Source organism: Capsicum annuum, chromosome 1 (genome assembly GCF_002878395.1).
Source record: "Capsicum annuum cultivar UCD-10X-F1 chromosome 1, UCD10Xv1.1, whole genome shotgun sequence".
NCBI classification, from domain to species: domain Eukaryota; kingdom Viridiplantae; phylum Streptophyta; class Magnoliopsida; order Solanales; family Solanaceae; genus Capsicum; species Capsicum annuum.
This window is the reverse complement of record NC_061111.1, coordinates 159,092,642-159,164,730: the sequence shown is the minus strand read 5'-3', so window position 1 is coordinate 159,164,730 and position 72,089 is coordinate 159,092,642. Positions and strand designations below refer to the sequence as shown.

At 35.2% G+C, this 72,089-nt stretch overlaps 3 protein-coding genes across 4 annotated transcripts; 2 read left to right on the top strand and 1 right to left on the bottom strand.

Moving 5' to 3' along the window:
* Positions 1-29,209: 29,209 nt before the first annotated feature.
* Positions 29,210-36,506, top strand: LOC107840642 (protein transport protein SEC23). 2 transcript variants are annotated; one of them, XM_016684561.2, is made up of 6 exons: positions 29,210-29,385; positions 29,812-30,411; positions 30,767-32,587; positions 33,557-33,673; positions 33,752-33,823; positions 35,921-36,506. In XM_016684561.2, the coding sequence occupies exons 2-6, from the start codon at positions 29,932-29,934 to the stop codon at positions 36,056-36,058; spliced, it is 2,628 nt and encodes an 875-aa protein (XP_016540047.1). In that variant the 5' UTR covers positions 29,210-29,385; positions 29,812-29,931; the 3' UTR covers positions 36,059-36,506. The 2 variants fall into 2 exon arrangements, with proteins under 2 accessions (XP_016540047.1, XP_047254489.1); XM_047398533.1 differs by having other exon boundaries at positions 29,216-29,385; positions 29,769-30,411.
* Positions 36,507-43,908: 7,402 nt separating this feature from the next.
* LOC107840647 (protein translocase subunit SecA, chloroplastic) lies at positions 43,909-58,391 on the top strand. The gene is made up of 20 exons (XM_016684574.2): positions 43,909-44,490; positions 45,265-45,337; positions 45,879-46,085; positions 48,293-48,396; positions 48,517-48,696; positions 48,913-49,131; positions 49,869-49,982; positions 50,101-50,214; positions 52,775-52,942; positions 53,108-53,283; positions 53,601-53,667; positions 53,757-53,903; positions 54,345-54,440; positions 55,012-55,080; positions 55,198-55,299; positions 55,565-55,816; positions 55,911-55,978; positions 56,208-56,325; positions 57,476-57,715; positions 57,846-58,391. The coding sequence occupies exons 1-20, from the start codon at positions 44,065-44,067 to the stop codon at positions 57,978-57,980; spliced, it is 3,075 nt and encodes a 1,024-aa protein (XP_016540060.2). The 5' UTR covers positions 43,909-44,064; the 3' UTR covers positions 57,981-58,391.
* LOC107840655 lies at positions 58,121-59,897 on the bottom strand. Its single transcript, XM_016684586.2, has 6 exons — positions 59,697-59,897; positions 59,517-59,564; positions 59,381-59,438; positions 58,842-58,955; positions 58,524-58,691; positions 58,121-58,431 (listed from the first exon to the last, which is right to left on the bottom strand). The coding sequence occupies exons 1-6, from the start codon at positions 59,777-59,779 to the stop codon at positions 58,372-58,374; spliced, it is 531 nt and encodes a 176-aa protein (XP_016540072.1). The 5' UTR covers positions 59,780-59,897; the 3' UTR covers positions 58,121-58,371.
* Between the last annotated feature and the right edge of the window lie 12,192 nt (positions 59,898-72,089).

The following is a 72,089-nucleotide window of genomic DNA, read 5'->3' as shown; positions in this document are numbered from 1 at the left end:
GAACTCCCAAGCGGGTTCATGCAAAGGAAAGGGTGAAGGAAGAATTAACATCGACTCTAAATTCATAACCAACACACAGAGTGTAAAATAATTCACCAATTCGAAGAGTAACATATATCAATCGAAGAATCTTAAATTAATTAAAAATGACTTAATCTCAAAACTGGTAATCCTAACTCACTGTTAAACACTTGAATAATTAGCGGAAACATGCATGATCCAAAATTTGCTCAAATTTAAGCCATCTTTTTCGCAATAAGCAAACCAAAAATCAATAACTACACTAAGGTTCAAATCATTTTTCTAGTATAGGACATCACTTCAACTTTAATTCCGACGCAAACAAATTAGCACAAAACTTCAAAAGAAATAAATAGATTACTTCAAATAATATTCAAGCAACACCTTTCACTTTTACTTTATGCAGATTCATCAATTCTTTATTTTCCACAATAACGAAGAAAACTAAAGATAGAAAATAATATGATAAACTCTGAAATAGTCTATCGAACAATATCAACTATAAGTCAAAGTACAACGTAGCAACTACAAGAAAAAAACATTGCAAGCAGAAACTAAGACTTAGCACTGTGACATCATATTCTCATTCTCAATCTAGAGATTAAACTACGGTTATTTCGAAAGAAAAATGAAAACTTATTTTCGCACCAAATCAAAATCACAACAATACCATATTAAATCAACAGGGTTCACTACAGACAATAATTTGGTAGAAATTCAAATACAACAATTGAGTTATAGATACTTCCTAACCTCTCAAATGGGTCGGATCATGGATAAGTGGGTTGAGGCAACGATAGGCTTGAGGGATTGGTGTTGTTTGTTATGTGTAAGGAAAAATGGCCTGCTGAAATTGTTATTATTTTTGGGTTGATTTGGTTATTTAATGGATTTGGCCAATTTTGTTTACGTTTTGGTTAACTTTAAAATTAATTGGCCAAATGCATCGCAATTGTGGCCAATTCGATTTCAAATATGACCAAATCTAATCAATTGGCTAAATTGAATTAAAATTTGAAATGAATTAATACCTCGTTTAATCTTGAGTTTCACGATTTAACAAAATAAAAAAAAAATATATATATATCCAAGTAAATTATTTTGATAATAAATTATATTAAAACTAAAATTTTAATCATTTGAATTTATTTTTTATATAAGCCTTGATTAAAATATGATATTTTGTAAAATAAACATTTAAGTAATAAAATTATAAAATTTCATATAATTGAATACGATAATATATAATCACTACTTAGAATGACAAATTTACCCAAATAAATACTTTGAAAATCTTTTTGTTCAGATAAACAAATGTTGTAATTTTATTTAAAAATATAAGAAACTCAAAAATAAACTTAATCCTGGAGGGCAAAAATTGAGTGTCAATAAACATGCAATTCAATATTTATTGAACATTTAAAATAACATTATGATCGAAAAATTTGTTCTTTAATTAAAATAAAAGGATATTGGGCTCCATGGGTGAAAGAGGACCCATGGATGAACTCCCACATATCTTAAAGTTTTAATCTTGAAGGAGAAACACAATCTTGAAATCTTTCTTGAATTGAGAAATTTGAGTTCTTGCTTTTCTTGAAGAAAATTTGATGAAGTTCTTGGTGTTCTTGAGGGGGCTAGGGTTTTCTTGGAGAGAAAAGGATGAAAATAATGTATCTAATGCTTTTGGGGGCTGAAATTAAGTGTTATGGATAGATTTGGTGAGGGAAAGTGACCAAAGTGTCCCTAGACCCCATAAAAACTGAAATAGCATTTGAAACAGTTCAGTGACGCAGTTGCCATCACGTCAAAGACCGACGTGTCGTGTCCCAATTGCGCCGGCTTACTGCCTCTCACGAAAAATGCCATAACTTTTTGCTCGGGTATCGGATTAAGGCAATATTAGTATCATTGGAAAGATAATTCAATTACTAAAATTTGGTGGACATTAAGCTACAACATTCCACGTATATAAAAAGTTATACACATTCAATGTAGACCCTTGTAGAATCTAAAACCAAACTTTGGACGAATCAAATGCTCTTAGCTTAACTTGGCTCTAAGTGATTCTTATGAATATTTTTCACCTCGAAAGCACATCAAGCACTAGGATAAAGATCATAAAACTTATATTCACATGGGAATCACTTGGATTATAACTTATATACGTAGGAATGATGGTTCAAAAACTAGCCCAAAAATATTGGGTGTTATAGAGTCGTAGGGTATGACTCATAGGGTTTACAAAAAGGAAGCCCATGTCTCTGACCAGACTATGAATTGTGGAGACGACTCGTAACCAGACGTCATGAGTCGTGACATGACTCGTAGTCACTACGATAGTTCTTTCTATGTTTTAATTGGGGCACTTTGATTATTTTCCTTTTTCCCCAATTGTGACCCATGACATAAAAATACTTTAGGATCTTATTATCACTCCAAAAGAAATCAAAATACAATTCTCTTCTCTCAAACTCCTCAAAGCAGGAACAAGACTAGGGTTTCTTAAGATTGATCATCTAGGGCGCATAGGTTGATTTTTTCTCTATAATTCCAAATACTTTCAAGCATTACCACTTCCCTTAAACTTGTTTTACTTAAATAATGTGTTTAAATGATTATTCATATGGATTTTGATTTGGGTTGAGGGTTTTGGAAGGATTGTTCCTTGATTTGCATTTCTATGATTTTAATGCAAGTGTTCATATTTTATTTATATATTTTGAAAGCCGTTGGGGTGCATGGGTAAGGCAAATGGGATGGGGGTCGAGGAATTTACCTTAATTTGATGATTTTGGTTTGGAATTTGGTTTTGGAAATTATTTTCCCTCAACCCACTGGCACAATTGGATTTGAAATATGGTTAATCACATGAGTTGGCTTACTTTCCTAAACATTGTATTTCGTAAATGGTTAAATGAATAAAAAGGGTTTTGAAGGCCTTGTTGGCCATGTTTTTCATTCTAAGCTTGATATCACAAACAAAGAGGGTCGTCGCATTTCCTAAAGTTGATGGAATTGATGTAGTATAATTATAAGCTTGCAAGCGTAATGGTATGACGATACTTGTGGTTGATTCCTTAACGAATAATTTATTGGTTAAATGGATGGGTTATGTAAAACATGTTTTAATTAGGCTTAAAGAGGGTTGTGTAGCTCTCCTTGGAAGGTGGAGGTCCCGGGGGGACTAGAACTACAGACCATATTTGCCGGCAAGGGGTCTTTATGACCGTGTGCATAGTCTACACTTGTATATATATTGAATTGGCTAGGGTTGGGGCATTCCCTTGATCATACTTAAATTTTCTTAGTTCGTGCATCCAACACGCATTGGGACCCTTTCAGCAGAAGGAGTTTAACCCATATAGCCCGTGTATATCCATAGGATGGGTAGAGCCAAACAATCCAGGTTAATGGCTTTTAATCTCATGCTAAACCTTGTTTCTTATCCCAGCATCTTATATATATGTATGTATTCATGTATGTGAACATGTATATTGAGTTTGGACTAGATTTTGAATTGACATTATTTTATCCTTATCCTAAGTTATATGCTAGCCTTACCCGCTAACCATCTTTGGATGTTGTATCCCCATGCTATGTAAGAAACAGAGACACTTCTACTTTATTTGTGTAGTGATATGTGATTCCTGTATAGACTATGAGTCAACTTTGAAGTGGTGATCTTTCATTCTTCGAAAGACCCTTATTTCATGGTCTTATTTTATTTATGTTTTGGACTATTCCTTTTGGACTCATTTTGGCTATGTCGGAGGCATGTCTCAAATTAAGTTGTTCTTGGTTATTAGAGGATTTATGGATTGGGATGGATGTTAAAGTTCTTAGATTTCTTTCTTAGCTAGTTGCTTAACTATCTTGTTATATGCTCGAAATTCATCCGATGCTAGATGTATTGTGTTCTTGTTGAGTAACATAAAGGGGGTGATCTTCGGTCTTCGGCAGACTGGAGATACCCAATATGGCAAGTCCCTGGTTCAGGTTGTGACGAGCTTTGTACTGGAGCATAGGTTCATGGTTATTAGGTGTCCACAAGGCTATGTCAAGTAGAGTCTTTTTTATGGGTGTGTAGCGCGCCACACTTATAAAAGAGTGGATACGGGGAATTTAGTAATGTTTTTCTTTCTTGTGATCTCCTTTAATTCGGTTTGTTCGTATTTCAGATCATGCCTCTCCAAAAATTTGATGCTCGTGAAAACTTTTCTATCCCACCCGAGGATAATGTTAATGGAACTCATCCTATTTATGGAGTATAGACCCAGTCTAGGGCCACTACTCCTGACTACCTAGGTCTTCACTGGTCCCTACCAGTCCTCCTTGAGCTTCTCAAGCTATTGCTGTACATGCCCCACCACCCTAAAAAGATATTTGTAATATTGAATTCGATTTATCTATTCATCTGATGACGCAGTTGGTGACTTTTCAGTCTCTTTAGCCTGAACGTGTATTTTGTTTCCCTATATTTTAAGGTTACTAGAGTTATCTTATTTATAAGGCTGAATTCTCCAACCTTTACAAGCTCTAAGGTTGAGGAGGATCTTCAAGTTGATGAAATAAAGAAGATATTCAGGTGATGCATGTTACTGATATAAAGGGTGTAGAGTTTGTTGCATATCAGCAGTATGAAGAGTAGGAGTAGTCGAGAGGTGATGATATTGAGTAGGCTCTGTGGGAGGAGTTTTTTGGTTTTTTCCTTGATCGTTTCTTTCCTCATGAGTTGAGGGAGGCTAAGGTTAAAAAGTTTGTGGACTTGAAGCAAGGTAGGATGAGTGTGAAAGAATATGTCTTGAAGTTTTACCAACTGTCTTGTTATGCCCTGTAGATTAAGTCTAGAATGAGGGCAAGAATGAGGAAGTTTGCTTCGGGTTTATCTTAGGACCTGGCACTAGAGTGTAAGGCGGGGATGTTGAATAATGACTTAGATATCTCTAGGATGGTGGTGTATATGCAGCAGGTTAAAGATGAAAAAAGGACACAAATAGAAATAGGAAGAAAGGTAGAGTAAGAAATTCAAATATCCAAAGCAGGGTGGAGGCTAGCAGAGCAGTGATAGAGATGGTAGGTAGTGTGGCAATGAGAATTAAGAAGGCTTGGGGAAACTATGGTTCTTATTATACAACTAGTGCTCCTTATCCTAAGCTATCTGGCGACAGTGGGTTTAAGACCCAGGGTGTGATACCAATCAACCCCCAAAAGACACAAAACAATCGAGAACACAACAATAACTAGATGAACACAAACCAAACATAAGAAGCTACGAACAACACTAAAGATTTGCAATAAAATAAAAGGGATAGATAGTTTGACAAAGGAGAGCATAATTCCTAAGAACCCTAGAATATGTCAAATTCAAGGACCCCTAACACCCACTCAATCACCAAACTCCTACGGATACACAGGAGGGACGTTACCTCCTAAAGCACCAATGTCTCAATCCAAAGTTCCAACATAAGTGATATCCACACTTGGATGCCCTAGTTACTGTTGGATACTACTCTCACGCTAGAGAGGATTTGGTATTTCAATGTTTTAATACTTACAACAATAATCAACTCTGAAGCAAATGAGCTAATACTAATCTATTTATAGTCTATTACACATAAAAGATGAAATACCCAAAAGACCCTTAATGAAAAGGGGGTGCCCTTCAAGTGTAGGATAGGGGCGAATTTAGTATGGTTTAGGTCCTTCTTCCACTTCAACAATGCACTTCATTGGATGGAATCTTGTCATACTTGCACATACATCAATCTTCATGGTCATGCCTGTATCATCCTCTCCATCTTGAAAGGAATTTGGCATCAAATTCATGGCTTTATCACCCTCAAGGCTTCTTCTTTGAATCATTTCTTCATTCCCTGTCCCAAAGTTGGATGCTTACACAAGGGCTCTGTGAGATCATCAAGCATATGTTGGAACAGAATCTTCCTTGTATAGCACATGATCTTGAACCTGCACATAAGAAAAGTTGATACTAGGCAAAATTCTAGTATCTATGTTAGTGAGAAATAAAATGTCTTTGCGGGTAAGTCCGACAAGTAACGACTTATTTTCTTTTTATAGCATTACTTTCTCTCTTCCTTCGCTACTTCTACTCTCAGTTTTCCCTCTTTTTCCCTTCTTCCTTATATCCTCCAATTCCCTCATTCATTGATAAACTTTATTCACTTATAATAGTGAGAGAGGATGGAGCATAAACTTTCATCCATGGAGTTCAAGAGTGTACCTATTGTTTCTTCCATTATGTGTGGTAGCCCTATCATATTGCCATGGTCTCCCTGACAATAAGTGACAAGCTTGAGTAGGGATCATATCACAAAATACCTCATCTTGGTAGTTTCCTACCTTGAACTGAATCATCACTTGTCAGGTTACCTTCAACTCCCCACACTCATTCAACCATTTAAGCTTGTAAGGACTTGCATGAGGGTTAGTGAGAAGTTTTTAGATATCAACCATGGTAACACTAACAATATTGACACAACTATCTTCATCAATAATCATTGAGCACACAACTCTCTTAATAAGACATTTGGTGTTAAAAAGGTTCTCCTTTTGACTCGAATCAACCAAAGTCTTACTAATCATGGACATTTGCACCACAAAACTAGGCACTTAAAGTTCATCATCACACAGCCAAACATCTTTCTCACCTCCTTTATTTTGCATCTCGATTTTTTTTTGCTCTCCATCTTGAGATTTGTCATCAATCTTATTCGATTCAAGTCCCACCTCCTCTCTAAGAAAGTACAATTTTCCCTCCCTAAGGATCACATTCCTCCTATTTGTACATTCACTAGCCTTGTGTGCCTACCCTTGACATTTGAAGCATTGAAAGTCTTTAGAATGAGAGGAGGAATTCAGTTTACCTTCATTATTTGGAGGGTACCTTTGGCCATCCTTGGTCTCAGTTTTGATAGCCTTGGCATCGGGTTACTCGACATTGAATGATTGTTCCTTGTCCTTTTGCCAACCCGAGGGAGATTGTCCCTTGTATTTGTAACCCGATCTCTCCTTGAGCTCCCTTTCAAACTCTAATGCCGCTTAGAAGATGCCATCTATAGTGTCGAACTTGTGAAGTATCATGCGTGAAAAAATGTCTCTTTTCAACTCAACCTTGAAAAGTATGATGTCATAGCTCACTTGATCTCCTTGATGATCAAGCTTCAACATCAATTATTGAAACTCATCATAGTATGCCATGCTACTTTTGTTTCCTTGCCTCAAATTGTACAACTTGGCAAGAAGTTCATACTTATAATAATCGGGAAAGTACCTTTGCCTTCTAAGGTGCCACAATCTAAACCATGGAGGGGGATTCCCCTCAATCAACACATTTCCAAACCTCTTCACATACTCCCACCAAGTATTTGCATACCCCTGAAAGTGAGTTATCACATAACAACTCTTCTTTTCTTTGGTTAGATTATTAACTTGGAATATCTTGTCACAAGAGGACTCCCAAGCAATATAAGCCTCGGTATCACTCTCATACTTAAATATTGCAAGGCTAACTTTGATGGGGTTTATGCCCACCTCACGATTTTGGTTCCCATAATGGTTCTATTGACCAACTTTCCCCTCTCGGCCTTGAACTTCTCTTTAATCACCATGCCTACCTATTATCTCTTCTCCCCTCAAGTAAGCATCATCATAAGCCCCATATACCTCATGTTATTTCTTTCTACCATATCCCTCAATATGGATGCGTTTATTTGGGTTAAGTGGAGCTTGTGGTGGTGGGATTGGGTTTGGTAGAAAGTGAGGCCTTTGGTTAAGTGGATCTTGGATTGGAGGGCTCGGGTTTGGCGGTGTTAATTGGCTTCCAAGTCCTTCTTATGGTACTTGATGGGGTTGTGAATGAAATACCCTATTGGGGTCTCAGTTTTGGGGATGGAACATTTGATGTAAGGTTTAGAGGGAGATGGTGGCGGAAGTGTTTTGATCATGCCCACTTGAAGAGACATGATAGTGTTGAGGTGTAGAGGATTAACTTCTTTGGTTTTTCACTCGTTCCAACCTTCCACTAGTAGTAGATACACCCCCCTTCAATAAAGACAAATCTATTTGCATCTTATCCATGCTACGGGTAAGGGTCTAAAGGTGAGCCAAAATGGTATTAGTAGTATTGTTGTCCATGGTTTGGGAGGTAATTCCTTCCATTGAAATAGACCTACAAAACAACAAACAATTAGCTCAACAATATCCTCACCACACTCTCACACCTTGATTATCTTACACTTGGCTTCAAAAGTGTTGCAAGTTAGCTTATAGTTCGTGAGGAGTTGAGAGGTGAGTCTACTCTTGTTCGGAATAAATTTTGGTTTGAAACTTAAACAAATCTTGTCGGACTTGAGCTAAGAACTAACAACGATTTCAAAAGACAAAAGCACAAAAATAACGCTAATAGGAAGAAACATATTCTAAAACTAATTTACAACCTAGTAGGTATTTACTAGTTTACCAATTAGTATTAGAATCAACAATATTGAAACCAATGGAAACAAGGAAGAGAAACTAGGAATTCCAATATTCTTTAGCCTATGATGACGTGGCAATCAACTATTGGTCGTTGAAGTGTTGTTGAAGTTGGAAATTTTTTCTTGTTCCTAAATTTAGTTGTTCAATTTTTCAAATAGAAGAAGAAGTTTTGGCTATAGGGTAGGCAAATGAGATTTTAGGCTTTCTTTTTAAGATTAGAAAAGCTTTGACCTACTTGCACTCTTTTGGCAAGACAACCTTTTTGGGAGTCTTGTCTCCTTTTATTTTTTTTAGTCAATCTTGAAAAGTACCCTAACTCCTTTTTGGTAATAAAGATTTTGGAGAGCCTTTTGTTCTTTTACCCTTTCGGTGATGTCTTAGAAGTGTTTCCAAGACAAACAAGGAGTCACACTCTCTTTCCTTTGATTTTAGATCAAACAACTCTCTTTGAAGCTTCTTCTTCACCACAACATAAGAACATTAAGAACAACAACAACACAAGCCGTCCACAATATCCAACAACAACTTGAAAAATAGCTCAAAAATTCAGATTGAGACACTAAATATGTTTGTGAGAAAAGAGCTAACACTAGAAATAAACAAGACAAGTAAAAGACTCCTAGATTTAGATCTCTAAGTTTCAGCCAGAATGCAAATTAGAAAACCACTTTTTATTTTTATTTTTCAAGCGAGCTAGACCAAGATTCATTCCGTAAGAACGAAATCAACCACAAGCTCAACCCACAAAAGACATAAAATAGTCCACAACACAACAATAACTAGATGAACACAAACCGAACACAAGCAGCTAGGAATAACACTAAAGATTTGCAATAAAATAAAAGGGATAGATAGTTTGACAAAGGAAAGAATAAGTCCTAAGAACCCTAGAATATGTCAAATTATAGGACCCCTAACACCCACACAAACAATTACCAAACTCCTACGGAGACACAAGAGGGACGTCACCTCTTCAAGAAATAACATCTCAAGTCAAAGTTGCAACACAAAGGATATCCATACTTGGATGCCCTAGTTACGATTGGATACTACTCTCACACCAGAGAGGATTTGGTGTTTCAATGTTTTAAGACTCACAATAATAATCAACTCCAAAGTAAATGACCTAATACTAATCTATTTATAGTCTATTATACATAAGAGATGAAATGCCCCAAAGACCCATAGTGAAAAGGAGGCGCCCTTTAAGTGTAGGATAGGGGTGGCTTTAGTGTGTTTTAGGTCCTTCTCCTACTTCAACAATGCACTTTCTTGGATGGTCTCTTGTCATACTTGCACATACATCGATCTTCATGGTCATGCCTATATCAGGGTGCCCAAACCCAAGCTAGTGGAGCTCAGTTAGCTCCATCATATCCTCTTTATAGATTCTGTGGATAGATGCATAGTGGTTATTATTACGAGAGAAGAAATCTGTGTTTCAAATATGAAAAACCTGGTATTTTTAAGAGAAACTGCCCATTAGAAAATATTGCTACTGGAGCTAATAAGGTTTCGGTTTTTATTTCTTCAGGTCCTACACTAATAGGTGCTACTTCTAGTATCGGCACTGGTCTAAATCATCTTTAGAATCTTGCCACTCATCAGGAATCTAAGGTGTCTCTTGATGTTGTTATTGGTACATTACAACTTTTCTCTCATGATATTTACTGTTTACTTGATTTGGGGTCTTTCCTTTCTTAGGTGACCTGGTATGTGGCTGTTTATTTTGGTTTCAATCCTAAGAGTATTTCCAATCCCTTCTTTGTGTCTACCCAAGTGGGTGATTCTGTTGCGGCTAGAAGGTTATATGGGGTTGTGTGGTATCTATTGGTGATAGGGAGACATTGATAGATCTGACTAAATTGGATATGGTAGATTTTGATATGATCTTGGGGATAGCTTGGCCCTATTTGTACTATGTTTCTCAAGATTGTTGGACCCGTAAGGTCAGTTTCCAATTTCTAAATGAACCAGTAATAGAATGGAAGGGAAGTTATTTAGTTTCTTTCATATCTTAAAGCTTGAAAATTAAATTCTAAGGGGTTTTTATACCATCTAGATAGGGATAAAGATTCTATTTCTGAGGTTCCTTCTCTATAATCTGTCCATGTTGTTAACAAACTTCCTGAAGTATTTCTCGATAATCTTCCTGGTATTCCTTCTGGTGGGGATATAGACTTTGGGATTAATATTCTATTGTATACCCGTCCTATCTCTATTCTTCCTAATAGAATAACTCCGGCCAAATTAAAAGAACTTAATGAGAAATTAAAGGATCTTCTTAATAAGGGTTTCATTCATCCTAGTGTGTCCTCATGGGGTGCTCTCATGCTTTTCATGTGTAAAAAAGATGGTTCCCTTCCGATGTATAAGATTATCGACAACTGAATAAGGTGATAGTGAATAATAAGTATTATTTTCCTAGGATAAATGATCTTTTTGGCCAGGTTCAGGGTGCTAGATATTTTTTGTAAGATTGATCTTCGGTTGGGTTATCGTCAGTTTAAGATTAGGGAGACAGATATCCCTAAGACTACCTTTCGAAACCTAATATGGTCATTATGAGTTTGTGGTGATGTCATTCGGGTTAACTAATGCTCTGGTTGTATTTATGGACTTGATCAATCGAGTATTCAGAGAGTTGTTGGATTTGTTCGTGATCATGGTTATTGAGGATATCTTGGTATTTTCTAAGAGTAGGGAAGATCATGCCAATTACCTCAGAGTAGTCTTGTAGACTCTTAAGGATCAATAATTGTATGTCAAGTTTTTGAAGTGTGAGTTTTGGTTGAATATTTTGACCTTTCTAGGTCATGTTGTGTCCAGTGAGGGGGTCATGGTAGATCCATAAAAAGTTAAGGTGGTTAAAAAGTGGCCTAGACCCACGACTCCAATCGACATTCAGAGCTTCTTGGGTTTAACGAGTATTATAGGAGATTTATGGAAAGTTTTTCATCTATTGCTGCTCCGTTGACTAAAAAAAGGTGAAGTTCCTGTGGTTCAATGCTTGCAAGGGTAGTTTTGAGAAGCTAAGCAATAAGTTGACTTTGTTCTGGTTTTGACCCTGCCTGAGGGTATTGATGGGTTTGTTGTTCACTGTGATGTATCCCGTATGGGACTAGGTTGTGTCTTAATGCAGCATGGTAAGGTTGTGGCCTATGCTTTTAGGCAGTTAAAAATTCATGAAAGGATTTATTTGACTCAGGATTTGGAGTTGGCAGCTGTTGTGTTTGCTTTGAAGATTTAACGTCATTACTTGTATGGGGTTCACGTTGATATCTATTCAGATCATAAAAGTTTAAAGTATGTGCTCACCCTGAAAGACTTGAATCTCAGGCAAAGTAGATGGCTTGAGTAACTCAAGGACTATGATATGAGTCTTCATTACCATCCAGGTAAGGCTAATGTAGTTGCTAATGCTCTAGGCAGGTTGTCCATGGGTAGTTTATCTCATGTGTATGGGGAGAAGCGAGGATTAGTGAAGGACATTCACCGGTTGGATAATATTGGAGTTATTTTTTGGATTATGAGGATGAAGGTGTGATTATATAAGAGGTGGTAAAGTCATCTTTTGGTGCAGAGGTGAAGCAGAAGCAAGTTTTGGACCCCATCTTGATATAGATTAAGGATGATATGGGTTAGCATAAGGTCATGGCATTTGAGATTGGTGGAGAATGTATCTTGAGGTACCAAGGTAGATTGTGTGTTCCTAATGTTGATGGGCTCTAAGAAAAAGCTTTGACTGAGGCTCATGAGTCGAAGTATATAGTTCATCCGGGCTTGACGAATATGTATCACGACCTAAAGGAGATTTATAGGTAGAACATCATGAAGAGAGATGTGGCTAACTTCATGGCTGAGTGTATGAAGTGTCAGTAAGTAAATGTTGGGCTCTTGAGGCCTAATAACATATCTCAAGAGGTTGAGTTGCCTATGTGGAAGCGGGAGGTGATCAACATGAATTTTATTACTGGTCTTCTGCCATCTCGAAATCAATATGATTTGATTTGGGTCATCGTGGATAGGATGATTAAGTCTGACACTTCTTTCTTATGAGGACTACTTACACTGGAGAGAAATATGCGAAGTTGTTTATTCTAGAGATCATAAAATTGCATGGTGCTCCAGTTTCTATCATTTTGGATTGAGGTGCGTAGTTTTCTTCTCACTTTTGGCGTTTGTTTCAGTAAGGCTTGGGCACATGGGTGAAGCTTAGCATCGCAGTCCACCCTCAGACAAATGGACAAGCTAGAGGACTATTTAGATTTTGGAAGATATGTTAAGGGCCTTTGTGATCGATTTTGGAGGTAGTTGGGTGGCTTATTTGCCTCTCATTGAGTTTGCATATAATAATAGTTATACTCTAGTATTGGGATGACTTCTTTTGAGGATCTTTATGGTAGGACGTGTAGATTTCCTATCGGATGATTTGAGGTTGACGAGACCAAATTATTTGGTCCGAACTTCGTTCACCATGTCATATAGAAGGTGAAGGTGATTCAGGATAGATTTAAGACTACTCTGAGTCGCCAAATGTCCTACACGGATGTGAGGCGTAGAGAGTTAGAGTTTGAGGTTAGAGGTTGGTTGTCCTTGATGGTATCTCCTATGAATGGAGTGATGAGGTTTGGGAAAAAGAAGAAGCTCAACCCCCATTATATTAGTTCATACTTGATTTTGAGGAGAGTCGGAAAGGTTGCTTATGAGTTAGTTTTGCTTTTGAGTTTGGGTTCCGTTCACCTATTTTTCTATGTTTCGATGTTGAAGAAGTGTGTGTGTGATGCTTCTTTAGTAGTGCCTATTGAGGATGTTAGTATTTCAAATTCCTTGTCCTATGAGGAAGTACTAGTAAAGATTTTGGATAGACAAGTTCGTCATTTGAGGATTGAGGATGTGGATTTGGTAAAGATTCTATGAAGGAACCATAAGGTAGAAGAAGCTACTTGGGAAGCTGAAGAGGACATGAAGTTCAAGTATCTGTTCTTCTTCCCCGAGTTGGATATTCGTGCTTAAGGTTTGGATTTTCCTACTCTCTTTGTTTTCTAACTTTGTTAAAGGAATAGTGGTTGAGTATCATTTTTATAATCATGCTAATAGATGACTTGAATCCTCATTTGGGGATGAATGATCATGGGGGGAGGGGGTAATGTAACACCCCTGATTTTTGCCTCTGAAAATTTCTTGAGTTTTGAGCTTACTTCTCAGACTACGCTCTCTTGACGAGTCGTAAGGTCTTCTTACGGGTCGCAGGCCTCGAGTCATAGGATGACCAGCCCTCTATTGTGACTACGACTGGAATATCAAGAGTTGTAATGACTCTTTACGAGTCGTAGGGTGCTTTCCGTAGCCAAGCCAGAGTAGATGCCCAATGTGAATTCAATGATTCCCAACTCTTTTTAATATAAATCTTTCAGAAGTGATTTATTTTGGTTTTAAGTAATCTATAATTCCAACATCACTTTTTATCATTTTGGTTCCCTCAAATATTATTTAAGATATTACAAATCTGTAGTATAAATCTTTTTATTTTTGTGGAGCGATACATAAACTGTACTAGAATTCGACAGAGTACAAGCAAGAAGATCCTATACATATTGGCCTCATCACAAGAACAATATACTCTAACAGATTCTGAAATATATTTAATTTCATTAAGTTATATAGCACTGTTGGGAAAGAGGTCTGCATTGTGAGAAGCTGATTTAGTTTGGAATAAGATCATACTGCCTAAGCAAAAAATTCTTCTTTGGTCAGTAGTGAAAAAGCTTGTTATGTGGTTGGATATTGACAACATACTCATATGGGTGCCTCAACATATTCACGTACTAAAATTGAAGCATTAGGGGAAATTTAAACGTGAAACTATTGCTATATGTTACAAATCTATGTTATATTTTGTTTGGCAGGCTAGGAATGCAAAGATGTATAAAAGGCAGATTATGAATGTTAATTTTATGGTGCTGCAAATTCAGATAATTATTAGAGAAAGGACAGGCTTGTATATAGAGTCTATGGAGGCTAGAAAATGCTCTTGATTTATTGACTGCAGTTGTAATTAGATGGCTTAAGGCTTAGGGTGGTTATTTTCTTGTTGAGACTTAACTAAGTGTTCTTTAGGTGTATTGAAATTTTGTTAGTGTGGTACAGTTTATTGTCAAAAAAAATATTGTATTATTTTTTTAGAATAGCTTTGTGATAGTGTATTATACTTTTGTTATGAGCTTTTGCTTATTTTGGTAAGATTGTATAAAGAATAGGGGCAATTTTGACAGCTTTCATAATTTATTTTTAGAATAGCTTTGTGATAGTGTATTATACTTTTGTTATGAGTTTTTGCTTATTTTGGTAAGATTGTATAAAGAATAGGGGCAATTTTGACTGCTTTCATAATTTATGAGAAAACAAACAACTTAAAAAATTCAAATTGCATTTTCAAACAAAGTTTTAATTTCAACTCAAATTATTTCATATCATGATTTCAAATCACGATTTTATTTTACATGTCCAAACAGGTCATAAAACCAGTAAATAATAGAAGTAATTTTACTATAGCGCTCTTTGAATATAATAAATTCAATGCTTTAGAAAATGCACTGAGTAATGAATGATATTTAATATCAAGGTAAAATGACTGCAAATAGGTATATTTATTCATTGATTTTCAAAACTGAACAAGTATTGTTGGACTTCTATTTTTGATAATATGGATAAGTAAAGAAGGAAGGAGGGGTAGGAAAATATTTTTGGTTCATCCCAAACATATCTTTAGTAGGCGTTTGGACATGCGATTTCATGTCTGTGATATGAAATCAGTGTTTGGTCATGCGATTTCATCTCATGATTTCATACATTACATGAGATCTCAAATTCTCCAAAAAGCATGATTTGAAAATTTCAAATCATAATTTATTTATTTTTTCAATACAAAAGTTAACCCACAAGTTTATATTTATAAAAAAAAACCCGCCATTTATAGCTAACAACCATTTATTTCATACGTATATAAATTTTATAGTTCATGTTATTACTTTTAAAATCATTTATATCGCATATAACTAATACTCTCACCAGCATAAAATTTATTATTACTCCAAATCAACTTTCACTTATCATTTATTATTCATCAAATTCATTATCTTCTACCAAATTTATTATTACTCAATTCAAATCAATAATAATGAATTAAAGGGACAAGACTTTGATAAAATAATTTAAAAAATAATACTTTTTTCATTATTATCGGATGCAATAACTACTTTATCCAAATCCATTCATTAAAAAATATTATTGCTCATAGTGAATTAAAGGGACAAAACTCTTACCAACTATTTCTATGGCATTAAATTGAAAAGTCAATGTTGTTGACAATAATAATATATAGTTACTGTTTTACCATTACTCACACCAACTGATTTTTGAGTAATTAATTTATTTGCATCAATTCTTAATTCACTATTTCTACTCTCTATTTATGACACGCCCTTATCATTCAAATGACCAATATGAGCTGGACAAAATTATAATCCTTTGAAGTGACCAATTTATTCGTAGCAAAATTCCATTTGTAGATATGTGTTAGCTAAATCACATCTTGCAGTTATATAAGTGAACTCAAAGTGCCACCAATAAAACTCATACTTCGGCTTATTTAAACAACAAATGAAGCTCAAAGATTAACCAAGTATTCTGTCATTTTTAAGGTGAACTAAATATTCTTTTCAGTCATTTTTAAGGTGAACTAAATATTCTTTACTTTTTTCAAAATTTTACTTCTACGCAAATGCTTTATGGATGATTTGATTGACTAGCTTTAGTAATAAGTTGTATAGATGAATATTTTATGTTCGCATTTATCACTCGTTTCTTTGTTATATTTTTTCAAAATTAGGGTACATGCACATAACATGTCAAGATGATTTTGAAATTGTAGATGAAAATTTAGTGATTGCGTCTTCACTAATTAACAGGATAAATATAAACTAAATCTTAATCAACTTTTTTATGTTCACGTGAATTTCAGATATTATGTAATCGAAGTGAACGTAGAGAATACAACTTATTATCATATTGTTGTTATATTGTAAAAACTTAAAAGTACGAGTAAATCATGTGGTTTAAATGGTAAAAACTAAACAAATGAGAACATATCAGTCCTTATTGTGGTCTTACATGATGATGCAAGAAAATATGCATTTAATGATTTTATAATCAGCAGTCCACTCTGAAGGATAATCATCGACGAACAAATTGATAAGCAAGACAGCTTCGATGAAAATCGCATTAAGACGAAATGTAAAGGATTAAGAAAATATCTTAAAAATTTCAAGGGCTTATTTCAGTCTTGCTCCAGATATGATTAGAATTCCGAAAATAACATTGTTACTTCTTCTTCTGATATTTAGGCGCACTATGTTGCGGTAGGCTTGTATGATTAGTATTGAGTATTTTTCTTTTGTTTATGTAAACTTTCATAAAACGTAATATATTATTTTATATATTTTCAGCAAAAAACAAGACGAAGGTGTTGGTCTTTTCAATTTCAAATGTAAAGAACTTAATTACTATAAATTATTGATAAAATTTTTGAAAAATAATTGTCACAAGTAATCATATTGTATATATTACAACACCCGTTTTGTAACAAAAAATAAGTAAACCTACTAAAATGAAGAATGATGCATTTACTTTTGATGACAACTCCACCAATACTGAATAGTATATCAGTCTATGAACATGGACACGAGCAATAATAATAGCAGTGAAAAGCGAATTATGTGTGATGCATCTCTTTTCAACTAATGGTATTGCATCACGTCACAAAAAAATCAATCTATAACAATCAAAAACATATTTAATGATTTGAAGAAACACTTGAAATGAAAGAGAGAAAGAAAGGATGCTAAAGAAAAAGAGAAGCAAGAATGGAACAAGCAAAATCATAAGCACATAATGAGATTGATATCTAGTCTGAGTAAGTTGTGATTATTCAACTGCAAAATCTCACGAATAAGCATGACATTGATAAAAAATAATTTTTACTACGGGTGCCGCACTTGCTTAACCTTATGTTCGTAGGATGTTTATTCACATGACTGAAGAATATCAAGTTCAATGGATTGAGGACTTGAGAAAAATTTGATCAATTAATTATAAATATTAATCAAGCGCACTAAATTGTATTTTTATTGATTATATGTAAATGTCACCAGAAGTCTCTTCATTCAAACTTATAGTAGTTAGAGATTTGATTTAGCTAGTTAGAAAAATTGACTTGCATCTTTGTGATAATAGTTAAAATCTACTTGCTTTTAAAGTATCTTTATGATATTATAAATATGTGATAGCTTTTGTTTTGCACCTATCTGTGCATTTACAAGTTTTAGTAAATATATTACTAGCATATATTAGAGTAAATTATTATGTATGTTACACTAAAGTTATTCGCTTACTTATATTTTTTTTCTACTTTATAGATTATTCGTAAGAATCTAGGAAGATATGAGCATCTTAAGCAGTGCCACTTAGTTCGATAACGACGTTAAGAATGTTACCTTATGCGTTGTAGGATATGAACATATCAAGTAGTCCAGTGCATTTGATAGCGATGTTAAGAATGTTATCTTAAGCATTGTAGTAGTTGAATATATCGAACAAGTCACATGAGAACATAGGGCGTTGTGCCAAACACACCACCATATATCCAGGTCTAGTATTGCATGTATCAATGAACTTTTCTGTGGACATCATATGTGTATATCTTAAAATATTTTACGAACTTGTTAGTTTAATAAAACAAAAGAACATGTTGTCAGTTGAGCATCTAACCACAAAGGTTTAAATTGAAGAGGTCGTGGGTATTTTTCTAATCATTATTACATGAAATGATAGTTAACATTTGGCAAGTGAAACTTTTCGACATTCACTTGAAACAATCAACCGACATGTTAAAATAGTTGTCAAGGAAATTGGCAAGATAGCACCAATATTTGTACAACCAAAAATATGAATATCGTACATTCAAAACTTCGACACAATATCAAATTTTGATCTTGGTTTAAGGTGAAACTTTAAATACACTAATAAATTTATTTTATGAACTTGATAAATGTTCAATTATTTTATGTGTGTAATTATTAATATTTAGATAAATGCTTACAAATATTATTGTATTCTCTATTTGGTAGGATTTATGCATATAGAAGGGGGTTTCAAAAGCGATGCAACAAGCATATTGCAGTTACAGAGGAAGAACGTCACAAAATGTCTGATACGCTTGTGATTTTGACATGTAATTTACCTTCGTTGTTGCTGAATTGGAAGGTACCACATATGGCAGTAAAGTTTCTGAGAACGTACTTATTGAGTCAATGATATAATTTTTATTTTCATTTTCATCATATGATAACTTCAAATTACATCGTCACTAACTTCAATCATTTAGAAAAAGTCATGACCTAGAACAAATATTATGTGTTTACACGAAGTTATCTCATTTATGTCACATGCCTTTTTAGAATTCTATAAAAAAATATTATTTCTGTTGAAAGATAAATATTATGTTGTTGATTCTGATTTTCAAAATATGAAAGAATTTTTAGCTCCATATAGAAGATTACACTATATTTGTAAGATTACAGAGGAAGAGAAAGAAAGTTTCAGAACGTTAAACAGTTATTTAACTTTAGATATTATCTTTGTGCAATATGATTGAACGATTTTTGGAAAATTGAGAAAATAGATTTTGAATATTAAAACAAGGCACGAACCATTATGATAATAACACACAAGTGAAAATTGTCATAACTTGTACAGTGTAACATAATTTTTTTGCTAGAATACCAAAAATGTGCGTGAAATATTTATGGTACAGAAACATAAATATATAATTACTAATGATATTGACCAACAAATGACTCAAAACAACAATGTTGATTAGTTTTCTCTATTATCTGATTGAAAAATGCAAGCTCAACGTGAGGAGGTTGTTTATCTATGTAGGAGGATTATATTAAAGAGTAGTACAGTTTAATCAGTAAATATTGTATGTTTTTATAATAGTTTCATGATAGTGCATTATACTTGGTTATAAACATTTGCTTATTTGGTGATTGTATAAAGAATTAGGGCAATTTTAAGACTTTTTATGGGATTTTTATGTTCACAAAAAGCATACAACATAAAAAGTCTAAATTGCATGTTCAAATAAAACTTTAATTTCAAATCATGATTTCATATCATGATTTTGAATGGGATAGTTACATAAATAATATAATATAAAGGTATTATCATCCCAAATGATCTTGATTTTATTTTATTATAGGTTAGAACCTACTTTTGTCCGTAATAAGTTTTCTCCTCTTTCTCTTCCGCATCTCAATCCTACTACAATTACCCAAATTCTGGCCATATCTCGCTGGCTCCGATCTCAAATCCCACCCAACCTCAGCACATTCATCCCCCCAAATCTTTCTATCACTACTTTGCTTATTAGTTGTTGCATATTTGGTGAATACTCACAATTCTTCTTCATTAAGTTAATTTTTTAAATTTTCAATATTTTTTTGGTACTCAATCACATATACCCATCAAGTGTTGTTTAACTGTTCAAGAGAGAATAGTTTTTTGTTCGGATTGTAAAAAACAAAATTAAAAGTAATATGACGTGGAAGAAGATCAAATGATTTCAAAAGGCATCTCAAAGAGCAGTTGAAATGCCTTGTTGGAATTGATCTTTAAATTTACTTTGCTCAAGCACTTTCCTTTTTTTTTAACCATTCCTACATAATTTTCTTATTGATCTGTTACTGTTCCACGTGGAGGGTTGGTGGACGAAGGAGAGGTTGTCACAAATAAAAAACTAAAGGTCATGATGGCACTTGTCGCGGCAAGCCTTGACAAGAAAGCCTATCACACAAACTGGTACAAAAGAGAAAATAATAGCAATAACCCAAAGTAAGGCTTCTAAAATGAAGTCAAATCACATAATATAACAAAAGCAGAAAAGCATAAAAAAATGATATCATACCATAATCCCAAAATCTGGGGTCACAATGTAAGAAATTCAATAGTATAATTCAAGATCAAATACATAAGATATTCAAAAAAGGAACAACTCTGTCTATGAATGTGAAATAAAGACATAGTCTAAATAAAGAAAGGTAATAATAGACTCCGCAAAAAAGAATCCAACCGCTACCTCAAATAGCTCCAAAGTATCACCCAAATTCGACCACCGTGAGGCGCACTCGAATCTGGATCTTCACTGAAAGGGCGTATTAAAGGTGAGTACGATTCATTTATAATCAGTAGTTATCATAGGCCAACTGATCAAAGTAGAAAATAAAGCATAGAAAATACACACTAAAAGCATGTCATCTGCAATCAGAAATGTCCCACACGAAAATCCATACCATCTCCACTAATAGTTCTACAATATTCACATACACCACAGTAGATACAACGAAAGCATACAGATAGACAGGTATAACACATAATAGTAGCGAAGGAAGAATGTATATAGACAGATATCATATCAAAAGGAAATAATGCTTCACCGAAAAGTACAAGATAAAGATAAATGCAATGTAGATGATGACGACGATAATGATAATGATGTCCGAGGTTATCGCACAACCTCCGTATATACCTACGGAGCTAAAACTTCTCGATGTAGGACCTATGAGGGGCTCGTCAACCCGTATACAATCAATATCTAATGTCAATATTCATAACTCTTATCCAACACATCCATCGATAGAGGGTTTTAAAGATGTCACATTTTTGTCAGAAAAAGTCAGTGTTTCCAATACTTTCAGTATTTCCACGGTGGTACCTATGCTTCATGAATGTATATGATATGAGAATGTAATGCTTTCAACCAACCAGAATGAGTATTTCTATATCCAACCAATTTAACAATCAAGTAAGCCAATAATCCACTCAATATTTCCAACCATACATGAAATCCAACTTGAACCATATGCCAGAAGAGTAAAATACATCAAAATATACCATTGATACCACATTAGGCTTTTTCATTAGACAAGATACAACTAATTTCACATACACAAGGCCAATAATATCATATAAGACACTACACGATCACACATAGCAATTAATATTTTAGAATTGTCAAATAACATCAATATATAGGCCTCCACATGGGCAACACAATAATATATTCGTTTTCTTGATTAGTTCCTACACCCTTAATATGATTTTATATCAATATTAACTACCCAGTCAATTTGAAGAAAGTTAAGTCATAACCTATCTTGAATGTCGAAAATCGATCTAGAAGCCTTCAATCCAAAGCTTTACTCCTTACGAATGGATTCAAAATCAACTAAAATATAGAAATATAGAGTTTATGCGTCAAAAGGAAACCAAAACTGACCCCCAAAATAGATTCTCAAAAAAGAAGGGTAAAATCCTAATTTTATTTTTGAAATATGTTTCACATATTTTTAGAAGTCTACAGCTGAAAACCCAAGCGAAAATGAGGTCAAATTGAAGAAAAATTATGTTCAAGCTTTACCGACAAAATTCTCCGAAATTCATTTTAAAATTCGAGAATTGATGTTGTTTCGGAGATGAAATCTAAAGAAAAGTGATAATTATGAGATTAGAAACTTAACCAAATGAAAATGAGTTGAAAACAAGATTTGAATCGAAGAATTACAAGTTCTAGGCTTTACAAGCCAAAATCTCCAATTTATACCTTTTATTCCATGTTTAAACAAGAATTACATGATAAAATTTAGGAAAAATAGTTGAAATAGGTGTTATGGAACTTATCCAAGCTTAAAAGTAAAAGAAATGACTAAAAATCATGAAATCCTAATCCCCGAGTCTCAAAAATGATAAAAAAAAAATAGTGAAACAAGGTGTTTATAGGAATCCAGGCGTCGCATACGCGATCAGGTGTCACATACGCGGTATCTGGCTTGATGGCGGGTATCGCAATTGTGGCCTGGTCCTCGCGTATGTGAACTCATGGTGCGACCCAGATGTTGCATATGTGACACTTGCGCCTGATCTACTAAGTCGTATGCGACCAGCCACTTATTGTTGTGATGGCGCCAGCACCAGTTAGAGACTTGGATTTTTTCAAGTCTCTGCGGACCCCTCAAAATTCATTTGGAATCCCGTGAATGCAAATAAACTATGCTACCTTATCAAATTTGATGCTCCAAACTCAATAACGATATTAGATTTTTGAAAAAGTATCATTTTCACAAAGTTGACTCCCGAAATCCAATTTCACAACTTTTCAAATCGAGGACTGAAATGAGATTTAAAAGCCATAAAACCACACTAACCATATTACCACCCTAAATTCGACGTTTCGGATCTGGTGGGGCAGTTTGTTTTGCTATCTGATGCAAGATCTTAAATGTTTATCAAAGTCAACTATAAGACTTCTCAAGCCACCAAAACCTAATTTCAAATAAATAACGCGGAAACACATAGGGAACCGTGCCAAGCATCCCATACCCCAGAAATACCATAATGAAACTAAGAGAAGGGGTAAAATGGTCAAATCATACAGAAATAAATATTTTACATAAATCATCAAAAATCAGGTCGTTACACCATCAACTACTAAAAATCTAGTTCGCCCTCGAACTAAAGGCAAGAAAAAATACCCGAATCAACAAAAAACTGGGATAAGAACTACGCATATCAGACTCAACCTCTCAAGTAGCCTCATATGTAGGTCAATGCTTCCACTGGACCTTAACCACTGGAATAACTCTAGAACGCAACCGTCTGACATCTCTAGCCAAGATGGAGACAGACTCCTCGACAAAAGACAACCTCTAATTTAATTGAGTCGAATCCCAATGATGACATGAGACTCATCTGGAATGTAACGGCGAAGCATGAAAACATGAAAAACTGGATGAATAACTGATAAAGCTAGGGGCAAAGCCAACTCATAAGCCACATCACCAACAGTCCGAAGAATCTCTAATGACCCAATATACCTGGGGCTAAACTTGTTCCTCTTCCCAAACCTCATCACACCCTTCATGGGCGAACTCAAAGGAAAGCCCGATCACCAACACTAAATCTTAAGGCATGGAGTCTACGGTCTGCATAGCACTTCTGCCTACTCTGAGCGGCTCAAAGTCTATCCTGAATAATCCAAACTCTATCCAAAAAAACACAAAGCAAGTCCGTAGATCGAGGTCTAACCTTAGAAACTTCAAACCAACCAACTCGAGAGCGACAATGTCTATTATACAAGGCCTCAAAAGGAGCCATATCAATATTGAAAAGATAGCTGCACAAACTCCGCCAAGACTAAATATTGTTCCCACTAACTACTAAAATCCACACTTAAGTGCAAAGTATATCCTTCAAAACTTAAAGAGCCCGCTCTGATTAACCATCATTTTGTGGGTGGAATGCTGTGTTAAGATCAACCCGAGTACCCAACTCATCCTGAAAGGTCGTCCAAAAGTGAGAACTGGCACACCATGAAGACGCACAATCTCACGAATATATATACGGGCCAATCTCTATTCACCAGGCCTCAAATGCTCGGCCTTCACCTAATAGCAATATAGGCAACGAGCTAAAAAATCTACTATATCCTTCCTCATACCACCCTACCAGTAATGCTGCCTCAAATCACGATACATCTTAGTAACTCCTGGATGTATGAAAGACCTTGAACAATGGGCCTCCTCTTAAATCAATCTAACCCAATTACCTACTCTTGGCATGCAAACCCGGACTCTAATCCTCAAACACCATCTGAATTAAGTGAGGATTCCTTAGCCTCACCACTCAACACCTTAGTTTGAATTAGTCTCAATCCAACATCATCAAATTGGTGAGCTTGAATCTACTCCATCAAAGAAGACCTAGCCTCCACAAATGCCAAAACACACCTCGGTGTCAAAATATTAAGCCTAACCATCTAGTTAGATAAAGACTGAACCTCTAAGGCCAAAGGCCTCTCCTGGGTCAAAAGATGCGAAAAGCTACCCATGCTGGTCGACTCCAGCTCAAGGCATCTGCAACTACATTAGTCTTGCCCGGATGATAGAGTATAGTCAAGTCATAATTCTTAAGCAACTCAAGCTAACAACGCTGCCTCATATTAAGATCTTGCTGGGTGAAGAAGTACTGAAGACTATGATGATTTGAGAAAATCTTACAACGGACTCCATACAAGTAGTGCCTCTATAAACTTCAAAGCAAAAACAACCGTGCAAAACTCCAAATCGTGGGCAGGGTAATTCTTCTCATGGGGCTTCAACTGACGAGAAACATACATAATCACCTTACCCTCTTACATCAACACAACACCTAACCCAACACCTGAAGTATCATAAAAGACGGTAAAAGCTATGTGTGTCTTGGGCAAAGTTAAGATAGGAGCTGATGTCAACACATTCTTGAGATTTGGAAAGATCACTTCACAGGCATCAGATCATTGAAAGAAAATCTTTTTTTGAGTCAACTTGGTCAACGAAGAAGCAATGGATGAGAAACTCGCAATAAAATATCGATAGTAACCAACCAAGCCAACGAAACTCTGAATATTGATGGGCGAAGTAAGTCTAGCCCAATCACGAACTGCTGCAACCTTGGCTGGTTCAACCATAATACCTTCTTAGTCACCACATGACCCAAGAAAAAGATAGACTCCAACCAAAACTCACACTTGAAGAACTTAGCATACAACTTCTCATCCCTCAAACTTTGAAGCACAATTCGCAAATGCTCCTCATGATCGACCTCACTCTTAGAATAAACCAAGATATCATCTATAAATACAATAATAAAGGAGTCAAGATACGATTGAATAGCTGATTCATCAACTCCATGAAATGTGGCTGGGGCATTGGTCAACCCAAAGGACATGACCAAGAACTTATAATGACCGTACTAAGTTTGAAAGCCTATCTTCAAAATATCCAAAGTTCTAATCGTCAATTGGTGATACTCAAATCTCAAATCAATCTTTGAAAACACCAAAGCACCCTGAAGCTGGTAGAACAAATCATCAATACGAGGAAGAAGATACTTATTCTTGACCGTCACCTTGTTCAACTATTGATAATCAATACTCATATGCATAGACCCATCCTTTTTCTTCACAAATAAGATAGACGCACCTCAAGGTGATACACTAGGTCGGATAAATCTCTTATCCAACAACTCATACAATTGATCCTTCAATTCCTTCAGCAGATCCTATAGGGAATAATAGAAATGGGCTTAGTGCCCGGCTCAACATTAATAGCAAAGTCAATATCCCAAATTCGGAGGCATACCAGGCAAATCCGTAGGGAAGACATCCACGAACTCATAAACCATACGAACATAATCCAAAAAGGAGGTAAAGAAAAACTAGTATCGCGAATATGAGCCAAATAAAATAAATACTCTCTCTCAACCAAGCGGCGAACCTGAACATAAGATATAACCCTCTTAGGACCCAATGAAACGTGCCCTTCCAAGCTATACTTAGCATACCCAACGAAGCTAAGGTCATAGTATTAACATAACAATCCATATCCAAGATGACATCAAAATCTACCATATCCAATACAATCAGATCTACCTAAATATCATGCACAACAGAAGTCATAACACAAGATATGTACATCGGATCCACCATTAAAAGAGTCTCTTACGGGAGTAGATACATGAATAGGCACATCGAGGCTGAACAACTAAATCAAAACCCAAAGCAAAGTATGCAGACACATAGAAGAAAGTCGAACCTGGATTAAATAATACATATACAGGTCTGAAACAAATAGGGATGATACTTGTGATGGCAGCATCGGAGTCTTCTGCCTCTGGTCTAGCGGGTAAAACATAGCACTGTCCACGACTACCAGCTAACTGAATAGCCCCGCAACCACCACCACGAGCTCCACTACTTTTACTTCACGCATCTCTGGTAGAAACTCTACCTCTCACAGTTAAAATAGGAGTAGCTCTGAACACATGGCGAGGACAGTCGTTGACCAAATAGCCAGCCCCATCACACACATAACAACCTCTAAGGCCCGACTCAGTAGGAGGAGGTACGACTGGATCAGAGTGGCTACTTGAAATTGGTAAACTAGAAGACCCACTACCTGAACTCTGCAAGGCTGCCGTATGAGTTTACCATGATAACCATGGAAACCTCTAGAATTCCTACCTTGAGAAGTGTGACCTCTGAACCCGCCCAATAGGTGCACCCTCTTGGTGCCTCCCTGAGATGCTCGCAGAATACCCTCAGTCATTTTAGCATGATGCACTATATCTAAAATGATGCTCTAAACACTACATCTCATATGTATCTAGCTGAAGAGAAACATTCAACTACTTCACGAACTTTTGAATCTTCTCAAATTCAATGGTAATGTGGGCATATGAATATCTAGACAAGGCATGGAAGTGTGTCTCATATTCTGCAACAGTTATGGAGCCCTTCTCTAGGTGATCAAACTCATCTCTCATCTGATCCCTCAGACTGTGAGGCACAAATCTCTCCAAAAAGGCCTTAGCAAACTGATTCCAAGTCATCTCTTGAGAATCGAGAGGTCTGCAACTAATAAGTGACCTCCACCAATCTCTAGCGACATCTCTCTACTGATAAGTAGTATACGCAACACCATGCGACTCAAGCGAACGCAGGTTATGAAACTTCTCACGACAGTCAATTAAGAACTCATAGACATTCTCGCCCACAACACCACTGAACCTAGGAGGACCCAAATGAGTGAACCTTTCAAACCTCTTCTGATCCTTAGAAGACATAATTGTGCTCCTCATAAGAGGAGGCATGGTGAATCTGGTAAGATGAGATCCTACCGAAGAAGGCAGCATAGATGAAGGCTGAACTCCCGACCTCAAAATACCATACTCAGGTGCAGGCGCTAAAGGAAGAATAACACTCGGAGTTTGTGAAGTACCAAAAGCAGAAGTAGATACTACTGAAGGATCCATTCTCGAGGCTGGAGGAACACCATAAGCAAACTTTAGCACGAACGAAGGTACAATACTTGAAGTTGAGGGAATACCAGGAACACTTAAAGAAGCAACCTCCAAATGGGTCAACAAGGCGATCAACAACCCCTCCATGACTAAGGTAGAAGAATTTGGAGGGACCGAAGTAAGACCCACATCCCCAACACGCTCAACTCAAGGCTCAAGGGAGAGTCACCTAACACTACTCTTTGATGGGGCAGATCCACGTACCTATCCACTACCTCGAGCCCATCTATGACTTGCAATTTGCCCTCTAGACTGGGCTCTTTCCTTGGATGAAGGGTCTACATCTCTAACCTTACAAGATCTAGTCATCACCATTTGAACGAAAAAGAGTAAAATATGATTTAGAACACAAGGTCTAAAGAAAATCTGCATGATAAGGAACAAAATGAGGAAAATTTCCTAAAGACATTTTATAGCCTCTCGAAGATAGATAGGAACGTCTGCGTACTGTTCCGCGAGACTCTATTAGACACCTCGTTCTTACATTGTTGAGATCAATAAACCTGACTGCTCTGATACCAATTTATCACAACCCCAAAACTAAGGGTCATGATGCACTTGTCGCTGCAAACCTTGACAAGTAAGTCTATTACACAAACTGATAGAAAAGAAAAAATAATTGCAATAACCTAAAGTAAGACTTCTTGAACGAAGCTGGACCACATAATGTAACAAAAGCAGAAAAGAAAAATCAAATGATATCATACCATAATCCCAAAACCTAGAGTCACAGTGTAAGAAAATCACTAGTACAACTCGAGATCAAATACATAAGATATCCAAAACAAGAACAACTTTGTCTTTGAATGCGAAATAAAGACATAGTCTAAATAAAGAAAAGTAGTAATAGACTCCGGAAGCAAGAATCCAACCGCTACCTTGAATAGCTCCAAAGTATCGCATGAAGTCAACCACCGTGAAGCACACTTGAACCCAAATTTGCATCGAAAGGGTACAGTAGGGGTGAGTACGATCTACTTGTAATCAGTAGGTATCATAGACCGACTGAGTAAAGTAGAAAATAAAGCATACAACATACACACTAAGGGCACGTCACCTACAATCAAAAAATATTCCACACGGTAGCCCACACCATATCCACTAACAGTTCTGTAATATTCACATACACCACATTAGATACAAGAAAAGCATACAGATAGAAAGGTGTGATATATACTAATAGCGAAGGAAGAATACATATACACAGATATCACATCAAAAGGAAATAATACCTCATACAAAAGTACAAGGTGAATTCATGCAACGTTGATGATGATGATGCCCTAGGTTGTTGCACAACCTCCGTATATATCTACCAAACTGAAGCTTCCTGATATAAGATCGATGAGGAGTTAAGTTCATCAACCCGTATGCAATCAATATCCAATATACTATAATTCGTATATAAAATTATGGATTATACTATTTATGCAAATTAGACATTTCAAATTATCATTTCTATCTAGTATGGTCAAACGGCCATTACTGCGGATTTTCAAAAGAAGGGAAAAAAGAGTGAGTGTGTGCGGTGCGCCATGGCAGAGAAGCAGCGAGCCACGTGTGAAAAGACCCCATCCTTCCTTCGTATCATCAGCCAATCACTGCAAGCCGCATTGCCACGTAGGACATAAACACATGATATTGCTTAATATTGTAATTGTATATCCCCACTCGCACTTATTGACGCGCCATGTGTATGTAACTCCTCTTAGGGGAAAAAGAAGAGCTCGCTCACAGAGAGAGAGAGAGAGAGAGAGAGAGAGCGCGGCTGCCGGTTACTTTCAGGCTGATCTTCCTGTTTCTTTGAAACAATTCACATCCAATATCTCTTCATTAATTCTTCATCAGGTATCTCCAATTCAAACTCTAATTTATTCAAGAACATTTCAGCCCAATTCTGTTATTTTCTTGCTTTATTAAATTTATTAAAGGCCTCATCTGGGTAAATCCCCACTTGGGTCCGAGAAATTCTGGTAAAATTGGCATCTTTTTTTTTAAAAGATCAATTGGGGATAGGGGAATGGGGAATGGGGGAGGGGATTATAGAGTTGAGCTACTAAGATTCAAAATTGGCATATTTTTTGCTGCTTTTGGCGATTTCATTTTCTTTTCTTTGCGGGCATGCTTTGATCAACTTAATTCTTGAATATGTTGCATTATGTATATATCTTCTGTAGTTTTAAGGTATGAGGTTTTAATTTTATCTTCCTCCAATGGCTTTGCTTTCGCAGATTTTTTCTGACATTTGTTTCCAAATTTTCTTTACTTATATAGAGTTTCTGAGGAGATCTTGGATGTGTCTGTGGAGGGTTGGTTTCATTAAATCCTTTAGATTCTTGGCTTGATTTTTATCTTGTTTGACATCTTTGGGAAACTTTGTTTTATGCCAATTTGATGGCGAAGCGACCTGAGTCATCAGTTGGATACTCTGTCACCATTCCACCCTCACAGCAAGGGACTCCGTCACCTCGACCCGATACTGTATTTAGTCCTCCTCCTTTTCCATCATCAGCGGGTCCTATATTTCCTCCACCAATTGGCCAACCTAACCAGATTCCTTCTCCGTCCATCAAGACTCCTCCCAATTTACCATCACCTGCAAATGGAGTTAGAACTGGAAGCCCTGCTCCTCATCTAAGCACCCCGCCTGGTCCTCCTGTGTTTTCGTCGCCTCTCCAACCTGCTGCAGTGCCATTTAGAACTTCTCCAGCTACCCCTCAACCTGTTGCCTATTCCTCTGCTTCATCTCTCCCCACATCATCACCTCCCCAGTTTTCAAATGGGTCTGTTGAGCTGCATCACCAAAGTTCTGATGTTACTGAAGATTGGACACCCTCTGCGGAATCTCCAAATGTTCTGTTCTCGGCTCACAAGGTATCCTTTTAAATTCTGATTTGAACTTGTTTCTTTTGTAGTGTTGTCCTTATAAATCTGCTAGTAATCCATTTCACTATGAGTTGTATGTTAAGAGAGGGGATCTCATATTTATGATTTTCTTTCACTCAGGAAAGATAATTAATTGTGAATTTTAATATTTTCTCCCTGCCCCTTAGAATAGTTTGAATGAAGATTTATTCTTCTTGTCTGAAACATCACAGTACAGGGCATTTTTCGATTTGATCTTTTGATTCTAATATCAACGATTATTCTAATGTTAGAAGACACTGGCTGTTACCGTTTACATTTAGCTATTTATTCTTAGTAGTGATGATCGATTTTTCTTCTGAAGGTGTTGAAGCAGAAAAAACTTGCAAATATTCCAAGTCTAGGTTTTGGCGCATTAGTTTCCTCTGGAAGGGAGATGTCACCTGGTCCGCAAATGATACAACGCTATCCCCATCGTTGCCATAATTGTGGCGCATATGCAAATCTTTATTGCAACATTTTACCTGGCTCAGGTCAGTGGCAGTGTGTAATATGTCGTAACCTCAACGGAAGTGAAGGGGATTATGTAGCTTCCAACATGGAAGAACTTCGCAATGTGCCAGAACTATCATTACCTTCTGTTGATTATATCCAGACAGGGAACAAGAGGCCTGGTTTCTTTCCAGTATCTGATTCCAGAGTGTCAGCACCAGTTGTCCTTGTAATAGACGAGTGCTTAGATGAACCTCATCTCCAGCATTTTCAGAGCTCTTTGCATGCATTCGTGGATTCATTGCCTCCAACAACAAGACTCGGGATTGTCACATATGGCAGCACAGTCTCAGTATATGATTTTTCTGAAGAATCGATTGCATCAGCTGATGTATTACCGGGTAACAAGTCACCAGATCAGGAGTCATTGAAGGCATTGATTTATGGGACCGGGATATACTTGTCTCCTATGCACGCATCTCTTCCTGTCGCACACTCAATATTCTCATCACTGAGGCCATACAAACTGGATATTCCAGAAGCTTCTAGAGACCGTTGCCTGGGTACAGCAGTTGAAGTTGCTTTGGCAATTGTTCAAGGTCCATCAGCGGAAATGTCACAGGGTGTTGTTAAAAGGCCTGGTGGAAACAGCAGAATTATTGTTTGTGCTGGTGGACCAAATACATGTGGCCCTGGATCAGTTCCGCATTCTTTCTCACATCCAAACTATGCTCATATGGAGAAAATTGCATTTAAGTGGATGGAAACCCTAGGTCGTGAGGCGTTCAGGAAGAACACAGTCATTGACATATTATGTGCAGGCACATGTCCAGTAAGAGTGCCTGTCCTGCAACCTCTTGCCAAAGCCTCCGGGGGTGTACTTATTCTCCATGATGACTTTGGAGAGGCTTTTGGTGTGAACTTGCAGAGAGCATCTGGGAGGGCTGCTGGTTCGCATGGTTTACTTGAGGTTCGCTGTTCTGAGGATATTTTTGTTAGTCAAGTTATAGGTCCTGGTGAAGAGGCGCATGTGGACAGCAATGAAACTTTTAAAAATGACGATGCTCTAGTCATTCAAATGCTAAGCATCGAAGAAACACAGAGTTTTGCATTATCAATGGAAACCAAGAGAGACATTAAGCGCGATTTTGTGTATTTCCAGTTTGCTTTTAAGTTTTCTGATGTCTACCAATCGGATATCACCAGAGTCATCTCTGTTAGATTGCCTACTGTGGACAGTGTTTCATCATATCTTCAAAGTGTTCAAGATGAAGTGGCTGCTGTTCTTATTGCCAAGAGGACACTTTTGAGAGCCAAGAATGCCAATGATGCACTTGATATGCGAGCCACGATTGATGAAAGAATCAAAGATATCACAAGCAAGTTTGGTTCTCAAATGCCCAAGTCAAAGCTCTATCAGTTCCCTAAGGAGCTCTCGTTGTTACCCGAAGTCTTATTCCATCTTAGAAGGGGGCCACTTCTAGGAAGTATTCTTGGTCATGAAGATGAGAGATCTGTGCTGCGGAACTTGTTTCTGAATGCAGCATTTGATTTGTCCCTCCGAATGGTGGCTCCTCGCTGTCTGATGCATAGACAAGGTGGCACGTTTGAGGAACTACCTGCTTATGACCTTGCTATGCAATCGGATGCAGCAGTAGTTCTTGATCATGGCACTGATGTCTTCATTTGGTTGGTATGCAACTTAACGCTTTCTTCACTTTGTTATCGAAGAACTTATATTTAGCCATTCTAGTATATCCTATAGTTTTTCTCGTTGCTTGTCTTTTTTCCTTCATTAGCTCATGAACCTTCATGCTTGACTAAGAGCTAATATGATGTGCTATTTATTGTTATCGTGGGCCTTTTTTTTTTGGTTAAGGTATATGTCTTAGAAGCACTAGGAAGGGGCTGGAGTTAATATTACAGATGGTGTAGAGTATTGATTTGAGCTGAATATCATGGGCTCACTTTTGGGAAGTAGAAAGAAAAAAAACTGTAAACTATGAATTGGATTGTGCCACACTATATGCAATGAATCTGAAGAATCTTCACGGTTGTCATGCCCTTGGAGTTGTAATTCATAGTAATTAAGAAAAATGAAGAAGAGAGGAGGTAATAATAATCCTCGTATGTGCATAATATATTGTAGGTGGTGGTATAATAATTGTTCTCTGCTCTCCTTTGAATTAAATCATTATTAATGATTGATAGGATTTTCAAGGAGGATATGCATAGAGTGGCTTGAATTTTGACTGATATCTTGGAAAGAATCTTGACGTTTCTTAGTGCATCCAAATAATAAACACCCACCTACCTCGATCTTTACTTTAAAACTGCTTTCTGAAATCTTTGGCTGAGATCAACTTTCAAGTAGAAGCCAAATGCACCTGGATATTTGCTATCACTAGCGATAAATCCATTGATTCCGCCTGATGTGCAAGGATGATGGTTTGCTAGTTAGTCAATTTTATCTTCTTCAACTGCTCTAGAGTATAGAGATTTTCTGTTTTTACCAGTTTTTCCTATTCAAATTATTGTGTTCATATGTTACTTTTCAGATTTAATTAAGGAGTATTATGAGGGGCTTTGAACATAGGAATTTTATGCTTTCTTCTTTTCGATCCATTGACTTTTTCCATTTCATTTCACCGGAAATGTTCAGGGTGCGGAACTTGATGCTCAGGAGGGAAAAGGTGCTGCAGCATTGGCAGCTTGCAGAACTTTAGCCGAAGAGCTCACGGAAATGCGGTTTCCAGCTCCTCGAATTCTTGCATTCAAGGTATACTTGTTTCCTATTCTAAGACCATGCTTTCTCATATGACGAAACAATGGATATTTAAATTTTGATGTGCCACAGGAAGGAAGTTCTCAGGCTCGATATTTTGTTTCCAGACTGATACCGGGACACAAGGACCCTCCTTATGAACAGGTAAATGGATTTCAAATTATGCCTGTCATTAGTCACTTTCAGGTTCTATCTACTTTTTTATATTTCTGTTTTAACAGACTGTTCAGCAGCAATGCATTATTAAACTATGATTTGAAAGGACTGATCTTTCCGGAGCAGTATAATCTGAGACCCGCCCCCCCCCCCCCCCCCCCCCCCCCCCTTTCTGGTTTAGGAATTTGATTTACAGAGTAACTCAAACCTTGTGTTAAGATGACAAGAAATTCAATCAAGCCAATGAACAAGCACAAATAAGAGTTACTACCCGAATTACGATGAAGAGGAAAGCATACTTTGTAGTAGGAGAAATTCTCTTGAGCTTAGAGCTATGGAGAAAATGTTATCTGGTGCTCTGATAGAAGTAGTTAGTCAGCAAATCTAGGTAGAGAACAGAACTTGGGAATACAAGATATTGGAGTTCCCATTAGAAGGAACCAGAAAGCGATGCTGAAGATAGGGGATATCAATGCAATTGTATGCCATCTAGCTTGGACTCTTCAAATATGTTGATGGGTGCGTGTCGGATCCTTCAAAAATAGTGCATTTTTGAAGGATCCGTCTCGGGTGCGACATCATTTTTGGAGAGCCCAAGCAGCATAGATTGTATGAGCATTGTCATGCAAATTCCAACAGTAAAAAGGACTCGTTTGAGTAGAAATCTTATTAAAAGAACAAAAAAATAAAAAGAATCGTCCAAATATCAATCATACAAAGTGGAAGAAGAATTTCCGAAATTAGTCATAATCAGGGATATATTAATATTGCTAAGGAACGCTATAATTTATGGTGAAAGGATCTCACCAGCGAAAGGAACTGGCACAACTGATAATGAGCTAGCCCATGCAGCAGCTTTGAGAAATGGCCACAAGACTGTTAAAAAAGCCCTTGCTTCTGTTGTGAATAACTATTAAATTGTGGTTGAAGAAAGCTCATTAAAACGGAAAATGAATTTCATGTATAGACGTTTGGAGGTTGGGTTGGTGATAGTATAATGAAAGTTCCATACTCTTCGTAAATACAAAGATGGCCTAGCGTTTCCTCCTTTTTTTTTGGGTTTGGGGAAGGGGTATCTTATTCTGACTTTGGGTAGAGTGGTAGACGGTAGTTTCTCTTAAAATGTTTGTACCTACAACTAAATGTTTGTAGCCTCATATCATCATTCCTTGTAACTAAAAAGGACTTGCAGGAAAAATCACATACTTTTAGAGTTTAATATGTCGAAGAAATGATCTGTTTTGATATCTCAAAAAAAAAAGATCTGTTTTCGTGAGTTGCTCTCCTTGTTTCTTTATCTACCTTTTGTTCTTGGCTTCTTCTTAGAAGTGTTGATAGACCAAGTTGGTTATCTCTAGGACTTCCGTAAATAATTTCTTACAGAATCCAATGACCAACACAACTACCGACTTTTACTATTCATTTGGCATTTCCCGTTACTATCCTTGTGCTCTGAACACCGAAGAGCCAGAAAAATATGTACTTTTTAACTGCTTTGCTTGCCATCCAACTGCACCTTGTACCCCACACTGCATGCTTTTATTGTTGGAATAAATGTTTATCCTCTTCTGCTCTGACTGCACTGATATAGTGGGTTATATCAGATGGCTTAATTGGGGAAAGGAGAGTTGATCATTCAGATTGAGATATATTTGTGACTTAGAGATCTTAACTGCTGTAGGTTTCTTTTTTCTGTAACAAAATTAAAAAAAAAGGAGGCCCTATGTCTTGTAAGTGTAGATAGAGCTTCTTTCAGTGAAACTCAGACAAATGCAAAGTTAGATGATACAGATTCTCATGCTTATTAAAAAATGATACAGATTCTTAGTATAATGATTGACATGGCAAAGTGGCAAGTGAACTTTCCTATCCTATGTTATATATAAGAAAAATTATATGACTAGTTTATCTAGAGAGCGAATAAGTGTGTGGGATCAAAAGGTGATGAAAGTAAAACTTAGCTACTGCTTCTTTGCTTACTAACATTGCTGAGTTTTGCCTTGTTCCAATCTCAATTCTGATGGGGTCCTGTCCTGTACATTAAAAGATATTCAAAGTTCTAATTTTACTCATATGACTTTGCAGGAAGCAAGATTCCCACAGCTTCGGACTTTGACTCCAGAACAGAGGACGAAGTTGAAAAGCAGCTTCCTTTACTTCGATGATCCCAGCTTCTGTGAATGGATGCGTAGTCTGAAAGTTTTGCCGCCTGAACCAAGTTAAAGACCATAATAAACTTTAATTGTCGAATCTTCAAGTGGCAAGGCTCGAGAGTTGCATTTGGATGTACCATCGTGTCCAATCGTTTAAACACAGTTGGGTCATGGGGTACAGGCCTCCACCACCTCTTCAACTTTCTGCTAGTTCCTGGTTGTCATGCCAGGAATTCAACTCTTCCATTGTGATCGCGTTCTGTATGGTGGAGTTGTCTAAGGGACTGAACTCTTTTCAAATAAAACTTCCCTACCTTTGATTTCATTTTTTCTTTTTCTTTTCGGTTTAGGGAAGCCAAAGGGATATGCATTGTTTGAGTGATTTGTAACGATGTAGAACAAGTTTGCAACTTGGTTAGCAGTTGGTACATAGTTGTTATGAATTGGTTAGTTCGCAATAGACATAAATGGACATTTTTTTAGTACAGAATGAGCTTCTAAGCTACTTTCTTGCTTCAGTTCTAGACTTTCTTGCCTAGTGGGGCATAAGTCATTTCAGTGTGCGCGGCGTAAGTGGTGGGTAGGGGTTTGCAAAACTGGTTCAATCGATAAAAATAAATGTTATTGATTTATCGATATTGGTTATTGAGTTAATGGTTTTTTAATGGCTTTGTAAAAAAAAATTATTGAGCTATTGGTTTGGTTTTTGATTTTAAGGTTTAGTTAATGGTTAAATTGATAATTTGATAAGTTATATTAAAATTATATTTTTATTCCTACTTATACAATAGTGGATTTAGATTTTAAATAATATCTCATTGTCTTTTAACAAATATAAATAGAGAAAGTTAAGAAAAATTAGAGGAGTATTTTCTTATCAATTAAAAAAAAAAATAGATTAATTAAAAATCGATAATGAATATTGGTTTGGTTATTGAGGTTAGCATATTTACAAATCAAAAATTGATAAATCAAATTGATTATACAAAAAAAAAATCAAATTGACCGTTCCGCATTAGTGGTGGGATAGTATATTGCAAAAATATAAATTCGATCAATATAAATTCGATTGCTAAGGATAAAAATTAAAGTCCAATCTATTCGAAGGGTAAAAATTAAAGATCAGCCCGTTTGAAGAGCGAGCGAAAGTGTAATTTTAGTAGGCAAAGTAGAGAAATACGAAAAGAGGGAGGTGGACAATTAACGAGGCGAGAACATAAGGGCAACACTCAGAAAAGAAAATTTGATTATGCAACGAACTTATAAATGGATAGAATAGATAAATAAAAAGAGAAAATGGTCAAAAGTCCCTCCCCAACCTTTACTCCAAATCTCAATTACATATTTATACTTTGCAGGGGTCCTATGACCCCCCCCCCAATGAACTATTTAAAAATGAATTATTATCCCCAAACACTGACATGGTGAGAGAGTGTGTTTCACTCACTTTAAAGAGAGTGAGAACGAATTTTTTTATTAAAAAATTATTTTTAATATTTCTTTATTCATTTTCTTTATTTATTTTTAACTATTCTTTTTATTTATTCATGTTCTTTCTACTTCTTCTTCTTCTTCTTTCTCACAAATAAAATTGCATCCAAGAACTCAAACAATGGCATCCAAAAACTTTTGAAGTGGGTATGTTCGTATTATCATCCTGAATATTTTAATGTTGACTTTGCCTCATTACATCCACCAAAACCTTGTCACCGGAATCTGCAGCTTTGCCGGAGCTTCAATTTTCACTCAACTAATCAGAATTTTTGCGAGTATGGGCGCTCAGAACTCCTCTTAGAGACCCCATAGCTGCATCGTAACCAATTTGTACCACATTAGTTCGATTTTGCATTTTAATTTTTTTGAGTTTGTCGTGATTTTGGCTAAATCGTCGATTTCGGAATTCTGATTTTGGTCACTAAAAGTGTTTAATTCTGCATTCATAGTTGGAACTTGATCATTCATAACAATTTCATCACTTGGAATCATTTGAACAAAACCCGAATTCACAGAGCAATAAAATCATGAACCCAACACTTTTTGTGAAGAAAGATGAAAAAATTCAAAACAAAATTAATATGTGTATATATGATTCCTTCGTTTTCAATTTTAAATTAAGAAGATGAAGAAGATGACGAGCAGTTTTCCCTTTCTTGTTCACTTTTTTTTTTGCCAATTAAGAAGATGATGAGCCTTCCCTTTCGTTTTCAATTTGAGAAAATGGCCAAAAGTCGTCCTCCCCCCCCCCCCTCCCCCCCCGCCAATCTTTACCCTAAATCTCCACTATACACCTATACTTAGGACCCCCCTAAACATTTAAAAAATAGAATATTAACCCGTCTTAAAGCTTATACCCAGATTTTGTTTCAAGATGTGGCCTGCACGCGCTGCCACATCATGCCACGTCATTTTTTTTATCTAAAAAATTAACTATTTTACTTTAGATATTTTCATTTTCTCTTTATATAGTATTTCCTCCATAACAAAATTTCTCTCTCTTCCCCATTCCCCATTTTGCTTAATTTTCTTCTTCAACTCAATTTCATTTCTATAGTTAATTTTTGAAATTTAATTTTATACTTCGAAGCTTCTTCAGCTGCATCAAATGTACCCAACAAAACCCATTTTTTCGTAATCGATTTTGATGTATGTTGCAAAACTCATTTTTTCGTAATCAATGTTGATGTATGCTGCAAATGTTGCAGCCCCAAAATTCTACTATAACTCCCCTTTTAGCAGCAGCAACACTATTGTAAATCGAATTTGAGTTTGACATTTCATCAAACGTATGGTGGGCAGGAACAGAGCGGTGATTTTCTTCTTCATTTTTAATTGCAATGGCTTTTTCAGGTTCCATGGTGAATTACTATGAGAAGAAAATGGGAAATTGAAAATGGGTTTGAGCTGCATATTGTGAGTATTTAGGTAGTGAGATTTTTGTTCAGTTCAAAGTAGAATGGTGGAATTTCCGTCGATACTTGTCCTTGAAAATTAATTAATTGATACGATAATATAATTTTCATTAATGAGTTCAAGAAAGGCAGAGAAAGATAATGAAATTGAAGATGAAGATGATGAGGAAACACCATTAATGAGTTCTTGGAATTTTTTATTTTGAGAAAGAGAAGAAGAAGAAGAGAAGAAGAAGAAGACAAAAGAAAAGGAATAAGAAAAAATAATAATTAAAATTATATATATTTATATAAAAAATATTTAAAATAAAATTTTAATCTATAATTTTAATTTCACTCTCTCGCCATGTCAGCCTTTAGGGGTATTAATATTTCATTTTTAAAATGTTCAGGGGATAATAAACCCAGCAAAAGTATAGATATGTAGTTGGAATTTGGGGTAAAAGTTTGGGGGGAGGGGGACTTTTGGCCATTTTCTCTTTCCAATTTCAAATTAAGAAGATGATGAGCCTTGAAAAAATAAGGAAAAAATAGGATAAAAATAATTTTTTTAATATAAAAAATAATAATATTACATGACGTTAGCTGATAGACGCGTGCAACTCACTCAATTGTACAGATCTGGGTATGAATTTTTAGATGGGTATATATTCCATTTTTAAATAGTCTGGGGGGTCATAAGACCCTCGCAAAATATAGGTGTGTAGTTGAGATTTGAGGTAAAAGTTGGGGGGACTTTTGACCATTTTCTCAAAATAAAAATAATCAGGGAGCCCATATTAAATAATTCAGTTAAAATAAATTTCTAACATTTCTTTTCTATATAATTTATATAATAGAAGAGAGGGTTTCAACATGCCTGCTTCAGCAGTCTGCTTGTTCTGTGATTTTACTATATCACCGCTAATTAATTATTATAAATTATTTATATATTAAAAATTAATAATATTTAATTAAAAATAAAATAGACATTTACGATATGTCTGCTTCAGCTGCTTTAATCATGATTTTACTATATCACCCCTAATTAATTATTATAAGTCATTTATTTATTAAAAAATTAATAATATTAAATCCATAATTTCACTATATCACCCTTAATTAATTATTATAAGTGAGTTATGTACTAAAAATTAATAATAAGCAATCTGCTTGCTCTGTGATTTTACTATATCACCCCTAATTAATTATTATAACTTATTTATATATTAAAAAATTAATAATATTTAATTAAAAAAATAAAATAACATTTACGAATGTCTGCTTCAGCTGCTTTAACCGTGATTTTACTATATCACCCCTAATTAATTATTATAAATCATTTATATATTAAAAAATAAATATTAAATTCGTAAGTTCACTATATCACCCTTAATTAATTATTATAAGTCAGTTATGTACTAAAACTTAATAATATTTAATTTTTAAAAAGTAAAATAGACATTTATAATATGTCTGCTTCAATAGCAATTTTACTATATCACTATTAATTAATTATTATAAGTTATTTACATATTACAAAAATAATAATATTTTATTTAAAAAGTAAATTTTACATTTATAACATGTCTGCTTCAATTATTCCAACCATAATTTTACTAAATATCACCTCTAATTAATTATTATAAGTCATCTAAGTATTATAAAATTAATAATATTTAATAAAAGAGGTAAAATATATAAAATGATAATTAATTATTGATGTTTTAAACTAACTTGACGTCTTATATGAGGTCCACTTAAATTTTTTTCACAAGTATTTTATTTATAGTAATTTTGTTATATCACTTTTAGTTAGTTGTTGTAAGTCATTTAAAATATGTTTGTTTCGCTGCTTCAATCGTGATTTTACTAAATCACCCCTAATTAATTATCATGGCCATCAAAACATTGCGCCGCTTAAATTGGAATTGAAAAAGTATTATAAATCACAGTAACTAAAAATTTAAATTATTTAAAAAATATAATTGACTATTGATGACACAAAAATTTGGACAAGAAGAGTAACATATATTATTTGAAAATTACATAAAAAGTATTATAAATTACAATAGTTTACAACTTAAAATATTTAAAAATAATTTAATCTGATAATATTTCAAAAATATGTAAAAATACTATAAATCACAATAATTAACAATTTAAAAAAATTAAAAGATATAAAATATTTAATTGACTCTCAAAATTAAATTAGTGTCACTTAAATTGGAATAGAAGAAAAGTATTATAAATCACAATAATTTAAAATTTCAGTAATTTTAAAAATATAATTGACTATCAATGCCATGAAAGTTCGGACAAGGAGCGTAGCGTATATTATTTAAAATTACATAAAAATATTATAAATTACAATAGTTAACAACTTAAAATATCACCCTTAATTAATTATTATTATAAGTTAGTTATGAACTAAAAATTAATAATATTTAATTAAAACTTTGACATGCCTGCTTCAGCAATCTGCTTGCTCCGTGATTTTACTATATCACCCCTAATTAAATATTATAAATTATTTATATATTTAAAAATTAATAATACTTAATTAAAAAATAAAATAGACATTTATGACATGTCTTCTTCAGCTGCTTTAACCGTGATTTTACTATATCACCCCTAATTAATTATTATAAGTTATTTATGTATTAAAAATTAATAATATTAAATCCGTAATTTCACTATATCACCCTTAATTAATTATTATAAGTCAGTTATGTACTAAAAAATAATAATATTTAACTAAAAAAGAGTAAAACAGACATTTATAATATGTCTGCTTCAATAGTAATTTTACTATATCACCCCTAATTAATTATTATAAGTTATTTGCATATTACAATAATAATAATATTTTATTAAAAAAGTAAAATTTATATTTATAACATGTCTGCTCAATTATTTCAACCATAATTTTACTAAATATCACCTCTAATTAATTATTATAAGTCAATTAGCTATTAAGAATTAATAATATTTAATAAAAAAGGTAAAATATATAAAATGATAATTAATTATTGATGTTTTAAACTGACTTGACGCCTTATATTAGGTCCACTTAAAGTTTTTTCACAAATATTTTGTTTATAGTAATTTTGCTATATCACTTTTAGTTAGTTGTTGTAAGTCATTTAATACATGTTTGTTTTGCTGCTTCAGTCGTGATTTTACTAAATCACCTCTAATTAATTATTATGGCCATCAAAACATTGTGCCGCTTAAATTGGAATTGATTATTGATGTCACAAAAATTTGGGCAAGAAGAGTAACATATATTATTTAAAAATTACATAAAAAGTATTATAAATTACAATAGTTAACAACTTAAAATATTTGAAAATAATTTAATCTGTTATATATTTCAAAAATATGTAAAAATACTATAAATCACAATAATTAACAACTTAAGAAATTTAAAATATATAAAATATTTAATTGACTCTCAGAATTAAATCAGTGTCACTTAAATTGGAATTGAAGAAAAGTATTATAAATCGCAATAATTTAAAACTTCAGTAATTTTAAAAATATAACTGACTATCAATGCCATGAAAGTTTGGACGAGGAGCGTAACGTATATTATTTAAAAACTACATAAAAATATTATCAATTACAATAGTTAACAACTTAAAATATCTGAAAACATATTAAATGTATGATTGATTGTCTAAATTTTATTTGTCTCACATAAATTAAGACAAAAAAATAACATATATTGAGCCCGTACTAAATCTCGGATGAATCTTAGAATATATATGCAATTCATTTTAAAATTTTTTTGGTTTAAATATATCAAGATTGAAAAGGCAAGTTCCAATACATCACACTAAGCAATGTATAAGAAATAATGTTAAATAATATCAATATTACTAATACAAGCATTATTAATACAGATATTACTAATACATTATATTCAAAATTATTTTTATATACCCTAACAAACGACTCCTATATTTCAACGGAAGGAACATATATAAAAGCATAGTTCAATAAAACATCTACATAAGTATGTTTTATCGTATTCTCAAAGTCAAACAACTTAAATTAATATGAAACAAAAGGTAACATATAGTTTTCTTTTTTATATAATTTTTGAAACACTTAAAATTTAAATTTAAAATATTAATTATATTTAACTTCAAAGAACAAGTTGACAAATAAAAGAGAATGAGAAAATGAAAGCAAAAAATGTTTATATCAACTTAGTAGGGGAATAAAATGCAATTTTGAATTATTAATTACAAGCCACATGTGATGTAATATGCATAACTAGATAATCCTTTGTCATATGATTAAAGATTTAAAACTTAAAAATGCACCGAATTTTGTCATTTATACAAATAAAATATACATAATTATCATGTGAGACTTGATTCATTGAAAAATATTATCAAATAGTTAATATATTAATTTTGTCTATTCATGTTTTATAGTTCATAATTTGAATTGACATTAATTTAATTTATATACATAATTAAAATATCTTAATATTAAACCTGTGCTGATACGGAAATTCTCCTCTAGTTTATATAGATTAGTATAACCACATAGTGCGAATAGAACAAGTACTCATCGCACAATGCACGTGTATTGGAAAAGTTTGCTTGCTTGCTTTTAAGCATTTCTTGATTTCAGTTTCGAATGGTAGCTAGCAGCTAATTAATCAACTTTGCAGTAACAATTTGGGATGAAAACGGTAATTTTATTGTGTGTGTTTGTTTCAAAGCAGCACTAGAACAACAGGGATAATGAAAATGACAATAGAAATAGCTCCAGATAGTAAGTAACCATTCTCCACCAATTTTAAATTCACGAATTCGAATATAAATAAAATAAATACTAAATTTCTGAAAAGTAAAAAAATATGAATAATATAAAATTGTAGATCCAAGCAAACGCATTTGATGTTATATCTAAAGTAATATTCACATATTATTTCTTTCAAATAGTTGAGCCAAACTAGATGATCAAACGTGTAATATTATTTGTGGATATTAAAGATCTTCCGCTGTTGTCAAACTAAACACATTTGCTTTGTTTGTTAGCAGTTAGCAGTATAGTACAAGTACAGTATTGGTACCTTATCGGTTATCTTCTCATATAAATCCTCAACCCCCTACTCTTTTCTTCATTTTCCTTGTATCTGTAACTTAAAATTCCCACCGGAGTACTAATGGAGCTGGTGGTTTCACCTCCGTCCGTTGACTGGCCAGCCACCGCTGTTAAGCGGCTCTCATCCTTTTCCAACCGCCATAGCAGTTCCGATGACAAGGTCCGACGTGTAATTGGCAGTCGCAGCTGGTTGCACGGAGGAGAGAAATCCTTGTGTTCGCTTGGTTTTGAGGTGAAGGAAAGACGGAGTAGGAGGATTAAGAGGAGAGGAACAAGTACAGTGGCGTCTTTGGGTGGTTTATTGGGAGGCATTTTTAAGTCTTCAGATTCAGGTGAGTCCACCAGACAGACGTATTCTCCAACTGTAGCACTTATCAATGGGATGGAATCGGAGGTGTCTTCTTTATCCGACGCTCAATTGAGGGAGAAGACAGCTGCTCTGCAAGAAAGGGCTCGCGGTGGGGATTCCTTGGACTCTCTTTTACCCGTGAGCTAACTGAATCAACTCCATTTACATTTTGTACTTTCGTTTGCTAATCTTATCTATAGCTAGTGCAATGTCAGGTGTTATGTCTTCATAAAAATTCTACTTCAAAACAGATCTTCTTCAGGCAGTATTGGCCGGTACATTGTGAAAACCTCAAATATTTTTGAGTTAATTAGCATGAAATATGTATCGGAAGTTGCTGTTTGTAATATATATAGTTTGTAAGAGGATCTAATAGCAAAACTCAAAAGGGTTGGGCATCCCAGAAAGCCATTCTTTTGTTTTTCAATCAACTTTTGGCTCCCTTTGGTGCCTACAAAGTATACACACAGGCACACTCTTTATAAAAAAATAAATAATATGTTACTCCCTCTGTTTCAATTTGTTTGACTTGTTTTGTCTTACCATGGAGTTATTGTAAAAAAAACTTTTGAATCTTATAGTCTTAGACTAAAGATAGGTAAAATGTTAAATAAACAACGTGGAAGTTAGAATTATAAAGTTGCCAAAAAAAAGGAAAGAGGCACATTTTAAAACAAACTAAAAAGGAAAGTGAGACAAAACTCTATACTTAGGAAAACTATAATTTTAAACTTAACGAGATTGATTTATAGCCACACAGACATCTATGACTTGTTTTAGAAGATTCAAAAGCCGTTCCTTCTTTCTTTCTTAGGGGGAGGGACTGAGGGAGTATTTGTTTTTCTGTTTTTTCTTTTACTGAAAATTTGAACGAGCTATTGTTTTTGAGATTTAAGTACAATTTGTTTGCAGGAAGCATTTGCTGTCGTCAGAGAGGCTTCGAAAAGGGTTCTTGGCCTTCGTCCCTTTGATGTGCAACTTATAGGTAGACGTATCCTGACTTTTATGATGTATAGCAGTATTAATTTGGATAATAGGAGCAATAACCAAACTTGAACATGTTCACAATACCATTTAACAGATTCTGGAAAGTGTTGCACTAATCACTAGTTGAAGGTAGCGCACTTTTGTTTGCACATGATTTATTTCTGTGAAATAGAATAAGAAAATGGAATGATGGAAGATATGAATAACATAGTGTGATTAAGGACATAAGCTCCTATGAAGTGACCTTTTAAACTTGTCTTGCAATTTGGGTCTGTTAGATGAGTATTATGGAAAGAAAAATCTGACAAGGTTTCCTCATCTACCTTAGTCTTTAAATTTGTGGTATAGATGGTATTTTCTTGTTTGCATTTTGCTTAGTTCATCATCAATTATGTAAGAAAGAGTCTCATATAAGCCGAAGCAATTATTTGATGATCATGCAAATGATACCCCTTTTTGAAAGAGTCTCATATAAACCGAAGCAATTATTTGATGATCATGCAAATGATACCCCTTTTTGCTTTTTATTTGCTGTATAGGTGGCATGGTTCTCCATAAGGGAGAAATAGCTGAAATGAGGACTGGTGAAGGAAAGACTCTTGTTGCCATTTTACCTGCTTACTTGAATGCATTGACCGGGAAAGGAGTTCATGTAGTAACAGTCAATGACTACTTGGCACGCCGAGATTGTGAATGGGTTGGTCAAGTTCCCCGTTTTCTAGGGCTAAAAGTTGGCCTCATTCAACGTATGTCTCGTTTTCTTACTCTATCTTTGATTTTTTAATTGTTTCTATCTTAGCATTCTTATCTTTAAGCTTGCAGCTCTTTCCATCACTTCTTATTAGCTTCATCTAAGCTTTAAAATTTCTTCCAATTGTGTGTTGAAATCAAATTCGTCCATGGATGAGTACACAAGTACTCTCTAGCAGGATCAGTCTAGCTCTCTAGGTCCCTAAGCACTGAGAAAAGTGTCTTAATACAGAGGCACAGGGAGACGTCCTGCTAACAAAGGATTGATTATAGGAAAAATCTACATCAGTTGAGTGCAAGAGAGCACGGTAAAATGTCAACCATTTTTCTTTAATCCTAATTTTATGCAAGTTATGGTGCATATCATAAAATATGATTGGAGTTAAACAAATGATATCAAAAACGATATGAGAATACTCTAGGGTGGAAGTTCAGAAGAAAAAAACATAGAAAGAGAGCAGTGAAGTTGTTCCTGTTGTGCTCATATGGATAATATGAGAAGGGAGGGAGTTATAGAAGATTGCCTGAAGGAGGAAAGAAAAGGTTTTCCAGTAGCGAGAGCACTTTTATTCCTGCCAGAAGGTTTGAACTTGATTCAATGAGACAGGCTCCTGTGAGTAGGGCATAGGAGCGGGGTTTACCATATTTGAACAAAATTGAAGAAGGTTGTAGGAACTAAAAAGTTTTATTACATATTTGGAGCAGATACAATAATCCAGCTGATATTGACAAAGTGTTTAAAATTCTCTACCTTCTGTGTACATCTTGTATACCAGAGATTTTCCACAACATTAGTAAATTGTAGTTGAGGTTTTTTTTTTTTTTTTTTTTTTTTTGTATGTGTGTGTGTTGGTTGTGCGGGGGTGGGGGTGTTAAGGAGATCAACGGTGAAGGAGGTATTAAATTGCAAATAATTGCTGGATATTGAGTAGGGAGAGGCTAGATTAAAGGGTGAGGGGCAGATGTACCTGAACGGGGATGGCTTGCCAGAGAATAATCTGTTAGAGCGATGAAGACCATATTGGCAGTACATGGTGAGGGTTGTTGCAATCTCCTTTGAGCCACACGGTTGAAAGAAGAAGATAGAGGAACGAGAAAAAATAAAATAAAAAGCTATCCAACCTCCAGCACACACTGTCATGGGTTGTCAAGTGTGAAAGGGTCATCTTGTATGCTAATATCGTGATTATAAACCGACCCGCGCCCTAGGTCAAATTGAAATTTGAGTATTTATGTGAGTTTAATTTCTTAACTTTTGGAATTTGTTAAATGATCTTAATAGTAAAATGATATCAAACATGATTGGGACGTTCAGAAAAGGAAGGAATGTAGATGAAATAGAATGGAAGGAGTAGAGACACTTTTTGGTTAATCAATAGTGGTAAATATGTTTTTATTTAGTCAAAGAATAAGTTAACTTACCGAAATTTTGTATGACTCAAATTTTTGTGATGATTGTTAAGAGCCCCACATCGGAAAAGGGATGGACAATTGGTCTCCTCACATGGACTTGGGCAATCCTCCCCACATAAGCTAGTTTTTGGGTTGAGTTAGGCCCAAGATCCATTTCTTCACATGGTATCATAGCCAGACTCATCCCAAATCTTTGTTTACTGTTGTTGGTCCCCCGTATTATATTATCTACGCTCCAGATAATAAGGTTTGGGCGTGCGGGAAAGTGTTAAGAGTCCCACATCGAAAAAGGGTTGGGCAATTGGTCTCCTCGTATGGATTTGGGCAACCCTCCCCTCATAAGCTAACTTTTGCGGTTGAGTTAGGCCCAAGATCCATTTCTTCATGGTAATTATTCAATTCTTTTAGCTTTTGTTGTTGAAGGGGAGCCTTTCCCTCAAGCGTGCCACTTCAATAAAACTTAAAAGGTTGGATATATTTCACATTTGACTCAATGACCACCATTTTTTAAGTCATATGTTATTGTTATTATATTTTTGGATGGTCCATGACTCCATGTGTTTACTTTTTCTTCTTTTTAAGATCATCAAGCAAAATAATTTTTCCCTTGCAAGGAGTCAAGTGCCGTCTCTGACCATTGTAGTTTCTAGTATCTTGTGTTCTTATTAACTTTGGATGCTAATTTTTGATCGCTAGCTTTGAATACTAATTTGAAGTATCTGTAATGTTCTGTATTGTAGTTTCCTGAGGAGGGGTTTCAGTAAACTAACTTAAATTTTTATTGGAACAGAGAACATGACAAGTGAGCAAAGGAGGGAGAATTACTTGTGTGACATCACTTATGTGACTAATAGCGAGCTGGGTTTTGATTACCTGAGAGATAATCTTGCCACGGAAAGTAAATCTTTTACTTTGTTATAGTTTGAGATGTTTTACTTAACATTCTATGTGCGCTGAAGTTACCAGGATTTCCCACGTACTACTGGCCAAGTGATTGTGTCTTTTACTCTGCAGAGTGTGGATGAGCTTGTCGTGAGAAATTTCAATTATTGTGTGATTGACGAGGTTGACTCGATTCTGATTGATGAAGCCAGGACTCCCCTAATCATATCTGGACCTGCTGAAAAACCTAGTGATCAGTATTATAAAGCTGCTAAGGTAGCAGCTGCCTTTGAGCGAGATATTCACTATACGGTGAGGATTGAATTCTGCCCGATATCTATTAACCAACAAGATTTCAGATGTTGCTGAAAATTCTCATTTAATTAGAGATGTGACTGTGGATCTTTTGCTATGACTTTGTTTTCTTGGTTATGTCTCTAGAAACTACAATTTCATACTAGATAATGATATTGTTGCTTTCTACGTTTTGCAAATCTGTTTAATTACATACTGCCACTGCAATTGCAGGTTGACGAGAAACAAAAAAATGTTTTACTGACGGAGCAGGGTTATGCAGATGCTGAAGAAATTCTGGATGTGAAAGACTTGTATGATCCACGGCAACAGTGGGCATCATATATTTTGAATGCAATAAAAGCCAAAGAACTTTTCCTTAAAGATGTGAATTATATCATTCGCGGGAAGGAGGTTCTTATAGTAGATGAGTTCACTGGCCGTGTCATGCAGGTGAATTTATTTGGTTGCTTGGCTTGGATAAGTAATTGAAGACATTAAAAGATGTTTTATATCTAATTTATAGCAATTATGTTTAGGTGTAATTGAGTCATCCTTTTTTGAAATTCATTAATAAGCTGTCAGATGCAAATTTTACTGAGACCCGTCTCCTGCTATTCTGGTACATGAGCAGTCCATGGTATGTCTTAGAGTGAGCGACAGCATACCCTCACCCTCCTTTTTCATGGGATATGGGTTTGGGCACGGAGGGGTGGGGGGGTGGGTTATGCTAGTGCAAAATAGAAGATTACAGGAGTCCCAACCTTAATTTTAACATGAGCTCAACTAAACAAATTCTCATACTGCTTTTTGGACCTTGGTTGCTTCGTGTCATCTCACCAATGAATGCCGTCAGATTCATTGCCTTGGATTGAAACTTTTGCAGTATTCTGTTTATTAGGTCATTGTTATTATTATTCTTTGAAATTGCACTACACTAAAAGGTACATATCTGCAGGCATTGAAGTCACATGATTCTACTCTTGTCTTACCATTGCATGTGAAATTGCCCATCTTAGCACAGATAATTCCCATAACATAATGTCATTGGATTGTCAACATCTGTAATCCTGTAGGCTTATGTTTTCCTCTGACCTGCATACCTTGCTCTTTCAAGGTCATGTAGCATTTACCAGACTGAAAGCTGGTGGTTAGCCTCCTAACAGCACATGTATTTATTATGTTTCTAGGGGAGACGTTGGAGTGATGGACTTCACCAAGCAGTGGAAGCAAAGGAAGGCTTACCCATTCAAAATGAAACTGTAACCTTAGCATCAATTAGCTACCAAAACTTCTTTCTCCAGGTTGGGTTCCTTTGGCTGATATGGTACATTACCATTTCTATTAAGTTTGTCCTGGGTTTTAATGATAACTATCATTTTGGAGCTAAAACTTGTGATATTTGGTTTAATGATCTTATAGTTCCCAAAGCTTTGTGGCATGACTGGCACTGCCGCAACAGAAAGTGCAGAATTTGAGAGCATTTACAAACTCAAAGTAACTATGGTGCCTACTAACAAGCCAATGATAAGAAAGGTAAGTCTTAATGTGGCTTCCGGTTTAATAGTTTTTCTTCATTTAATGTTTTCTTTCTTATTATACGAACATGAAACTCAGAGGTAATTAGCTGCAACATGCATCAACTCTCCATGTTAAATATGTCTGTGTATACTAAGTAAGAACAAGATGGTTTGACAATTCAACCGAATAGGTAAATGGGACAACATCCACCATCTCAACTATACTGGATAGTGGGTATTGGCACCTTTTTTTGCATATATGACAAGTGATTGAAACGTTTAGGTAATATTTCATTGTCAAAGAAAAAACAAACTTTAGATAATATTACTTTGGCTTAAGTCATCGATAGACCTTTAAACTTGTTTCGAGATTTCACTTGGACCTCTCAACTAAGCCCTGTACCTATTGAACACTTAAACAACTCAAAATTTGTTCCTATTAGACATTTTTTTGGCAATTAGCCAAAAGTGTAAAATGTGTGCTATTCACTCGCGCTGATGTGGCAAAATAACCAATTAAAAAAGGAGACATGGCAATTTGGTAAAAAAATTCATTAAAAACATAATTATAAACTAAATAAGATTTAATTTTAAATATTATTCTTAAAGCTTAATCTAATCCGCCCAGCCGCCTCCTTCATTGCTGCTGCCACCACACCACCTTCATCCGTCGGCATATGCTTGGAAAAATTGCCCCCACAACTTCGAATTTAAAAATTGGTGCAGAATTCACTACCAAAACATCTCTACCATGATTTACACTAAGTTCTTTAGCCATTGTGATGCCTACTATACCTGCTCCAATAGCCAATCTATCCACTTTCTCCTTTGGAATTGATGATGAAAATTGGGTTTTGCTTATATTCTTGAATTTTTGGTAGTGGTTTTGTTATTGAGTTTGTGGTTTTCATCATTTTGGGAAATAATGGATCTAATAGAGGGATTTGGGATGATCATTATAGTAGGCATCAAAGTGGCTAAAAAGAACTTGGTATAAATCATGGTAGAGATGTTTTGGTTGTGAATTCTGCCCCAATTTTTAAATTCGAAGTTGGGGCAATTTTTCTAGTCATATGCCGAAGACGGATGAAGGTGGTGTGGTGGCAGCAGCGCTGGAGGAGGCGGCCGGGCGGATTAGATTAAGCTTTAAGCTTAATATTTAAAATTAAATCTTATAAACTAAAGAAGAGATGGATCTAATTAGGGGGGGGGGGGGGGGGGAATAAATTCGAAGAGATAACTCTTCGTTTTTCTTTGTTTTTGTGCTTCCGGTACGTGTTTTTCCTTTCAATCAATACATACCCCCTAACCATAATCAATGAAAATCCATTGAACAAATCGAGAAACACCAATTTTTAAATAAAAATAGACGAATCATTAGTAACAACATTGAATTTCATTTAATAATCAAGAGAATGAATTTGATTAGAAAAAAATAAAGTCCGTGATAGAACTAAGTGTGAATTCATCATCTTTCTTCTCTTTTACGTTTTCTTCCCCATCCACACTTTAAATTTAATTTGTTTTTTGCAATGTTTTTTCCAAATTTGTTTGTTATATAGAAAAATTTCAAATCTGTTGTTTGAAAAACAGAGTCGGAATAGAAAGAGTGAGGGGGAGAGAGAGATTTAGATAGAAAGTATAAGATTTGAAAGTTGTAATGGTAATTTTCATTTTTTTTCGATGAAAAAGGTGGCGACGGTGGTGGCAAATCTAAAACGGAAAATGTAATGAAGAAGAAGACCAAAGAAAAGAAAATCAGCCAAAAATTATTTTTCACGCGCCCCTTTCACGTGGATTACACCCATTATGCCATGTCAGTGAAAAGCACTTAAATGGTTCAAATTTGGAGTGGTAGAAGGGTTCAATATGTATAGGGTTCAGTTGAGGGGTCCAAGTGAAATATCGATACAAGTTTAAGGGTCTGTCGATGACTTTAGCCTATTAGTTTTGTGGCACAACTTTCTAGCAACTTAGTACTTGCTACCTCGAGCAACTCTTGATCTTTTTCTCAAGATAGTATAAGAGACAAGTCTGACATTTAAATTAATGAGGCAGTCTGGCAAACATGTGATGTGTCAATTATGAACTTTCTAAGGTACAGAAAATTGAGATGAGATAAAAACGAGTGTATAATAATCGCAAGTTATTTTACGCTACCAAAGAATTTATCCACCACCAAAGGCCTATTACTTCAAATATTTTGGGGCTTGTATCTGCTTTGACTTTCCACAGATCATGGTGATACTTATATGCTGTGCAAGCTCAGTAGTTCACACCTTTTTTTCGAAAGGAGGGGAGTTCTTCCTGAAGATTGATGGGGGCAGTTGCCGATATTGTGTTGATAGTGGATAACTAATACTGAATCTTTTAGTCTGGTTCTGTTAGAAACCATCTGGATAGATTTTACAATATGACTTCTCCTCAACCGTTAACTTTTTCATGAATGGCACGAATATCAACATGAGAATGCATGTGCTCTTAGTGTTGCTAGTTCATTTCCATTTTTTCAAAATATGAAATTTTCATCTGTGAATTATTGTCTTCCTTATCTTCTTTTCCCTTTTCTTTTTCAGGATGATTCTGATGTAGTTTTTCGAGCAACTTCTGGCAAATGGAGAGCGGTTGTTGTAGAGATTTCTAGAATGCATAAAATAGGGCGACCTGTACTGGTTGGTACAACCAGTGTTGAGCAGAGTGATGCACTGTCAGAGCAGTTGCGTGAAGCTGGGATCCCCCATGAGGTGAGCTCTAAAGTTTGAATATCACTTGAAACCAAGGATTTTGAAAATTACCATCTCCTTCTCATGCTGATATTTCTTGTCTTGTTTTAAACTTCCATTGGGTACTATCAAGTGCCTCAAGTTAGTATCCTCTAAAGATTTTTGAATAGACATTGTTTATCCTAGGTTCTGAATGCTAAACCAGAAAATGTGGAAAGAGAAGCTGAGATTGTGACACAGAGCGGACGTCTTGGTGCTGTTACAATTGCAACTAACATGGCAGGTCGTGGGACAGATATAATTCTTGGTGGTAATGCAGAATTCATGGCAAGACTGAAGTTGCGAGAAATATTAATGCCAAGGTTGTTGCTCCATGGATAATTTTGTGTTCTCATGAATTGTCATAGATGGACAGTTGAATGCTATTGCATTAGAATTAGACATCTTTCCCCCTAAAAGGAACAAGTGGTATTCCTTATAAGCAGTTGGTGGCATATGGAATTGGTGTCGCCCCCTAATTAATTTGTCATTTAGGAAATTTAGTACTGGCGTATAGTGTATACTGATAAGGAAAATGATAAATAAACAGAGAAAGCACTGGCTAACGTGAACTATTTTCTTAAAGTATGCCATTGCTTCAAAGTATTACAATGTTTTGTGAATAATATGAATGCTGCAGAGTTGTGAGACCAGCTGAAGGAGTTTTTGTCTCTGTAAAGAAACCTCCTCCAAAGAGGACATGGAAGGTTAGTCTTGAGTCTGGTTTTGTAAAGCAACTTCAGAAATATTCTTTAATTGCCATAATTTAGATATTGATATCCACATAATCATTCAGGTTAGTGAAAGTCTATTTCCATGCACACTATCCAAAGAAAAGACCAAGCTGGCTGAGGAAGCTGTACAAATTGCTGTCAAAATGTGGGGTCCGAGATCGTTAACAGAACTAGAAGCAGAGGAACGATTGTCTTATTCTTGTGAAAAGGTGATGTTAAAATAAGACATAATTATACTGTGATTACCTTTGCCTTGACAAGGAAAAAGCATTAGGAGTAGATATGTATTGATTTCGTGGTAAGATAGGTATATCTACTAGTGTTCATGAGCCGGAGATATAGCCTGTTGGTATTCTAAACTTTAAAACAAGCAGACTGATTTTAATGTCCAATGAGGAAGCTATGCCTTACAAAGGAAAATCCTAAATTGAAATGGAAATCAGTAATAAGCTGATTGTAGCATATTAATTATTCCAAGCTCTTCAAAATCTAACTTGATAAAATGCCTTCTTAATATTTCAAATTACAAAATATGTTCTTACATTTTCATTCTACTGTTTGGAGAGCTGCAATGAACTCAAGCATATTTGTGACATAAATAAATAGAATCCATCATTTTTGATTTCTCAAATGCATAATTTATATCTCAGGGTCCTGTTCAAGACGAAGTAATTGCAAAGCTACGCAGTGCTTTTCTAGAAATTGTTGGAGAATATAAAGTCTACACTGAGGAAGAGAAAAAGGAGGTAATTTCTACTCTTTTAAAATTATCTTGGGTATTTCTCTTTCATTTTGAACTATATGTGAACTTCAGAAATTCCCGTTTCATATATTACCAGCATTCCGTTCGGCATGAACTTCTATTTGTTTCTGCTGCTCGAATATACTGAATATATATATGATTCTGTGGCGCAAATATATCTAATTGAGACTGAAAATATAAGGTAGTGTGCGGAACTTTTTCTTTTCCTTATAAGAGATTGATGAATATTATGTAATTTCATCCTCCATTATAAAATATAATTTTTAATCTTCTAACCTCTTTGAGGAAAAAGAACTTAGTAAGGTGATGGCGCTAGAAAAAAATTGAGAGTACTGGAGTTTCCAATATTTCTATAAGACAAGTTTTCCTCAACTTCTGTTCTTCCTTTGGCCCCTTCTCCCAGACTCTCACTCCTATATAAAAGAACCCTTCTCCAAAACGTAGCTCTAGCCTCCAATTTGACTCAATTTAGTCAATTCATGCCCTACAAAGTGTCTTCTCCGTTTTCCCTTTAATTTTACATTCCCCCAACTTGTTTATTTTGACATGCAAAGGTTATTTCGTCTGGTGGGCTCCATGTGATTGGGACTGAACGACACGAGTCAAGGCGAATTGACAATCAGGTACTATTTTGATATTGCTATTGCAGTGCATTGGTGCAAAACCAGTTAGCACTTTCTCATCCTGTTGTTCATAGCTATTCCATTGGAGTTCTGATTGTAATATTGACATGGGCAAAGCTGCGTGGTCGAAGTGGTAGACAAGGAGATCCTGGAAGTTCCCGCTTCTTCCTTAGTCTTGAAGACAACATATTCCGTATATTTGGTGGGGATCGGATTCAGGTAAGTAATTGTATGCTCTAGATGTTATGTTTTTTTTTCTTAACTGCGTTATTTGGGCCAACTTGCGAGGTGGACGCACCTCGACTAAGTCCCGAGAGTACCTGCTACCTCTCACTAGCATAGGTATCGGGTAATTTTGTCCTTCAAGATTTGGACAGATAGGAAACAATCACCTGTTACTTTTACCTCCATTGGGATATGAACCATGCACACTGGCCACTTCATGGTTCTTCTTGTAAGACATTATTATGTTTATGACATTCAGGGGATGATGAGAGCTTTTAGAGTGGAGGACCTACCAATTGAATCAAAGATGTTGACAAAAGCGCTAGATGAAGCTCAACGGAAAGTAGAAAATTACTTTTTTGACATCAGAAAGCAATTATTTGAGTATGATGAGGTATTGAATAGCCAAAGAGACCGGATATACACTGAGAGAAGAAGGGCCCTTGAAGCAGATGACCTCCAAGCTCTCCTCATTGAATATGCTGAATTAACAATGAATGACATCCTGCAGGTATATGGATTTATTAATCTCCAAACTCTAAAAGTCAGTTCTTTTGCATATGATTTCTTAACATTTTTTTTTCTTTTCTGTTCAAATATTACAGGCAAATGTTGGTTCTGATGCTCCAAGAGAAAGTTGGGATCTCGAGAAGCTTATTTCAAAGCTCCAACAGTAATAATCTTGTGAAGATTCTTTACTGTGCCTTTTTGTTTATGACGTCATGCATTTTTCAGTATGTGTATCAAAGTAAAGGCTTTGGTACCTAAAGAGTGTTGTAACCAGTCACGGGCTTGGTGTTCACGTAGTTATTATCACTTACCCTCCATTTCAGCCAAATGTCCATCCAAATTCTGTATAGTACAGTCTTATGATTCTCTTCTGAGCTGCCTGACCTTTGCAGGTATTGCTATCTGCTGAATGATTTGACACCTGAACTGTTGGCGACAAATTGTTCAACTTACGAGGAATTGCAACAGTATCTTCAGCTACGTGGACGTGAAGCATATCTCCAGAAGAGGGTCAGTTTTCTCTGGTTTTACTTGCCAAAGCATTTTCTATAGTTTTTTGCTGCTCTTCCACTATTAGGTCGAGTGTAGCTGATGCTTGCAAGATGAACGTAATTAATGAATTCTATCATCAAGTATTTAAAACTCCCAAGCATTTGAGAAAAAAAAAAAAGGTTGGTTGAAGAGATGGAGTAATGCTGACTGGAGGAGTAGGGGGAGTTTTGCTTTTGCACTCTCTCTATATTTACCTAATTGAGGTGAGGTGAAAATTTTCTTCCCTAAGGAAAAGGTCTTCTCACATCTGTTAGATCTGCTTCTTGTTATTTTTGAATCAAAAGGCAGGTCAACCTAATATCAATTTGAAGGAACACGAAAGTATTCTGTTGTGGACCTAAACACAAAAACAGTCCTTTCTAACAATTTGTGATTATGGATGCATGTTGTCAAGGTGAAAATGGAATGAAAGAGAAGGGTGGAGGAGAAAACTACCTCAAAGTCCTAATGATATCTCAAATTATTTTCCTCTTTTTCTTGCGCATCTATTCCGCGTGATAAGAGTGGTTGCTATAGGTTGCTTTTTCCCACCTGCTGATGCTCAATGTGAAATAGTCTAACTACAAGAATCTTTTGAAGGATACAGATGATTCATATGATCAACCTAGACTATGTTGGGGAAAGTCATCTGATTGATTTTTAGGGCATCAAACAGAAATTGCTCCGGCGAACTGGCCAAGATTAGTACCTTATTGGTTCAGATTATTTTCCAATGTTTTGACCAATATCTTTTCATCAGATTATTGTATCTCCAAAGTCTAAAGTCATATACATTTTTTCATAAAGTTTCACACATTAAAAGTTCCATTTTGTTAACTATAGACACCCTCCGCTGCCACCGAACTTATCATGTTTTGTTTAACTTAAATAGTAATCCTTCAACATACTCAGATTAGATTTTGTTAATCAACACCAAATATGCACTGAGAATTTTGAAGCAGAAAAAGGCATATGGTAGAAATTGAATTAGTACTAGATATTTGTGAGCTCCATACTCTTCAATTTTTGGAGTTTCTTGAAGAGGAATATTTCAGTCTCTTGATATTTTTGGGGTATTGGATTGTTTCTACATTCCCTTCCTTTTACTATTGGATATTCATTCATTTAGGATATTGTGGAGAAAGAAGCTCCAGGTTTGATGAAAGAAGCAGAGAAATTTCTAATATTGAGCAACATTGATCGTCTGTGGAAAGAACACTTGCAAGCACTCAAGTTCGTTCAGCAGGCTGTCGGATTACGAGGCTATGCACAAAGGGATCCACTAATTGAATACAAACTTGAAGGGTACAACCTTTTCATTGAGATGATGGCACAGATCAGGAGGAATGTCATATATGCTGTTTATCAGGTTAGTATTCTGACTTTTGAGATCGACCGATCTTCAAGAAATTTTGTTGAGTATGCCGTCTTTTGTTTGCTTCTCCCAAGTAACCAAAATTTGTACCTGATTTTAATTATTTGTTTTCTTCTTTTGTCAGTTTAAACCAGTTATGGTGAAGCCGCAGGACCAGAAAAAGAGTGACAAGGTGGACAAACTCAACACAAATGGGAGGGGTAGTAATGGTGCTACCAATCCATCTCCATCAGCTGTTAGCTCACAGTCTAGCACATAAGACGTTCTGGAACCCATACTTTTATGGAAAGCAGAAGCCATGTGCGGTGGGTTCTTTTACCAAGACATTATTTTGAAGTGCAAAGCAACCTAGATGTCACTTACAAATGGAAAGAAGATGCCCACAGAACAAATACATCGTGAATCAACCAGCTACGTTACTCAGCTAAGATTAAGATATAAAATTCAATAGGCCTCTGCTACATGGTATAGTTCAGCACCAATACCGTGTAAGTTGTCTTCCTTGATGTTTATGTCATTGTAAAGATGATAAAAGCTTCTTGAAACTACATATTACTTCACTTTTACAAGATTTGTAATAGAAAACCAGATGCACCTCCACAATACACAATTGATCAATGTCTGTATATGAAGCCTCAATTGCAATCTAGTCATTCGAACTTATGGAGTATTTCTGTGCCGATAAATTGATTAAACTGGTTTCCTTTATCCTGCATGGAGCATACCATATCACACATTTGAAGTTGGAAAAATCCAGTTCAATATACACAGGAAAAAAAAGAAGTAGAATGAATTCCCCTACCTTAACGCCAATGGCAATTGCAGTTTTAAGTTTTATTAGTTCACCCAATCTCAAAGAACCTCTTTTCTTGTCTTTGACGAATACAACTGGTACGTTTTTTGAATTAGCCAAGCTTTCCAGATGTTTGGTCAGCAACCGTGGATGACAATCAGATGCTACTAGTATAACCTAAATACCCAAAATAAAGAATGTCAAAGAGTACAATAAATTAATGTAGCATACACTAGAACTAGCAATCCTACAAAGAGGAATTGACGCTTTGAATAAACCAAATGAAAGAGAGGTTGTAAAAACGTTGAGGAATGGATGAGATAAAACCTGAAGTCGAGTAGAATGCATTTTAAGCGATAGTGATGAACGATCATTAGCAGGAACGGGAGGCATTCTCTCAAGCACCCGCGTTATTTCATTCACCCCTACTGAAAACTGTTGCTGCACATCACATATATCAAAGCAGCAATTTGAGTATGAGATGAAGAGAGCAAATCATATTAGCATCCTACAGTAATGGAGAACTGAAGGCTTTTCCATTTAAAAGGAGAAGTTAATTGTGAGTAATACACTTGTTCGATAATCCACAGAGTTGTTGGATTAGTCTCAACTAACAGTTATTACCTCACAAAGTCACTTATTTCATTGAAGAAAATTGAACTCAAGAACAACATGATTTTCTGAGGTAATAACTATTGGTTGAGTAATCATCCGAGAAATCAACCCGTTGTAAGACGTGAGTGTATGTCTAATTGCGGTTTCTCTTACCACTAGAGCAAATTCCTAGGGCAAAAGTTGCTACAATTGGATTTGAAATATACAAAAATAAATTAAAAAAAAAAAGGCCGACAGGAGTAGGAATATACCTTAAACCAAAATTTTTCAGGTAAAGCCATGTTAGAGTTTCTGGCCGTCGCTATCTCCCTGTGGCGGACTTTGTTAATATCTTTTGTCCAAACAAAAAAGAAGAAAACAACATGAGAAAAGGATGGATAAACTCACCTCTTAATTGCTGCGAGGAGAGAGTCCAGCACTTGACCTTCATAGCAACTGGATAATTATATTTATGAATACATCAGAAATTGCAGCGATTAACAATGATTAATTACAACACACACTAGTTGTTTTGAGTAACTACACTCGATTGAAAAAAGAAAAGAGAAGAACAAAAAGGAGGTTTACATTGTGGGCTGAGGGAAAGAATTGCGGGGAAGGGAGAGTTGGTCCTTTCCGGTGAAAGTGGTTGTAGAAGCAGACATACTCATCTTTCAAATCTCGCCGCCCTCTCACTAATAGTCAGCTATGTTTTCACAACTGCCCCTTGTACTCTCTCTTGTGCCTAATTCCTCCTACTTTCGGTGCTCTTAATTTTAATCTTTGCATTAAGAAAAAAGTTATGCCTTGAGGTAAAATATTCTCTAAAAAGTTTTAGCCTTCAAAATTAGTTCTAAAATTTACATAAATCTCAAGTTACTAGTAAATTTGACCGCGCTTCGAGCGAAATTTAAAAAGTAAATTAGATTCATAAAATTTTAAGGATTTTTTTCAATTTTCACATCCACATAAATTAGATTCCAAATTCTAATTCATTTAATACTCAAATTTCATGTTTAATAAAAGGCAATAATTTATCACTCTTAATAAACTTGAAAATTGACTTGCCAAATAACTTTGACGATATCTTTAAAAATAAAATAACTTAAATTCAACAAATTCACATACCAATCAAGTGAAAGATAATTCAACACCAAAATTATCATAAAAAATCACAAAATCACAATTCAAATACTTTATTATTTCAAATTTTATCATTCAGTTAGGAGAAGCGATAAACGAAGATCAGTAACATAATATATTCAATTAAAATTAATGAAATCAGAAATAAAGACAAAAAAAGAGTAATAATTAATATTATAATTTTAAGCATTTCTATTTTTTTTTTAAAGTCTTAGATACATACATATCTAAAACACAAAGGTCAATTGCATAACATATATAACTAAAATTAATTAAATAGAAAATAAATATAAAAAAGAGCAGGAATAATTAATATGGTAAAAAACGAATGAAGCAAGAAATTATGTAGTAACAATGAAATTTTTTTTGAGATATATAAAACTTAAAATTTACCTAAATAAAAAAAGAAGAAAAGAAAAAGTAAATCAAAAAACTGAAACTTGGAAGAGAACATAAGATAAATGAGATTCTTTATGAAACTAAATATAAATTTATATAGGGAAAGTAATAGAATACCACAAGACATAATACATTTACAAATTAAATTTTGGGGATTATGGACATGAAAATTTTGGGAGTTATGAATATTATTAAAGGTAAAAATTAAAGGTGTAAATCATGTGTAGTTACTCATTATAATAAAAAAAGTGAAAATAAATAAATTTATTAAGAGTATAAATTAAAAGGTGTGAGTTATGTATAAGTACTCCTTTCAAGTGATATGTGAAGAGTTTTTGTTATAAATGTTCCTTCATTAATAAAATATTTAATTATAATAAATTAAGTAATTTACTTAATTTTATAATAAAATAGTTGATTTCAATAAGAAAAAAAATTCAAAACACAAGAAAAAAGATAAATAGCATCTCCTGTCAATGAGTCATGTCACATCAACTTCTTATTATTTCCCTTATATATATATATATATATATATATATATATATATATATATATATATTAATTAATAAAAAATATTTAAAATATTGAAGATATTGTCATTTTATAATTAAGAAGAAGTGAAAATAAATAAATAAATAAATAAATAAATTTATTAAGAGTATAAATTAAAATGGTGTGAGTTATGTATAAGTACTCCTTTCAATTGATATGTGAAGAGTTTTTTTTATAAATGTTCCTTCGCTAATAAAATATTTAATTGTAATAAATTAAGTAATTTACTTAATTTTACAATAAAATAGTTGATTTAAATAAGAAAAAAAGTCCAAAAAAATAAGATAAAAGATAAATAGCATCTCATAAAATACTTACAATATTAAAAGACACTGTCAATTCATAATTAGAAAAAGGTATAAATAAATAAATTTATTAAGAGTATAAATTAAAGAGGTGTGAGTTAGGAATAATTACTCCTTTTAATTGATATGTGAAGAATTTTTGTTATAAATGTTCCTTCATCAATAAAATAATTAATTGTAATAAATTAAGTAATTTACTTAATTTTATAATAAAATAAAGGCCAAAAAAAAAAAGAAAAAAGATAAATAGCATCTCTTGTTAATGGGGCATGCCACATCAACTTCTTATTATTTCTCTTTTGAGAATACTAACGTATGAGCAAAAAGATAAATCAATTTCTTGATCGTTAAGACATGCCATATCAGGGTTATATTTTTACTTTATTATTACATATAGATTAAGAGGCTTATGATGGTGACTATTGAAGTTGATATAATATACCATTAATCAATAACGAATATATGAATAAAATAAATCAATTTTCTTATTGCCACTTATATGATAAATTGAGATGAATATTTATACAAAGACAAGAAGTACGCCACATATAAGAGTCAGAAAAATTACATATAAAAAATATATATTTACACCACTTAATGAATAAAAGCTGGATTCTGAAACAAATAAAAGTGAAGAAAATGAAAAAAGAATGAATTAAGTGGTGGAAATTAAATTCAACATACACATCACAGAACTCATATGGTGGGTTACTGTTAGACCCTCAGTCTAAGGCTTGATGGCTTACAAGGCCATGTCAAGGTGCACATTGGCCTTGACATGTGCCAAAGACAAGAAATGTGTTAGACCAAGGTATGCTAGAGTGATGGCAAGGTTGCCTTGGACACTTGAGACAACGAAAGGTGCATGGCACCTGCGAGGGCATGTGTGCAGCAGTAATATGGCATGGCACTGGCATGACATCGACACTGGCGAGGCGCAGGTGATGGCATGACACAGGCATGGAAGCAGACTTGGATGCAGGCATGATCAAGGCGGAGTCGCAGCATAGGCATTGGCGTGGCCTAAGCTGTGACATGGCTAAGACAGCTTCATGGAGCAAGCAATGGCATGGCGTAGGCACAGGCGCAGATATGACATTGGCAAGACATGATGCTGGCAAGGCGAGACATGATTGAGATTCTTGACAAGGCAAAGACGAAAGGACTAAGTGCTGAGAAGCTGAAAATGACTAAGTGAGTTAGCATTGACAAAATTAACTAAAAGGGCAAAGCTGCCTATGTGCTAGTCACATGGGGTAGTTATTGTGCTTGAATTTTGAATGTTGTAACATGTGTATTTTCAGATAGTGTTTAGATCAGTTTTGCTATGTCATGTGAGGAGCATGCAGCCTTGTCCAATGACAGGCTGCCATGTATCCTAAGTTGCAACTGTTGTAACTGCTTGTGCAGTATTTAAATGTGCTGTAGGAAATTGTAAAGGCATCCAGAAAACAGTGTGTGTTGAGTGTATGCCTTTGACAATTTCATGTGATATTTCTTTGTAATTCTGAGAGAAATATAAAGGTTTGAAATGCGGTTCCTATAAACGATTGAGTGTTGTACATTTCTGCATTTATGTCTAATTATTTAGACTACGCATTGTGTGTGTTGTGGATGAAGTTGTGCTGTGTGTGTGTGACTGCCAAGCAACGGTGTTGCGAAAAATAGAATGCCCCTGTCTCAACTGGTATCAGAGATCGCGTTGCAGTACAAAGATGGTAACTGTCGCTTAATTAAATGAAGATGTTGCACAAATTCAAAATTTCATTGGCATTACGGATGAACTCGAACAAACTGAAGGCGTTGTTGATTTGATTACACAAATATACACCTTGAGGGATGAACTGGTACAATTACGTAACCAGTATGATGAAAATGCTGCAGAACTTCTGAGTTCACGCAATGCTTTGATGTCACTGGTACAAGATCAAGGCAAAGTGATGGCAGATTTGCAGACGGAAATGATGGTTCTGCGATGTGCGGTGGTTGCATCAGGACAGACCCAGGAAAGTAGGTCCAAAGTAAAAATTCCTGAACCCAAGCCTTTTGGTGGTGCTAGAAGTGCCAGGGAATTGGAGAATTTTTTATGTGATATGGAGCAATATTTCACTGCTGCACGAGTTGCTGAGATGGATAAATTAAACATTACTACGATGTACTTGACTGATGATGCAAAATTATGGTGGCGTACTCGAAATGCGGATGATAAAAGCATTGGATGTCCCAAAATTAATACTTGGGATAAGTTGAAGAAGGAAATGAGGGACCAATTTCTTCCTAGCAATGCTTCATGGATTGCTAGAGACAAGATGAAAAGGCTAAGGCAAACGAGAACGATTCGCAACTATATCAAGAAATTTACTTATTTGATGTTGGACATCCAAAACATGTCTGACGAAGACAAGTTGCATAATTTCATCTTAGGGATGCAAACATGGGCCCAAAATGAATTACGTAGGCAGAATATGAAGGACTTGACTAGTGCAGTTGCTGCTGCTGATTCGTTAGTGGATTTTCGCTCAACACGTTTAGGTTTTGACATTTCCAATTCTTTGAAGTCAAAGAAAAAGACTGCGAAGAAAGGGGAATGGAAGAAGGATGGACGTAATGATAAGAATGACAAGGGCAAGACACTAACAAATGCCGGGAATGCTAAGAACAAAGGAAAAGATGGCAATGCAAAAGGCTGCTGGACTTGTGGTGAACCGCATTTGGCCAAGAGTTGTCCTAATCGCGAAAGAGTAAATGCGATACTTGCTGGGAACGTGAATCAAAGTGAGGGTGACGATGTGGTTGCTGCGTTGGCAAATCCTTTGGGGTAGTCACTTAACCATATCAGTTTGTTGAATATTGTGGGTGAATCCTTAAAGTCTTTCAACAACTCTCATGCTGCATTGATTCACATCAAGATGAAGATCGATGGAAATCGTATGATGGCTATGGTTGATACCGGAGCCACTCATACTTTTGTGGATGCCAAAGTTTCTGCGAAACATGGACTTAAGTTGAAGAAAAGTCCATCCTTTGTCCAGACGGTGAGTTCCAAAGCACAAGCCATTATAGGCATGGCTTACGATGTACAGATGGTGATTGGGAGTTGGAAGGGGAAACATAACTTGATGGCTATGCCATTAGGTGATTTTGAAGTCATTCTAAGGATAGATTTCCTTAGAAAATTTCATTTTGTTCCTTTTCCTTACTTAGACAAAGTGATGATCGGAGACGAAACCAATCCAAGTTTCATCAAGGCTTCTAATCCTTATGGAGAAGTAAAAAAAGGGAAAAACAAGGGCCCTATCATTTTTGCTATTTCAGTCGAGAAAGGATTGAAGAAGGGTGTTGAAACATTTCTTGCTGCCATGATAGAAGTGAAACCAGACGTGAAGGTGAAAATTCCATATTATGTTGCTAATTTACTGAAGCAATACGCTGATGTGATACCCCTTGAATTGCCTAAAGATTTGCCGCCAAAGAGGGATATAGATCACAAGATCGAGTTGCTGCCCGGTTTAGTTGCTCCTGCACAGGCTCCTTATCGAATGGCTCCAAAAGAATTGGCTGAATTGCGGAAACAGTTGAATGAATTGCTGGACGCTAGATTAATTCAACCATCGAAAGCTCCTTATGGTGCTCCTATTTTATTCCAAAAGAAATAGGATGGTTCAATGAGGATGTGCGTGGACTATTGAGCATTAAATAAAGTGACTGTGAATAACAAATATCCTGTCCCGTTGGTGCAAGATCTCATGGACAGGATGACGAAGGCATGCTGGTTCACTAAACTTGATCTTCGATCAGGATATTGGTAGGTTCGAATAGCAGAGGGTGATGAGTCAAAAACCACGTGTGTGACGAGGTATGGCTCTTACGAGTTTCTGGTTATTCCGTTTGGGTTGACGAATGCCCCGGCAACTTTCTGCAACTTGATGAATGATATGTTGTATAATTACCTAGACGATTTTGTTGTGGTATATCTAGACGACGTAGTCATTTATAGTTGTTCCCTTGATGAGCATTTGAAACATTTGAAGTTAGTATTATCTCGATTGCAGGAGTACAAACTTTGTGTTAAAACGGATCCAAACAGGAAGTGAAGTTCCTTGGGCATTTGGTTAGTCAAAACTAAGTAAGGATGGATCCAAAAAAGGTACAAGCAATTGCGGATTGGCCGGCACCTAGCGGGATTAAAGAATTGAGATCATTCTTGGGACTGGCTAACTATTATCACAAATTCATTGCTGGTTACTCTAAGAAGGTTGCGGCGTTGACTGATTTGCTGAAAAAAGAAGTCAAGTAGGAATGGTCTAAGAAGTGCAATGTAGCATTTCAGATGTTGAAAGATGCTATTGCTTCAGAACCCATTTTGAAGCTGCCAGACTTTGAGTTACCATTTGAAATTCACACTGATGCGTCGGATAAAGCTGTTGGAGGCATATTAGTGCAGGAAGGCCATCCTGTGGCTTTCGAAAGTCTAAAGTTGAGTGATGCTGAGCAAAGGTATTCGACACATGAAAAAGAAATGGTTTCAATGGTGCATTGTTTGCAGACTTGGAGAGTGTATTTGCTGGGTACTCGGTTCGTGGTACGGATGGATAATGTCGCAAACACTTTCTTCAAGACGCAGAAGAAGCTGAGTCCAAAGCAAGCTTGTTGGTAGGAGTTTCTTGCTGAGTATGACTTCACATGGGAGCATAAACCAGGGAAACACAAACAGGTTGCGGATGCACTAAGTTGAAAAGAGGTATTTGCCGCAGTATACTCTATTGCTAGACTTGAATCTGATTTCTTTGAGAGAATTAGATTTTGTGCTGCTAACGACCCACTCTATGTCAAGTGGATGGGTCGAGTTAAAGATGGGATCATTCGGAGGTATTGGATTAAGGACGATCTCTCTTACTTTAAAGGGGGGAGAATTGTCGTACCTCAAGGTAGTGGGCTGTGTAGAGACATGATGAAGGAGACGCATGACACACTTTGGTCTGGTCATCCCGGTGTTGAAAGGATGCTAGCTCTACTGTCTCGTGTTTATTTTTGGCCAAAAATGGAAGACGATATTGAAGACGTGAAGACTTGTGATGTATGTCAAAGAGACAAGACAAAACTTATGAAAGAGGCGGGTTTGCTACAAACTCTGCCTATTCCTGAAAGGCTATGGATTTCTGTCTCAATGGACTTTATTTTTGGTTTTCCTAAAGTAGATGGCAATGCGTCCATTATGGTGGTGGTTGACAGGTTCTCGAAGTATGCTATTTTTATTGCTGCACCAATCATTTGCTCATCAAAAGTTACTGCAGAATTATTCTACAAGAATGTGGTAAAGCATTTCAGTTTGCCAAATATTGTGAGTGATAGAGACACACGTTTCATATGTCGGTTCTGGCATGCATTATTTACTATGATAGGGACTGATCTGAAATTTTCTACAGCAAATCATCCACAAACCGATGGCCAAACTGAGCGGATAAAACACTTGATAGAAGAGTATCTGAGGCACTACGTAACAGCAAGTCAACGGAATTGGGCAGATTTGTTAGACACTGGGCAGTTCTATTACAACCTGCACAGGTCATCGGCGACGGAAAAGAGCTCGTTTAAACTGGTTTTAGGTATGCAGCCTATGACACCATTGGAGGTAACGATGCTGAAGAAAGATCACCATTGCCCTGCTGCTTATCGATATACAAAATACAAGCATGAGATGCTTGTCAAGGCACAAGATAGCTTAAGGAAAGTGCAGAAACGCATGAAGAAATATGCAGATCAGCATCGACGTATGGTAGAGTTCAGCATTGGAGACAAAGTGCTTTTGAAACTCACTCCCCAAATCTGGAAATAGATTGTGAGTAAGCAAGGACATCGTGGACTGGTTCCAAGATATGATGGCCCATTCAATGTTATTGAGAAGGTCGAAGAAGTTGCTTATAGGTTGAAATTGCCGGAAAGGTTGAAGATTCACCCTACCTTTCATGTTAGTTTTCTGAAATGGTATAATGAGGATGTTGAATACCTAGGGAGGAACAAAAATAAAAGGGCTCCTCCGTCGATCGTGAAAGAGTACAAGTCCAAAATAGAGAAGATACTTGATCACCGGATCGTGGGAAACAGCAAGAAGACTACCAAGATGGAATTCTTAATTCAGTGGAAAGGTTCAAGCGAAGAAGACGCTGTTTGGGAGAAGGCTCAGAACCTATGACAGTTTGACAAGCAAATAGATAACTACATCAAAACAACCTCGACGAGGGCGTCGAGTTCTTTAAGTGGGGGTGGTCTGTTAGACCCTCAGTCTAAGGCTTGATGGCTTACAAGGCCATGTTAAGGTGCACATTGGCCTTGACATATGCCAAAGACAAGCAATGTGTTAAACCAAGGTATGCTAGAGTGATGGCAAGGTTGCCTTGTACACTTGAGACAACGACAGGCGCATGGCACCTACGAGGGCATGCGTGCAGCAGTAATATGGCATGACACTGGCATGACATCGACACTGACGAGGTGCTGGTGATGGCATGGCACAGGCATGGAAGCAGGCTTGGATGTAGGCATGATCGAGGCGGAGTCGCAGTATAGGCATTGACGTGGCCTAAGATGTGACATGTTGTGGCTGAAGTTGTGCTGTTTGTGCGTGACTACCAAGTAGCGGTGTTGCGAAAAATAGAATGCCCCTGTCTCAATTACATACTCAAAGAGTGCATTCGGTAATGAGATTGCTTTTACTTACTTTTTTTTTGAGTGGAAATCCAAAAAAAATTATTTTACTTTTTTTCACTCCAAATTATTCATAAAAATTTAATTATTTTATAATTAAACACAACTCTAATTTTCAAATATCATTTTCACTTTGAAAATAAAAATTACTTATTCTCAAATACTCACAATTTTCATGCTCAGACATCCCTAAAATTTCTATCAAAATATAACCCAAAATTTTCCGCTTTGTTGGCTTTGATAAATGACGTTGATTTAGTAGTCCTCGATAACAAAATAGACACATTAAAATATTTATTTTCACCAAATTGCATTATTCCACCTTTAAAAAAAATATTAAATTCAATAACCAAATATTATAACGTGCATTATGAAGTACACTGGTAACTTAACCTGCTGGGTAAGATATTTCAAGAACAGATAAACGTACAAGTCAAACTTCTTGATATATTTCTCTTAGAAATTAGAACTCATATACCAACATGAGTTGTGGTATATACCAACATGAATTGTGGATATAGAGAGACGGGTGGGACTACTTCTGTTGGGAGTGCCACTTTTAAAATGAGCCCTTGCGATGCGTAATTTAAATTAATCGAGGTCTCAATGCGAGTATCAGATATCGAGTGTGAAATAAAAAAATAGAATATGAATAAAATAATGATATCAAATATAATATAATGGTTGTACTAATGTAATGACATCAAATATGACGGGTGTACAAACTATTTATATCTAGAAGTCTCATAATATTACGAAAACTTACCTCAGAAGTCCACCTCTAAAACAAACCTTTTTTGCCTTCACTGAAAGAAAATCTCCAAAGCTTCTTCGGAGATATAACCTGATTATAAGAAACACTCAAAAACATGAAAGAATATTATAATAAGTATTAAAATTAATATAACCACACAAGTATGATTTCCATCAATATTAGTACTTTCAACTATACAACATGAAAAAGAAGAAGAAAAAAAGAAGAGCATTAAGAATTGGTCATTTAACTTATATTTTTATGTGATGTATAGTGGGTAGGGGTGTACAAATTAAATCGTTAAGTCAAATCGAACCTAGGAAAAAAACCGATTTATGATTTAGTTTGATTGGTTTGGTGTTGACAAAAAAAATTCGATCATTCTTGGTTTGGTTTGGTATTAGCAAAAATAAAATCAAACTGAACCCAAACCGAATCGACGTAATACATATATAATTTTAATTTTTTATACGTAAAAAATTACTACTTATAATCTACTTTCTAATTACTTTTATTATTTTCTTATATTCAGAAAATAGTTCTTAGGCCATTAATTATAGTATTTTTTCATTAATAACAAATGAGAAAATGGTCAAATAGCCCCCAACCTTTACCCCAAATCTCAACTACACAACTATATTTTAAAGAGGTCCTATGACCTCCCTGAACTAAATGGAATATATACCCCCCTAAACGCTGATGTGGCAAGAGTGTGCGTTTCACTTTCTTTAAAGAGAGTGAAAACCGAATTTTTTATAAAAAATTTAATTTTAATATTTCTTTAAATAAATATATATAATTTTAATTATTATTTTTCTTTATTTATTTTCTTTCTCTTCTTCTTCAATTCATTTTCTTTCTTCTTCTTTAATTCTTCTTCTCTCTTCAATAAAATACAAACTGCTCCCAACACACACCAAATTCTGAAATTTCATAAAAAATAAATAATTAATTTCATTCCATTTCAAGAACACCCCCCCAAATGAGTCTATCTTCAATTCCGTCAAAATGACAAAATTAACAATTATTTCAACAATTGGTGCAATAGCTAAAATAAAATTTGGTGGTGGTATTGCATCGATTGGTGATGGACAGTGGCGGCGCCGCCCTCATCGGAGTTCGTCAGCGGCGGCGCGGTGCTCAAATATGATTTCATGGTGATTGGAGCATCGATTTTGGATGACTTTTGTTGGGGTTTGCTCGCATTGAGGTGACACACCTGTTGGGACTGGTCCGCGACACCAAAAGTCACCGGAGCTCCGGTGACGGCGGCAGACAGTGGTGGATTCGCGATTTGACGGCAGCGAGGACACCAACTTGATTGATTCAAGTTGAGTTGCTCACATGAATTTTTGGAAATGTGAATATATTCATGAATCAAAATCTGGTCCTTCTCCCCAATTAATTCGGATTCCTGTGCTTCCAAAAATGCTTTCAAAAGGAAAGAAAAATGGAAAATGGAAATGGAAATTCAAAGAAGAGAATATATATATATATATATATATATATTAAAGAATAATAGTTAATTTTTTATATAAAAAAATAATATTACATAGAAATTAGGTGGCATTACGTGGCAGGTGTGTGTTGCTCACTTTCCCTTACGCATCTGGGCGTCAACGTTTGGGGGGGGGGGGATTTTTTCCATTTTTTAAAAAGTCTGGGGGGGTTATAGGATCCCTTCAAAGTATAGTTGTATGTTGGGATTTGGGGTAAACGTTGGGGGGGGGGGGTATTTGACCATTTTCTCATAACAAATTAATACAAAACCCAATAGTAATATAAAAACCTAAAACTTTTTAATTGCTTCACTTTTTACATTTTACTTTCCAAGTTTTCAGAGAGTTCTCATTATTTTCTCATCTTACTTTCATCTTACTTTTCTCATTTGTCAAGTTGTGATTTAGGTTTGTTTCTTTTTTTTTTTTAATGAAATTATATTATAATTAATTATTTTATGGAGTTAAGTTTTTAATAAGTTGTCTCCAGTTCTTCGTTCTTTTGTATACTCACATTTTATGTGAAGGAAACTTTCAGACAAGTTATTGTGACTAGTGACTTAGAAATTGAACTACTTGGGTATCCACATAATATTACTTTGAGAGATAGTTGTTTAGACGTCTAGTAATTTTCCAACTTAATTTATTGAAACTACTCTATGACCCTTTTTTTTTAAAATCTTTTTAGTGAAAATATTTTTTTTCCTTCAATCACATTATAATTGTAAAAAAACCCGAGAAAATTGAAAAATCAAAAAAACAAAAAAAATTCGACTAAAAACTGAAATAAAAAAACCGATTGTATATTGGCTTGATTTGATTTATAGATTTAGAAAATCAACATTATTAGTTTGGTTATATTTTAATAAAAAACCGAACCAACCCGACCTATGCACACCCCTAATAGTGGGTAAAGAGAGACTTTATTTTGAAAAAAAATGACTATTTGTTTTCTCATTCTTCAATCTGTTGCCTTGATCAGACAAACTACTCATTTTCCCAATCATTGCATTACAATAATAAATATTAGGCTTTACAACTCTTTCTTAACTTACCTACAACAATTATTAATATTTATTAATGACACTCAATTTAATTTGAACATAAGAAAAAAATAGAAAAAATCTAAAAAAAAAGGAGAAAAAAGATAAATAGGAATGGTGGCCATAGAGAGGTGCCACATTATCCTTGTCTTGTTTCTCCTTTATATATATATATTGATTGTTATTACATAATATTTCATATAACAAAATTAATTACAAATATCACATCTTTTATACTTCATTTCTATAAAATCCTCATACATATCAAAACAATCCTTTTTAGATCACTAATGTTCCTTAATATATGTCTAAAATCAAGGTGCCTAAAATAAAATAACCATAACCTCACTGTTCAAGATTTGAATTTACAATCTTCTTCAATACTGCAACAAGTCAACGATAACATAATTTCCCAATCTTTTTACCGGTGAACTGCGTCGTCGATACCCCCTCCAATCCATTTTTTCTGGCGAACCACGCTGGTGGTGGTGGGGGTTCTTCGATGTTATCTATTTTTAAAGAATCAGCACGACCTCGGCGAACCACACTGCTGGTGGTGGGGGTTCTTCAATGTTCTTAAA

What these genes read in the sequence shown, in the direction of transcription:
- LOC107840647 (XM_016684574.2), top strand. Translation starts at nt 44,065, where the DNA reads ATGGAGCTGGTGGTTTCACCTCCGTCCGTTGACTGGCCAGCCACCGCT. An exon ending in CTTATTTCAAAGCTCCAACA is followed by an intron (nt 55,979 to 56,207) that starts GTAATAATCTTG and finishes TGACCTTTGCAG; the next exon opens with GTATTGCTATCTGCTGAATG. An exon ending in TCATATATGCTGTTTATCAG is followed by an intron (nt 57,716 to 57,845) that starts GTTAGTATTCTG and finishes TTCTTTTGTCAG; the next exon opens with TTTAAACCAGTTATGGTGAA.
- LOC107840655 (XM_016684586.2), bottom strand. Translation starts at nt 59,779, where the DNA reads ATGAGTATGTCTGCTTCTACAACCACTTTCACCGGAAAGGACCAACTC. An exon ending in CTGAAAAATTTTGGTTTAAG is followed by an intron (nt 58,956 to 59,380) that starts GTATATTCCTAC and finishes TGTGATGTGCAG; the next exon opens with CAACAGTTTTCAGTAGGGGT. An exon ending in TGCATTCTACTCGACTTCAG is followed by an intron (nt 58,692 to 58,841) that starts GTTTTATCTCAT and finishes TTGGGTATTTAG; the next exon opens with GTTATACTAGTAGCATCTGA.
- LOC107840642 (XM_016684561.2), top strand. Translation starts at nt 29,932, where the DNA reads ATGGCGAAGCGACCTGAGTCATCAGTTGGATACTCTGTCACCATTCCA. An exon ending in CTCGAATTCTTGCATTCAAG is followed by an intron (nt 33,674 to 33,751) that starts GTATACTTGTTT and finishes GATGTGCCACAG; the next exon opens with GAAGGAAGTTCTCAGGCTCG. An exon ending in AGGACCCTCCTTATGAACAG is followed by an intron (nt 33,824 to 35,920) that starts GTAAATGGATTT and finishes ATGACTTTGCAG; the next exon opens with GAAGCAAGATTCCCACAGCT.